Here is a 72089-nt window from a genome sequence, read left to right on the forward strand (position 1 = left end):
GTCAGTTTTCCCATTTGGCACTGCTATTACCCTAACAGGATTAAGTCTACTAACATCATTCTGTGTAGATTCTACAGCCTGTGGTGAAATGGTTTCAGCATAGTGTATGGTGCCGTACTTACCCGTAGATACGACCTCACCTGTCCCTCCGCTAGGGGCCTTTGTTACTAATCTTAAGGGTTGGGCCGTGCCTACTGTTGTTTCTGATATGGTGGCTGCTAGAGAGAGCGCTGATATTGTTGCCGATTCGTCCTCTTGATCACACTCCTGGGGAAAGTTCAAAACAGGGTACAACTTGCACGGGTTAGTACTTGCATTGGTTAACTTATTAACATTTACGCAGTTGCTAAGTGTTTGTTTGTTACACCCTAATGCGTCATTCTCCGCAACCAATTTCTCTCCCGATATGAATGGTGGCGGCGGGGCCGTGGCTATCAATTTCTTGACAGGATTAGATCCCGCCGCCAGAGCCAATCCTCTCTGTATTTCACCCTCCTGTTGCCATAACTGCAAATAATCATAATGTTGGATTCGTCTCTTTGTTGATTTAATGAGACATATCCTCCTCCTTAAATTTTGTAACACTTCTGGGCTAAAGCTACCTACTCTTGGGAATTTCTCCCCGTCATGCACAGTCATTCTCTCCCATTCATCACATAAAACCTCTGTGTGTGAACCATATTTTTCACACATTACGTACCTTGCCGACCCGACTGGTCGGTTTACTGAATCAACCCGAACCGAGGTTGATCGCCCCCTTCCTGAACAATTGGCCCCCATAACTTGCAGGCGTTGCTTTCACCACCTCTGACCTTCAATCAGGGTCTTCAGCGAACCCTTACAATAACCAAAATGTTCACGATAGGCTGACGGTGGCGGTTTACCGAGTACCCCACTCACTCGCCCACGCCGACCAATACGACCTACACACTGCCCTAGTGCTGGCGTACTCGACCCAGGGCCCCTATGAACCTTCGTTTACTGGAACATGTGAGTGTGTTCCGCAGAGCATTGACCCTTTCCAGTAACTGTTGGTTGTTGGACAATTCCCTTCAGAAAATAAAAAATTACACAAATCACGTCAGAATGTACAAATAGTTTTATAACCGGTTGCGTACACAAATGGTACTGGTCAGATTAACTAATGCACACAATTACGTGCGGTACAATCGTTCAGCACATAAGCAACTAATCTTATGTACTGAGCGACCAGTGGAATCGAAAATTTCGGCTGCGAATTCCTTCAGCCAGAGCTTTATTGGCCTATATGGGTTTTGCACCAACCCCCTGGGTTGTGCCCTTTTCTCTTATTTATAGCGGACTTCTTTGTCTGCTGTACCTGGACCTCCTGGTCTGTTCTGGACCTCCTGGTCTGTGCTACAGTATGACCTCCTGGTCTGCTATACTCTACTGCTCAAATTTTATATTTAACAAGGGATGCCTCCCTCACCACCATGTACGACACTTACATGCATGTACCTCTGCGAGAACTCGACTTCTTGTGGTTCAACCTTGAAAATTGTATAAACTTATATATACAAAAACACTCACTCACCACATGTTTCTATTTCTATTTCTGCACAGAAATTTTCTTTAAACCAGATGTGTTGTGAATTTGGAGAAGGATCTGTTAGTCTAAATTTCGGACACTAAAATAAACTTGCGCCATTTATCGCGTTCCCACCTTTTCGCCTGTTAAAATAACACTACCGTGTGATTTGAGTTACGTGAGCGTGCCCGGATGCTCCGTTTGCGTAATATACGCTGCGTGCGTCGGCCTTTGAGTTGCGTACGCGAGTCTCACCCTTTGTTAGAGACACGTGTACGCAAAGCAAATCTCCACCGTAACACAACTAACACGTTTATCAATGTAGATGATCCTCGATCGTCTACCGCGCACCACACCAATCTCTCCTTGTACCTTTAGGTAGAGTTGCGTGTGTGCTTTTACACTTTATCCCTTAATATACTACTTTTACACTTTAACTATGAAATAGCGACAAATCTCTCTTAGCACGTTTTATCAATTATAAAATGGCAAACAGGAGAGTGATATGAAAATACACGAATGAAAAAGAAATGCAGATATGTGCGTGCGTACGCAAGACAGAAATAAACAGTTTTAAAAGACACTAGCTTTTGTTCTTACCTCCGGTTCCGGATTCCTTCAGCACCCTTTACTAAGCGAAGCAGACGCTTAGCCAGACAGCACTACGGGGAATATGATCTCCCGCCCTTTGCTGATGGATAATGTCTGCTGAAATTACCTAGCAGAGATATGTGAAGGACGGACGAGCCGCCAATTGATAAAGCTAAATATTTATCTTATTTAAAACCCTTTAAGAGGTCTAAGAACACTGTACGCTATTGACGTATGGAGTACCGTAAGGGTACGCACGTTGCGTAACAATCGCTTAGCCGTAGTCGAGACGCTCAAGCGTCACGTTCGCTTACGGCCAAGAGATCACAGGCAGGCACGCTATTGGCTGCCGACTAACGTAATGATTCGCTATAGCGATGCGAACGCTCGGGACCACGAGGAGATCACCAGCGGCGCAAACGCTCACAATGTTAAACCCTTATAACTATACCATAAAACAGTGTATTATGCAGTAAACCTTGGTGTAGAGATAGAGTGTGGATGCAACACAGTGTAACCTTGTTAACTAAAAAGCGCTCTGAGAATACTTAACACTATAAGAAATACACAGATACCGTGCTTAGGGTCTAACGCCTTATATGAATGTTATACTTGAAAAAAGAATAATACAATACAAGTCATACACTACAATATAACATAGACTAACTAACCAGATAACTACACAGTAAAATACAATACAATACAATTACGTTTTAAGGGAAAATGAGAGAAAAAGGAGAAGAGAGAGAGAGAGAGATATGGCCCATAATAACGAGAAAGACAATATGATTGCGGAGAAAACTTACGCACAAAGGGAACGATCGCATGCGCCTCTGGACATCCAGCTCCCGATTATCAGCAATGAGAACCGTTGAAGAGTGAGAGCTGGATGTGGTCGGCTTGTCTATTTATGCCTCACACACAATACAATTCAATGGTCCCTACAATCTCATTGTTCATTGGACACAGGAATTCCTCTTCGCATTATAACAAAAGGTCATAGGTTGATTCATACAGGTGGGCTGTGACAATTTCCAACTGCTCAGGTGGGTGGGAAACTAGGTTTCCCGCCGCATGGATAAGTAAGTGCAAATAATAGTAAATGGACATAAACTTCTTATGTCCATAACTATTCGCACGAGCGATTAATCTGTTTCAAACCAACACCGGAATATTGCTAATTAAATACTCTTCCGATGGATACTAAACACCACTGTATTACTCCTGTCTGACCCTTCGTATCAAACAAAGAGGGATCTCTCTGTCCATGAACATGCTACATTAACCAAACTTTCAGATTCTATCAAAGGGACCATTATCTACAAAATACATTATATAGTTAAAATATGTTATGAACGAGTCGCCCGCTAGACGCACACGAACTCTACCGTAAATGCGCATACCGTGCGCCTGCGGGTGCCCGCAACAGCGAGTATGCGCACGCACGGGAGAGCGCACGCATGCGCAGCAGGGACACATATGAGGTGCAAATATGGCAGTGTGCATCGTGATATTTTTCTGACTTTGACAGTCCACCCTTTGGCAGTCAGCAATAACTGCCACTTCCTAAAACATTTCAAAAAGAGAAAAATATATGTCATGTGTAAATATTTCTATGGTTGGGTAGGGGAGGAGAGGAGGAGGTGAGAAAAGGGTATGACCTAGTGAGATAGCAGAAGCATGTGTGTATGAATCCGTGTTTTGGGGGGTCATGTATCATCGTGCCGTACGTGTTTTAAATCAAGCTACGAGGTATTGCGAAGTATACATTTGAATTCCTTCTTATCCCGTGGTACGGGTCTGTGGATGGGCTGTCAAACTTTACCGAGCTCTCTTCGGCTTTTGGTTGCAACAAAATGGGGAGCACATTTTAGTTGATGATACATGAATGGGGGGGATATGTGATTGCTGGTATCTGTGCCTGTATTCCCTATCGACTATGTGTGTCATTACCTGAAGGTTGTAGAGATGAAGATAAGACATAATTATGGTAAATGCAGTGGTATTCTATGTCAGGTTAATGAACATTTGTCGGTTGAAGTCTTGTTCGGTGTCTGTTGAATGCAGTCTTCTTTGTGCTTTTGCCAAAAGGCGTGGGCAAAAAGCTTTGTCAATGTCCATAGACTTACAAAAAGTGTTGGGCTAGCGTAATTTTAAAATTTCTAGGGAAACTGGGGGTCTATGGCATAGTTCATCAAATCTCTGTGTATAAGGTTGTCAAAACTTCTTCTTTAATCCACCAGTTGTCTGTATACAGGATCATCAAATTCCTCGTCAAACGTAGGTCTTTTTACCTTGGAGAAACCGGAAAAACAGGTGAAAGAAACGGACCGTATAATCGCATTTTCATCACATCATTGTTTCTACAGTTGGGTCATAAATCAAATCCATTGGAATTACAATTTCCTCACTCCTTAGACTCATTACCCTGGTACTACGTTTGCACTTCATTAAAGCCTGACCGCATCTAAATATCAAACCAATCGTTATGACAACACCTAAGATACATAGGAGAAACTTCCCTACATCCATTATGACTCCTTGAGCCCATTCTCCTAAACCAGAGAACCAATTTCGCGGGTTCAACCATGACACCCAACTAGTCAGCTCATTACTCACAGCAGCAAGGGTGAGATTGTGTCTCCTGCGGAATTCCCATTTTAATTGGAGAATGTTGTCCATCTTTTGGTCTATGACCTCGACCGGGTCCTCGGTACTATTTGTAATATATGTGCAACATTTCACGCCGTACTGCGTTGCCAGTGTGACACAATATCCACCTGTTACTGCTGTGAGATAATTGAGAACCATTCTATGCTGAACTAGTTCTGTTTTATAAGCTTGAAGTTCTCTTCCAGTATACCTAAACGTGTCATCATACATTTCTGTGATATTATCTAACAAATTTGCAAGCGCAGAGATGTATCTATAGTTCAGCACTCCTCTAGCGGTGCGAGTGATATCTAACGCGATTAGAAACTGAATCCCGGTGGATTCATGGATCATGTCAGAGGCCGGATGCTCTGTTCTTTCTATCAGGTGCCGTTTAACTACGTGCTCATAATGAGTATGAGTATAAGGAGTTTGGGCACCATGGTGAATATCTTTCATTTTGGCATGTGATACAGTCATTACTTCAGGCAGTACTTTTCCAATATAACACAATCCTTCAGAGTTTGGGGCAAGCCACTTATACGCCTTCCTCCCGCATATTAAATATGCATCATCGGGGAGAACATATGGGACGGAGTAGGACATAACCATATTACACATCTTCCATGTGAAATCTCCTAACCCTAATTCTCCCATCTGTCTAGTACACGTACCAGTTTGTACGATATGTGCACAGTATCCTGGTGATACCTCTCCAACTCTCGTAATCCTATTTCCTAGGGTATACCTATATCGGAAAGACTTTTCTCTACTGGCTATGTGGCGTATAAGCTCTGTATCTGTAGGCATTCTATCTGCCCTATATGAAAGGGTCATGGTTTGGTTACTCCATGACACTTCCCAATTTCCCGGCTTTCGGGGATTGGTAATGTTAAAACATATTAGGGATCTATCCACATGATATTGGTGGAGCTTCAAACTAGGAGGACTGGAGATATTAAACCTCCTGTCCACCGGTCTACCACCCTTTAGCTCAAGTACCTCCCCTACCGTTAAAGGAAATGGTACTAGTCCTGATTTGCTATGACCTTGAGGTACTTGAGAGCATACCCAACAATCTGTTTGATTTAACACACTACCCACTAAGGAGTGATAGTCACTCAAGGGATGCCGGTCCATGTGGATATTAAAACTGGATTGGCATTTCTTGATGCACCCATCCTCAACTACATTGTCACAGAGCCTACAGATACAGTTTTCTTCAGCTAACAATCCTTCACAATTCCTTCTATTGTCAATGCTATCGGATCGTTTTCTGATACTCGCCTTTACTTGTTGGTTAAGTTGTTCTTGGAAAACTACGCCTCCATCTCTGTCATCAGAACCCATTCCAGAACCTCTCTCGACCTCCATGGTACTCTCGCCGGAACAGACTGCTCTGGTCAACATCATGGTCAACAGGAAAATCCGGATCACAGTCTCTTGAGGCAAGTCCATCTTAGGAGGAAACGAAGAAGAATGAGAAGGGGGAAAAATAATTTGAGGGAGAGGGGATGGGAAGTGGAGAAAAACAATAAAAGGGAACAGGGAATCGACAACTGCTTTTGATCTTGTGATTCTCGATGCTCAGGTGCCGCCTCAGTCCTCCTGGAACAGACACTCCAGTGATACAACTTCCTCTACCGTCTGTTCCTTATCACGGGACCTCTCTGGATCAGCAACCTTCTTACAATGGGACAAATGAACCCAAGTCTCTCTCTCGGCAACTTTCAATGCTGTAGTGCTAGTCAATAAGACCTGGTATGGTCCTTCCCATCTGTCAATAAGGCAACCTGAGCGTAGAAAATTTCGTATCATTACATAATCCCCAGGTTCAATGTCATGACAATTACTATCTGGCAAATCAGGAATCACTAACTTCAAATTATCATTTTGATTCCTTAGCTGTTTACTCATGTTAACCAGGTACTTTACAGTCACTTCATTGTTACACTTCAAATCATCCTGAGGGTTAATCATAACATGCGGTTGTCGACCAAACAAGATTTCAAAGGGAAACAGATTAAGAGGGGACCTGGGAGTGGTTCTGATGCTGTACAGTACAATGGGTAAAGCTTCTGGCCATGTCAATCCTGTCTCTGCCTTAACTTTGCTCAGTTTATTTTTAATAGTGCTGTTCACTCTTTCCACCTTCGCACTCGCCTGTGGACGGTATGGAGTGTGCAGCTTGCTATCAATTCCCATCAACTTACACATTCCTTGAAAGACATCACCTGTAAAATGGGTACCCCTATCACTTTCGATTATTCTAGGGATACCATATCTACATACAAATTCCTGCACAATTTTCTTAGCAGTAAACATAGCGGTATTTGTGGCCGCAGGAAATGCTTCGACCCAATTTGAGAATACATCTATACAAACAAGTACATATTTCGAATTTCGACAAGGGGGTAATTGAATAAAGTCAATCTGTATTACCTGAAAAGGACCGCCTGTAGGTGGGATATGAGATGGTTCTGTTGGTATTGCCTTTCCAATATTCTTTCTCAGACAGGTAAGGCATGACATTGCTCTCTTACTTGCATGAGATGAAAATCCTGGGGCGCACCAATATGCTCTTACCAACTTGCACATTCCTTCCTTGCCCAGATGAGTCAGCCCGTGAGCTGCCTCAGCTAAACATGGAAGATATGCTCTGGGGGCCACCGGTTTACCTTGTCCATCTGTCCAGAGTCCTGAGGACTCCTGGCCATATCCCTTTGCCTTCCAGACTGCCTTTTTCTGTGTGGAACACAAATTTTGCATCTCACACAACTTCTGTGTGTTGATGGTATTAAATACCATCAGTTGTGTGGTGTCTGTCTGTCTGGGGGTACCAGCTGCTAATTTAGCAGCTTCGTCTGCTCGGCTGTTACCAAGTGATACTGGGTCTTGGCTATATGTGTGTGCTTTACACTTGATAACAGCCACTCTGTCGGGTTCCTGTATCGCTGTTAGAAGCCTTTTGATGTGCGCTGCATGCGCTACCGGTGTACCAGCTGCCGTCATGAAGTTTCTGAGGCGCCATAGGGCTCCGAAATCATGGACTACCCCGAATGCGTATCTAGAGTCGGTGTAGATATTGGCTGATTTGCCCTTAGCCAATTCACATGCTCTGGTTAGGGCGACCAGTTCAGCAACCTGGGCTGAGTGAGGTGGGCCTAGCGGTTCCGCTTCTATGGTGCCTTGGTCATCTACGACTGCGTATCCAGTACACAAGTCTCCCGAGTCTGACTGTCTGTGACAACTACCGTCCGTGTAGAAAGTTAGATCTACATCTTCCAGTGGGTTGTCACTGATGTCAGGCCTTGCGGTAAAATTTTGGGTCAAATATTCCATACAATCATGTGTGTCCTCCTTTGTATTAAATTCTCCTTCCCCACCACTCTCATCCTCCACCCTTTGTGACTGTCCAGGCACACCTGGGAGATATGTTGCAGGATTTAATGCACTGCATCTCCTTATGGTGATGTTTACGGGGGCCATTAGTGCCAATTCCCATCTTGTAAACCGCGCTGATGAGACGTGCCTGGTTTGGGCAGAATTTAGCAAGGCTGACACTGCATGTGGTGTATGAATTGTGAGGTTGTGACATAGCACTACATCTTCGCTTTTCGTTACTAGCAATGCTATCGCAGCAACGCTTCGCAAGCATGTGGGGAGGGATCGCGCTACCGTGTCTAGCTGAGCGCTGTAGTATGCTACTGGTCTGCTGGCATCACCGTGCTTTTGGGTTAGGACGCCTGCTGCGCAACCAGCGCTTTCTGTTCCGTACAGCTCAAAGGGTTTCCCATAGTCTGGCATACCTAATGCTGGTGCCTGCGTTAGGCACTGTTTAAGTCTCTCAAATGCCATCTCAGACTCGTCTGTATGCGAAATCCGATCAGGCTTGTTTGAGGAAACCATCTCCTGCACAGGTAATGCTAGAATGGAAAATCCTGGGATCCAGTTACGGCAATACCCACACATTCCTAAAAACGTTCTGATCTGTTGCTGGGTTTGTGGCAGAGTCATGTCTCTAATTGCTTGAATTCTATCAGCGGTCAGGTGTCTCAGTCCTTGTGTTAGACAGTGTCCCAAATACTTTACCTTAGTTTGGCATAATTGCAACTTGTCTTTGGAAACCTTGTGTCCAGTGTCTGAAAGATGAAACAGGAGCTGTTTCGTATCCTTCAGGGATGCTTCCAATGAATCAGAACACAGTAGTAGATCATCCACGTACTGTATTAATACTGATCCACTCTCTGGTTGGAAAGACTGTAAACAATCATGCAAAGCCTGGGAAAATATACTTGGACTGTCTATGAAACCTTGTGGTAATCGGGTCCATGTGTATTGGACTCCTCTGTATGTAAATGCAAACAAATACTGGCTGTCAGGGTGCAGAGGTACCGAAAAGAAAGCGGAGCAGAGGTCAATAACAATGAAAAATTTCGCAGTGGGAGGGATTTGCATAAGGATGACAGCTGGATTTGGCACTACGGGGAACTGACTCTCAACTATTTTGTTAATCCCCCTTAGATCCTGCACTAGCCTGTAACCCCTCCCCCCACTCTTTTTAACAGGGAAGATGGGACTGTTGGCAGTGCTGGACGTTCTTACCAGGATGCCCTGTTGTAGCAAGCGCTCTATTACTGGGTAAACTCCTAACTCCACCTCTGGCTTCAGAGGGTACTGTGGGATTTTTGGAGCTATCCTACCATCTTTTACTTGCACAACTACTGGAGCTACGTTTGCCATCAATCCAGTGTCTTGTCCGTCTTTAGTCCACAGTGACTCTGGTATCTGGGATGTCATTTCTTCTACTTGGGATGGAGTCCTATTTGTCATAATGGTATGTGACATTAATTTTGATGGGGAGTCTAACATGTCTCGCACTTCCTGAGCGTGATTCTCAGGTATGTCCAAGAATACACCTTCAGGAGTACAATAAATGACGCACCCCATTTTACACAATAAGTCTCTTCCCAGGAGATTAGTCGGTGCCGATGCAGCCAGCAAAAAGGAATGCTTGGTATGTAAAGGCCCTACTGTGATCTCGGCTGGTTTGCTAACAGGGTAGTGCTGGACTACTCCCGTTACTCCCATGGCTGGAATTGTCTTACCAGTGGTTCTCATGCCCACTGTCGAATTTATCACTGATTTGGCCGCCCCCGTATCTACAAGGAAGTTTAATGTTTTACCAGCTACATTAATTGCAATTTCGGGTTCACTCCCAAGACTTGCAATCAATTTTACTGGCTGCAGATTACAGGTATGGCCACACCCCTATTGGGTATGGTGACCTCCCTGAATCCCGCTGGCAGCAACTACTTGTGAAGGGGTTAAATGGGAACTACCAGAGGCTTGCCAGTCTCTGTTCGGGGGGTATCTTTTTGTTTCCCCTGCATGTGGCTCATAACTCCGTTTCTGCGGACCCTGCTCCCAATGTCGTGTGTCGTGTCGTTGTCTAGGGGGTTGATATGAGTTTTGTGAATGTTTCACTCTACAGCAGGCATTCCCAACCACGCTCCTCAAGGCACACCAACAGTGCAGGTTTTAGTGATATCCAGGCTGCAGCACAGATGGTTAAATCAAAATAACTGAGCTACTAATTAAGTCACCTGTGCTGAGGCCTGGATATCACTAAAACATGCACTGTTAGTGTGCCTTGAGGACCGTGGTTGGGAATGCCTGCTCTACAGTCTCGTGCCATGTGTCCCTGTCTATGACAAGAAAAACAAGTTACCACATTTGACTTACCCACAGGGTTTGGTGATTTATACAAAGGCTGCCTTGTGGTCAGGGCCTGTATACTTACGGCCATTAACTTATCACCTTGTGATTCCCTGTGTCTGGTGATATTCCGATCGTGATCCACAGCTGCCTCTCTCAAAGTAGCCACCGACAGACCTCGCCAACATGGTTGCGTGGTCTGTACCCTTGTCTTTAATGTCTCTTTTAAACCATCCATCAGTACAGATACTGCTACTTCTCGATGGTTTATGTTTGTTTTAATGTCCTCTATACCTGTGTATTTTGCCATATCTAGTAATGCCCTGTGAAAATATTCTGCAGCAGTTTCTGACTCTTTCTGTTTAATGGAGAAAATCTTGTTCCATTTAACTACTGCTGAAAAATACTCCTTTAATTGTAAATTTATTCTTTTTACATTATCTTTGTTGTACACATCTGTAAGAGGTACATCCTGATCCAATCCACAGTCAGCTAAAAATTGAGCTGCGTCGACATTGGAGGGTAAACATGCCCTCAGCAATATCTGCCAGTCTTTGTTATTGGGCTCTAAAGTGTTCCCTAGGTCTCTGATGTATTTCTGGCAGGCAACTAAATCTTTCCTAGGGTCAGGGAATTCGGACACTATGGTTCTTAATTCCATTCGGGAAAATGGGCTGTACATGGCAATGTTCCTAACAGGAGTGATTCCTGTTGTGTCAGTTTTCCCATTTGGCACTGCTATTACCCTAACAGGATTAAGTCTACTAACATCATTCTGTGTAGATTCTACAGCCTGTGGTGAAATGGTTTCAGCATAGTGTATGGTGCCGTACTTACCCGTAGATACGACCTCACCTGTCCCTCCGCTAGGGGCCTTTGTTACTAATCTTAAGGGTTGGGCCGTGCCTACTGTTGTTTCTGATATGGTGGCTGCTAGAGAGAGCGCTGATATTGTTGCCGATTCGTCCTCTTGATCACACTCCTGGGGAAAGTTCAAAACAGGGTACAACTTGCACGGGTTAGTACTTGCATTGGTTAACTTATTAACATTTACGCAGTTGCTAAGTGTTTGTTTGTTACACCCTAATGCGTCATTCTCCGCAACCAATTTCTCTCCCGATATGAATGGTGGCGGCGGGGCCGTGGCTATCAATTTCTTGACAGGATTAGATCCCGCCGCCAGAGCCAATCCTCTCTGTATTTCACCCTCCTGTTGCCATAACTGCAAATAATCATAATGTTGGATTCGTCTCTTTGTTGATTTAATGAGACATATCCTCCTCCTTAAATTTTGTAACACTTCTGGGCTAAAGCTACCTACTCTTGGGAATTTCTCCCCGTCATGCACAGTCATTCTCTCCCATTCATCACATAAAACCTCTGTGTGTGAACCATATTTTTCACACATTACGTACCTTGCCGACCCGACTGGTCGGTTTACTGAATCAACCCGAACCGAGGTTGATCGCCCCCTTCCTGAACAATTGGCCCCCATAACTTGCAGGCGTTGCTTTCACCACCTCTGACCTTCAATCAGGGTCTTCAGCGAACCCTTACAATAACCAAAATGTTCACGATAGGCTGACGGTGGCGGTTTACCGAGTACCCCACTCACTCGCCCACGCCGACCAATACGACCTACACACTGCCCTAGTGCTGGCGTACTCGACCCAGGGCCCCTATGAACCTTCGTTTACTGGAACATGTGAGTGTGTTCCGCAGAGCATTGACCCTTTCCAGTAACTGTTGGTTGTTGGACAATTCCTGAGTGACCAGCGAACTTCCCTTCAGAAAATAAAAAATTACACAAATCACGTCAGAATGTACAAATAGTTTTATAACCGGTTGCGTACACAAATGGTACTGGTCAGATTAACTAATGCACACAATTACGTGCGGTACAATCATTCAGCACATAAGCAACTAATCTTATGTACTGAGCGACCAGTGGAATCGAAAATTTCGGCTGCGAATTCCTTCAGCCAGAGCTTTATTGGCCTATATGGGTTTTGCACCAACCCCCTGGGTTGTGCCCTTTTCTCTTATTTATAGCGGACTTCTTTGTCTGCTGTACCTGGACCTCCTGGTCTGTTCTGGACCTCCTGGTCTGTGCTACAGTATGACCTCCTGGTCTGCTATACTCTACTGCTCAAATTTTATATTTAACAAGGGATGCCTCCCTCACCACCATGTACGACACTTACATGCATGTACCTCTGCGAGAACTCGACTTCTTGTGGTTCAACCTTGAAAATTGTATAAACTTATATATACAAAAACACTCACTCACCACATGTTTCTATTTCTATTTCTGCACAGAAATTTTCTTTAAACCAGATGTGTTGTGAATTTGGAGAAGGATCTGTTAGTCTAAATTTCGGACACTAAAATAAACTTGCGCCATTTATCGCGTTCCCACCTTTTCGCCTGTTAAAATAACACTACCGTGTGATTTGAGTTACGTGAGCGTGCCCGGATGCTCCGTTTGCGTAATATACGCTGCGTGCGTCGGCCTTTGAGTTGCGTACGCGAGTCTCACCCTTTGTTAGAGACACGTGTACGCAAAGCAAATCTCCACCGTAACACAACTAACACGTTTATCAATGTAGATGATCCTCGATCGTCTACCGCGCACCACACCAATCTCTCCTTGTACCTTTAGGTAGAGTTGCGTGTGTGCTTTTACACTTTATCCCTTAATATATTACTTTTACACTTTAACTATGAAATAGCGACAAATCTCTCTTAGCACGTTTTATCAATTATAAAATGGCAAACAGGAGAGTGATATGAAAATACACGAATGAAAAAGAAATGCAGATATGTGCGTGCGTACGCAAGACAGAAATAAACAGTTTTAAAAGACACTAGCTTTTGTTCTTACCTCCGGTTCCGGATTCCTTCAGCACCCTTTACTAAGCGAAGCAGACGCTTAGCCAGACAGCACTACGGGGAATATGATCTCCCGCCCTTTGCTGATGGATAATGTCTGCTGAAATTACCTAGCAGAGATATGTGAAGGACGGACGAGCCGCCAATTGATAAAGCTAAATATTTATCTTATTTAAAACCCTTTAAGAGGTCTAAGAACACTGTACGCTATTGACGTATGGAGTACCGTAAGGGTACGCACGTTGCGTAACAATCGCTTAGCCGTAGTCGAGACGCTCAAGCGTCACGTTCGCTTACGGCCAAGAGATCACAGGCAGGCACGCTATTGGCTGCCGACTAACGTAATGATTCGCTGTAGCGATGCGAACGCTCAGGACCACGAGGAGATCACCAGCGGCGCAAACGCTCACAATGTTAAACCCTTATAACTATACCATAAAACAGTGTATTATGCAGTAAACCTTGGTGTAGAGATAGAGTGTGGATGCAACACAGTGTAACCTTATTAACTAAAAAGCGCTCTGAGAATACTTAACACTATAAGAAATACACAGATACCGTGCTTAGGGTCTAACGCCTTATATGAATGTTATACTTGAAAAAAGAATAATACAATACAAGTCATACACTACAATATAACGTAGACTAACTAACCAGATAACTACACAGTAAAATACAATACAATACAATTACGTTTTAAGGGAAAATGAGAGAAAAAGGAGAAGAGAGAGAGAGAGATATGGCCCATAATAACGAGAAAGACAATATGATTGCGGAGAAAACTTACGCACAAAGGGAACGATCGCATGCGCCTCTGGACATCCAGCTCCCGATTATCAGCAATGAGAACCGTTGAAGAGTGAGAGCTGGATGTGGTCGGCTTGTCTATTTATGCCTCACACACAATACAATTCAATGGTCCCTACAATCTCATTGTTCATTGGACACAGGAATTCCTCTTCGCATTATAACAAAAGGTCATAGGTTGATTCATACAGGTGGGCTGTGACAATTTCCAACTGCTCAGGTGGGTGGGAAACTAGGTTTCCCGCCGCATGGATAAGTAAGTGCAAATAATAGTAAATGGACATAAACTTCTTATGTCCATAACTATTCGCACGAGCGATTAATCTGTTTCAAACCAACACCGGAATATTGCTAATTAAATACTCTTCCGATGGATACTAAACACCACTGTATTACTCCTGTCTGACCCTTCGTATCAAACAAAGAGGGATCTCTCTGTCCATGAACATGCTACATTAACCAAACTTTCAGATTCTATCAAAGGGACCATTATCTACAAAATACATTATATAGTTAAAATATGTTATGAACGAGTCGCCCGCTAGACGCACACGAACTCTACCGTAAATGCGCATACCGTGCGCCTGCGGGTGCCCGCAACAGCGAGTATGCGTACGCACGGGAGAGCGCACGCATGCGCAGCAGGGACACATATGAGGTGCAAATATGGCAGTGTGCATCGTGATATTTTTCTGACTTTGACAAACCCAATAAAGAGGCTTATGCCTCTGTGCTCGTCGGCGACGATATAACAACCACAACGCAATAATACGTTTGCGATCCATGTGATAATGCTGCTCAGTCACACACACACTGTGAAATGCTGCTGCTGCTGCTGCTGCACATGCCTACTTCATTCCAATTTAGAACCACAGCATTAAAACCGGCTAAAAGCTGTTGCTTGTGAAAGGCTCAGCCGGCCGGCAAAAAAACGGACAGCTTTTGTCCGGCTTATTGCCGTCCGGCCAAAACCGGGTAGTGTGTTACAGCCCTTAGGCAAGTAAAAGGGTGTGGGCCCTGCAGCTCTACCTGTAGTTCGCATTGTGCGTTGGAAGGCACAAAGTAAGCAGACGGGAGAAGTCAGGATAGTGCGCAAGGGCATAGAAGGGAGCGGCTCAAGAAAAGAGAAGTGGAAACAGACAGCAAACTAGGCTGGAGAGAGACCTGAGACAAAGAGATCTGAATTATACGAGAGCCGACCAGGGGAAACACAAATTATGCAGTCAAGTTTCCCACATTTGGGGAAATCGCAGGAGCAGCACACCCAGAGTGCAATGGGTGAGCCTTGCCCTGGGAGAAGCACCTTCATGATCATAGTATCTCACGTGGCAGGTAAGCAGGAGTTGGGCAAGAGCTGAGGAGGGTCGCTGCTCGGGCACCCCCCTGTCAAGTGAAGGAGATCCAACTGAGGCAGCACAAGAGAACTCTCGAAAGAAGAACAAAGCTAGAGGAAGATCTGAGACAAAGAAATCTGGCTTTTACCAGAGCTGACCAGAGGAAAGCACAAACACAGTCCCCCACTACCACAAATAATGCAGTCGAGTTTCCCACATTTGGGGAAATCACAGGGGTCAGCATACCCAGAATGCAATGTATGAACCTCACCCTGGGAGAACAATCTTCATGACCATGGTATCTCCTATGCAAAATAAGTATGATTTGGGATAGGGCTGGGGAGGGCCGCTGCTCAGGCACATCTCTGTCAAGTAAAGGAGATTCAACTGAGGCAGCACAAGGGAACTCTCATCTGGGGACAATAACTGCAGGGAGAACACATATTTTCAGATGAACATGGGAGGGCAGAAGGCTGCCTAATACTGAAGCACCCCCAAACAACAAACCAAATGCAACAACTAGTACAAGCATTCCTGGGGGAAGGCCTGCAGCAGATGGATTTGCATATGGTGATGTCATCCAAGCAGTGGGTCAAAGTTGGCTTCAACCCTCGTCTGCATCTGAAAAGAGAAAAGGGGTATGCAGGGCATGGCGGCCTTTTGCGGCTTGGATGACCCCTAGTTCGCATTAAACACCTCCACCCTCCTTCGGTGTGGGGCTCATGTTGGCAATGCCCCAGCCCTTGAAGCATTCAAGCTGATTTCTTGCAGCAGCTTGGCACTGTAACAGCTCCAGAGCTGCTCTGTAAGGCAAGTAAAAGGGTGTGGGCCCTGCAGCACTGCCTGTAGTTTGCATTGTGCATTGGAAGGCACAAAGTAAGCAGATAGGAGGAGAAGTCAGGATAGTGCACAAGGGTATAGAAGGGAGTGGCTCAAAAAAAAGAAGTGGAAACAGACAGCAAACTAGGCTGGAGAGAGACCTGAGACAAAGAGATCTGAATTATATGAAAGCCGACCAGTGGAAATACAAATTATGCAGTCAAGTTTCCCACATTTGGGGAAATCACAGGGGCAGCACACCCAGAGTGCAATGGGTGAGCCTTGCCCTGGGAGAAGCACCTTCATGATCATAGTATCTCACCTGGAAGGTAAGTAGGAGTTGGGCTAGAGCTGGGGAGGGTCGCTGCTCAAGCACTCCCCTGTCAAGTGAAGGAGATCCAACTGAGGCAGCACAAGGGAACTCTCGAAAGAAGAATAAGGCTAGAGGAAGAAATGAGACAAAGAAATCTGACTTTTATCAGAGCTGACCAGAGGAAAACACAAACACAGTCCCCCACTACCACAAATAATGCAGTCGAGTTTCCCACATTTGGGGAAATCACAGGGGTCAGCATACCCAGAATGCAATGAATGAACCTCACCCTGGGAGAACAATCTTCATGACCATGGTATCTCCTATGCAAAATAAGTATGATTTGGGATAGGGCTGGGGAGGGCCGCTGCTCAGGCACATCTCTGTCAAGTAAAGGAGATTCAACTGAGGCAGCACAAGGGAACTCTCATCTGGGGACAACAACTGCAGGGAGAACACATATTTTCAGATGAACATGGGAGGGCAGAAGGCTGCCTAATACTCAAGCACCCCCAAACAACAAACCAAAAGCAACAACTAGTGCAAGCATTCCTGGGGGAAGGCCTGCAGCAGATGGATTTGCATATGGTGATGTCATCCAAGCAGTGGGTAAAAGTTGGCTTCAACCCTCGTCTGCATATGAAAAGAGAAAAGGGGCGTGCAGGGCATGGCGGCCTTTTGCGGCGCTTGGATGACCCCTAGTTCGCATTAAACACCTCCACCCTCCTTCGGTGTGGGGCTCATGTTGGCTATGCCCCAGCCCCTTAAGCATTCAAGCTGATTTCTTGCAGCAACTGGGCACTGTAACAGCTCCAGAGCTGCTCTGTAAGGCAAGTAAAAGGGTGTGGGCCCTGCAGCACTACCTGTAGTTCGCATTGTGCGTTGGAAGGCACAAAGTAAGCAGACGGGAGAAGTCAGGATAGTGCGCAAGGGCATAGAAGGGAGCGGCTCAAGAAAAGAGAAGTGGAAACAGACAGCAATCTAGGCTGGAGAGAGACCTGAGACAAAGAGATCTGAATTATACGAGAGCCGACCAGGGGAAACACAAATTATGCAGTCAAGTTTCCCACATTTGGGGAAATCGCAGGAGCAACACACCCAGAGTGCAATGGGTGAGCCTTGCCCTGGGAGAAGCACCTTCATGATCATAGTATCTCACCTGGCAGGTAAGTAGGAGTTGGGCTAGAGCTGGGGAGGGTCGCTGCTCGGGCACCCCCCTGTCAAGTGAAGGAGATCCAACTGAGGCAGCACAAGGGAACTCTCGAAAGAAGAACAAGGCTAGAGGAAGATCTGAGACAAAGAAATCTGACTTTTACCAGAGCTGACCAGAGGAAAGCACAAACACAGTCCCCCACTACCACAAATAATGCAGTCGAGTTTCCCACATTTGGGGAAATCACAGGGGTCAGCATACCCAGAATGCAATGAATGAACCTCACCCTGGGAGAACAACCTTCATGACCATGGTATCTCCTATGCAAAATAAGTATGATTTGGGATAGGGCTGGGGAGGGCCGCTGCTCAGGCACATCTCTGTCAAGTAAAGGAGATTCAACTGAGGCAGCACAAGGGAACTCTCATCTGGGGACAACAACTGCAGGGAGAACACATATTTTCAGATGAACATGGGAGGGCAGAAGGCTGCCTAATACTGAAGCACCCCCAAACAACAAACCAAATGCAACAACTAGTGCAAGCATTCCTGGGGGAAGACCTGCAGCAGATGGATTTGCATATGGTGATGTCATCCAAGCAGTGGGTCAAAGTTGGCTTCAACCCTCGTCTGCATATGAAAAGAGAAAAGGGGCGTGCAGGGCATGGCGGCCTTTTGCGGCGCTTGGATGACCCCTAGTTCGCATTAAACACCTCCACCCTCCTTCGGTGTAGGGCTCATGTTGGCTATGCCCCAGCCCCTTAAGCATTCAAGCTTATTTCTTGCAGCAGCTGGGCACTGTAACAGCTCCAGAGCTGCTCTGTAAGTGCTAAAACACACGAGGCGGCTGTCGCCGCCCGGCAAACACACGGCCGGCTTTTAACTGCTGCCGTGATGTAAAGACACATGCAGCGCAATGTGTCCTTACACATGGCATGGTGCCGGCCCAGCTGCCAGGTAACAGCCGGGACTCACCACTGAATAGTCCGGCTGCCGGCCCGTGCTCCTGCCGTCTGTCTGATTCAGTGTATAAGCACTGTCAATGAGTGCTTACACACACAACAGCTATTCGCCGGGAACGATGTGTTTCCTCACCCATACATCACATGGTTTATTGATAAAAACACTACAACCCGCCCACATCAGTGCACTCACTGCAGGCGTAGTTTGGAGAAAATGGCAGAGCTAGATATTGACACTGAGAGACTGATTTCCTTGGTAGAAATCAGACCAGTTTTGTGGGATAAAACTCTTGAAGTTTATAAAGACAGAAATGCCACCAGAAAGGCTTGGCACGAGCTTTGCTGTGATTTGAAAGCTGATTTCAATGAGCTTGCTGAGAATGATAAAGAACTGTTTGGTTAGTATTTGATTTATTGTTTCGATTTATAATACAGTTGTGTCATTTATATATATATATGTCTATATATCTATGTATATGTGTGTGTTTGTGTTCTTTTCGGACTCAGTACATTTTTCTAATCAACTTTCTATTGGGCCAAACTGGGAATACTTTTTTGTTGTAGTTTTCTGTGTCAAGCAACTGTGCACCAGTGCCGTAACTAGACATTTTAGCGCTGTGTGCAAAAAACAGCAACAGCGGCCCCCACACTTATGTAATATAAGGGCAGTGTGCGCCGCAGCCGTTCCAAAAAATATAGGGTCATGGCTTCATGGGGAAGGTGTGTGGCCACAAAAGAATCCCAATTCATACTACGGTGCACAGTAGTCTCTATTATTTAAATTACACCGCACAGTAGCGCCACTACACCAGGTAGAGCCCCTTTTACACAGTACGGCTGATAGATTCCCCTTTTTACACATTACGGCAGACAGAGGGGGGTCATTCGGATTTGATCGCTCACTAGCAACTTTTGGGTGCGCTGCGATCATAGAGTCGCCGCCTATGGGGGAGTGTATTTTCACTTGGCAAGTGTGGGAACGCCTTTGCAGCTGAGTGGCCCCAAAACAGTTTTTGCAGTTTCTGAGTAGCTCTGGACTTACTCAGCCACTGCGATCACTTTAGTCTTTTTGGTCGTGGAATTGACGTCAGACACCCGCCTTGCAAACGCTTGGACACGCCTGCGTTTTTGCAAACACTCCCAGAAAACGGACAGTTGCCAACCATAAACACCCTCTTCCTGGCAATCACCTTGCGATCGACTGTGCGAATGGATTCTTCGTAAAATCTATCGGCCAGCACCGATCCTCTTTGTACCCGTAGGACGCGCCTGCGCATTGCAGTGCATATGCATGCACAGTTTGGCCAAGTTTTAACATGATCACAGCGCTGCAAAAATTTCCTAGCGATCGAACAACTTGTAATGACCCCTAGAGTCCCCCCTTTTACACATTACGGAAGACAATCCCTGTTTAAGCACATTACGGCAGCCAGTCCCCCTTTTCACACATTCTGGCACACAGGATTTCCCTTTTTCCACATTACGGCAGCCTGTCCACCTTTCATACATTAGGTAAACAGGAGAGAGAGATAGATAGATAGATAGATAGATAGATAGATAGATAGATAGATAGATAGATAGATAGATAGAAAGATAGATAGATAGATAGACAGACAAATAGCAGCGCTATGTAATTGGTGGCAGCGTCACATGCAGCTGTCCCTCTCCTTCCGCATTGGCTGGCCGCCGCCGCTGTGAATGCTGGGATGAGGGAGGCGCATCCCAGCATTCACAGCGGCGGCGTCCAGACAATGCAGAAGGAGAGGGACAACTGCAGCAGCGCCACCAACAATTACACTGCGCTGCTGCAGCTCCAGAGTCCCCCTACTCCTCCCCTGCCCCCCGCAGCTGCTCCTCTCCGGCGGCAGCACACGCACACAGGCGGCTTGTAGTGACTCATTACAATGCCGCTGATGACTTACCGACGCCGGAATCCCAACAACACAATGCCGACAGGGGTGGCGAGCGGAACGCAGCCCCTTGCGGGCTAGCTTCGCTCGCCACACTGCGGGCACGGTGCCTCGCTACGCTCGGCACACTATTATATTCTCCCTCTATGGGTGTCGTGGACACCCACGGAGGGAGAATATGTTGGGATTGTGGCAGTTGGGATTCCGTCGGCGGTATCTTGACCGCATCCCACATATATATATATATATATATATATAAACACCAAATATGAGGCGGCACTCAGCAGACTTGTGAAAAAATCAATCAAGTGTATTCAATACGGCCAACGTTTCGGGGACCACCTCCCCGTCTTCAGGACAAGTGTACAGTGACAATCAAACCATTTTATAACAAACAACTTACCCTCCCTGATCAGATTCCCCGCCAGCGTCTTCCACGGCCGCGTCTCCCGCGCTCCCAGCCCGGCGTCCACAGCGTACCACGTGATGCCCACCACGTGATGCCGAAGTGACGTCACGGCGCCCGGCTCGGTCGCGTTACCATGGGGACTCTGAAAACAAAACATACAACATGGACTGGATTAGCAGGCTAGATCATTTCGTGTTAGTTAGTGCAACGCTTTCATTAAGACAATAAGGGAAAAGAAAAATAGAAAAATATATATGATCATGAAGTGGAAACCATATATAAATAGTGCATAATGTAAATTCATAAGATCCCAATATGGGAATTACATACTTATATTAAAATACACGATCTAGCCCGCTGACCCCTGTCCATTAAAAACTAAACAATCCATATTAACACATGATACTCACGTGTTAAATCACAGTGCAACATATAATAAATACATATATGTGAATAAATTATTATTAAAAATAATACATATATAACCCAACATATATCAAATAATACATATATATATATAGATCCAAACATATAGTGTATTTAAAACATATAGTATATTTGATATCAACCTCTCGGGTGGTCCTCAACTCCACCTTAATTAGAAAAGACCTACTAACTAGATTTTAACATTGCTGAACAATGTGGTTTTTGCAACATGCTGTTTCTAATACGTATGCATAACACTTAACTCTCACTGATACTCTGTAGCTATAATCATATAAAATTGATCAGACCTAGGCTCTCATTTAAGCCCCCCGGCTTCAATGTGTTTAATCTGTGAATCCACATGGATTCCAACTGTAGGAGTTGTTTACCCCTGTTCCCACCTCGCTGTGATGGTGGTACGTGATCTATGATTCTGTGTTTAAAAGTGGCCATCCCATGTTTGAATTCCACAAAGTGGCGGGCCACTGGCTGTTCGCCACTTCCTGATGCCAAAGCATTCCTGATGGCTTGCCTATGTTGCGCCATCCTGACTTTGAACTGACATTCGGTCTTTCCTATGTAGTACCGCCCACACGGGCAAATTATGGCGTATACTACAAATCTCGAACTGCATGTTAGCGGCCATTTTATTGGAAATTTTTTGCCACTAAAGGGGTGGGAGATGTTATCCCCAGGGGACATGTGTGAACAGGTTGTGCACCCCGTGCATTTGTAGCAACCATTTTTTCGTGTCAGAAAATTAGTAGGGGTGGTCTTTAATTTGGACAAATCTGTCTTTACCACGATGTCCCTAATGCTTCTACCTCTTGTATAACTAGGCATTAACCTTTTGTCATGAAAAACTTTCAGTTCTGGGTCAGTAGACACCAAGGGCCACAGAGATTTTACTTTCTTACTGACCTGATCGCTTTTCACATTATATTCATTAACCCATGGGATAACTCCTGACTTTTCCTGTATTCCCTGAGTCTGCAAAAGTGTTACTCTATCCTTTTCCTGTGCTTTCCTTCTAGCCCCCTGTAATAGTTTTATGGGGTAACCTCTTTGTCGGAATCTTTGTTCCATCTCATCAAGCTGTTTTAGTTTTTCGGTTTCCTCATTATTAACTCTGCAAACTCGCAAAAATTGCGAGTATGGCAGACCGTTAATTGTGGCAGGGGGGTGAAAACTGTCGTATCTTAAGATAGTATTACGATCAGTGAGTTTTTTAAATAAACCTGTCATAATCTTACCCTCCTGAAGCCTAATCCTGATGTCCAAAAAACAAATTTCAGACTTATGACATGTCAGTGTCAATTTAATGGGACTATTCGTGGCGTTATGAGCAGACACCAGTTTGCTGAGTTCTTGGGCCTCTCCTCTCCAAAAGAAGAGTAGGTCATCTATATAACGAAAATAGATGAATAACCGCTCAGCTATTCCGGGATCAGTGAAAAATACTGACCTCTCCACATCCCACATATATGCATTAGCGAACGAGGGTGCCACAGGGGATCCCATGGCACACCCCGTCCGCTGTCTATAGAACCTTTCTTCAAAGATAAAAAAATTGTGGGTAAGTGTGAACTCAAGCAAACTCATAAAAAAATCAATGTCTGGTCCCAAATAACTCAAATTTCCTGTAACCAATTGCCTCACTGCCTGCAACCCCTGTGCATGGGGTATACAGGTGTACAGGCTTGTGACGTCAGCTGTTGCCATGGTCACATCTGGCGGTACATAATCAATGTCCAGGAACTTTCTTAATAACATGTTAGAGTCTTTCAAATGTGTAAATGTCCCCTGGATACAAGGCTGCAAGAAAGAATCCAAATAAATCGCCACTGGCTCACACAGAGACCCCCTGGCCGAAATAATCGGGCGTCCAGGAGGCCTCTGTGCGTCCTTGTGGATCTTAGGGATTATATAAAACAGTGGTGTGACTGGGAATTCTGGGCACAGTTTTCTAACCAGGTCAGCTGAAATCAAACCATCATCATATGCCTGAGCAAGGTACACCCAATTGGGGAGGCCAGGAGTGCCGGAGCATTGTGTATATATATATATATATATATATATACACACACCAGGGCCGTAACTACGTGTGTGCCAAGGGGGCTTGGCACACAGCGCAGTTGCCCTGAGGGCGCAACGGCCAGCGGCATGTAATGAGTCAAATTGACTCATTACATGCCGCCGAAGTCTGCGCCGTGCGCCCCGCTGTGTAGGGAGAAGAGGACCAGCGCCGGGCAGCGGAGAGAAGGAGGAGGAAGGAGGGGGAGCAGTGAGCCGCAGCAGCGCTATTTGATTGGTAGTAAGCGCCGCTGCAGCATCCCCCTCTCCTCCTGTATTGGCTGCCCGGCGCTGCTAAGGATGCTGGGATGCGGTTTCCCAGCATCCACAGCAGCGCCAGGCAACCAATACAGGAGGAGAGGGGGATGCTGCAGCGGCGCTTACTACCAATCAAATAGCGCTGCTGCGGCTCCCTGCTCCCCCTCTTTCCTCCTCCTTCTCATCTCACACAGCCTGCACCGAGAGGAAGCTGCACGAGGAGCCTGTCAGCGGGGAGAAAGTAAGTATATTCTCTCTCTCTCTCTCTCTCTCTTGGTCACCGTCTGCCGCAATGTGTAAAAAGGGGTCCCGTCTGCCGCAATGTGTAAAAATGGGGACTGGCTGCCGCAATGTGTAAAAAGGGGGCCTGGATGCCGCAATGTGTAAAAAGGGGGCCTGGCTGCCGCAATGTGTAAAAAGGGGGACTGGCTGCCGCAATGTGTAAAAAGGGGGACTGGCTGCTGTAATGTGTAAAAAGGGGGACGCTGTCTATTGTAATGTATAAAAGGGGCGCTACTGTGCAGCGAAATTTGAATAATGTAGACTACTGTGCACCGTAGTATGAATTGCTATTATTTTGTGGCCACGCACCCTTCCCCTTTAAGCCACGCCCCTATAAATTTTTTGCGCACCTTAGGCGTGCACTGCCCCTATCTTACATTGGGGGGGGCGCCACTATCGTTTCTTGCACACAGCGCTAAAATGCCTAGTTACGGCACTGACACACACATACACACACACACAATGTACATCCACCGTTACTCCCACTAAAGTCCGTACCGGCCAGGTGCTCACCCAGGTAAGATACCTCACAAATACACTACGAACTCGGGTGCCACTCAAGGGTCTCTGCAGTTAGTACAACAGACAGTGGATCTTGTAAATCAACGTTTTGATTTAATGACTAAATCGTCATCAGGATGTGAAACTGAGGCCGATTTAGACATGAAATGGAAACGTTGATCTACAAGATCTACTGTCTGTCGGACTAACTGTGCAGACCCTTTAGTGGCACCAGACTTCGTTGTGTGTGTGTGTATATATATATATATATATATATATACATACATACACACACTTACAGGTAGTTCGGTACTCAGATGCACGCAAGTTACCCTGATATCCTGGCCTGGTCCAGCATGTACTAGGCTTGAAAAGTGTTCAATTGTAGAAGTGATGGCACTCAGAGGCTTTTGGGAACACAAAGGAATTTATTCACAAAGTAACATGAGGCAGCACATCTACGTTTAGGTGCACAACGCAACATCTTCGTGATTTATTAAACAAAAGCACAACACAGATGAGCGACATTAGTATGGCAACTTAAACAATTTTAAGGTGCGCACAAATTGTGCATAAAAAAACGCACATGTAGAACAGTGACTTTGCGGGTATATAAGGTATATATGCAATACTCCGTTTGCACACATATCACTTGTTGCTGACATTGTGCATAACCAAAACCAAAACTGGGGAGCACCACGGGTCATTGATGTGACAGGTGAATGTCATCAAACAAGGTGCGGGAGGACTGTGCGAAACACGACTGGGGCCCAGCTGACCGTAAATCTCCTGTTGTGTTTACATTTTTAGCACAGTTTAATGAAAATGACTACAGTCAGATTTTTGACATTTGCCAGGACACAGCTCCAATGTCTGTTACAAAGTATTTGGCAAATATTTGTCTGACGTTGTTTGCGGTCATGCCTCCTCGTGCTGTGGGTTCACGTTGCCAATCTTCCAAGCCTGTTATTGATGTAGTGTCCTCAATCTGAAACCCATCTCTAGCCCTAACAAAATTATGGAGAATTATACAAGTCTTGACAATGTCAACGGCAAAATCGGGATTGACATTAATTGGTCTATGGAAAATTCTCCACTTATTAGTTAGAATGCCAAATGAGCATTCCACATATCTACGGGCTCGACTCAGGCGGTAGTTAAAAATTCTTTTGTCTTGCGTCAGGTTTGGCCCACCATAAGGTCGGAGTAGATGCTTATGAAGTGCAAATGCTTCGTCACCCACAAACACATATGGCACTTTAGGACTTTCTGTTCCTGGTAGACATTTCTCGTCTGGAAGTTGGTGTGTGTTTGTTATAATTGACCTCCACAGACTAGATCTTTTCCAGATAGCAGAGTCGCAGTCTTTACCAAAACTTCCTATATTCACGTAGACAAAGCGGTATTTGGAGTCTGCAATGGCCATTAACACTACAGAATAGTAATCTTTGTAATTGAAGTACATTGAGCCGCTGCTGGATGGACAAATTAGTCGGATATGTTTGCCATCTAATGCCCCTATGCAATGTGGGAAGTTTGCGTTTTTCTCAAAATCAGCTGCTATCGATTGCCAGTGTTCTTTTGTAGGTGTAGGTAGGCATTCTGATTGCATGACTGACCAAATGGCTCGGCAAACTTCTTTAATTATCTGATTTACAGTTGAAATTCCAATTCGATAACTATAGTGTAGATCAGTAAAAGTGCACCCACTTGCCAGATATCTGAAAAGAACAAATGCAAACTATGAGTAATTGGTCAGTAGGTCTTTGGTAAACATTACAAAATGTAAAACATTTATATTGTTATTGAATGATATTGTTCTAGGTAAAGAAGTCATGTGAAGATGGAGCAATATTCGAGACTACTTTGCAAAGTCTTTCAAAAAAATCGAAGAAAGCAAGAGATCTGGAGCTGGGGCAGTGAAGCATAGGAAATATGTGTTTCATGACCAGATGCAATTCTTAAAAAAATTGTATGTGTGTCGGGATACTGAAGAAAATTCACTCTGGAGGATGTCATACCAGATAACCCAGTTGAAGATGCTGTGAGGGAAAACTCAGTTCCTGAAAATGAGCCCAAAAATACAACAGAGACTCTACTAACACCAGCAGCCAGTGCCACACATGGTGGTTTTTCGACCACAAACACGCCGCCGTAAGCCAGATGAAGTAGAATTAAAACTGCTAAAGGCTCTGGAACCTGAAAAGCCAAATCGTCATATATCTTTCTTTCAGGGGATCATGCCTGCTTTAGAGAAATTAGACGAAGATGAAATATTACAGTTCCAAATGGGGGTTCTTCAACTGATTTCTAATATAAATCAGCAGAAGCGGAGATCCTTGCAGCCTTCGCCCCTGCCTTATCAGTCTATGCCAATGCACCAAACACTATTGCAAGCAATGCCTTTACAACAACCTTATGGCCAAAATCCTATGCAACAAGCCCAACCTCCGCTAACATCTCAATTGTACCCACATTTTGGAAACATGCCTCCAATAAATAGCCCTCAAAGTTGTCCCTCTCAAACTCCATCCCCTGCACCGTCTTCTGGTTCATACAGTTCCGTGGACTTTTCATCACTGCACCCATTATAAATACCAATCTAGCCCTGATTCAACCAAATTTGTTACAAATCACACACATGGTGCATAACACATGCAATTTAATTTCCACCGTTGGCTGTTTGTTACATTTGTTACCTAATGTTTTGGATATAAGTTAATTGCAAATATTGCTCATACTTTAAATATGTCCATTTTCAGTGTGAAATAAAAACATTGTACTTTCAAATGTCTTTGATTTACTTACCTCAGTGTAACTGCTAACATTTGAACAGGTGGAATACAATTTTGCATTGTAGTGTTCTCATGTTGAATATGGGCTCTCAGCCGCATATGTAATTCGTCAAAAGATGACAAGGACATGCGGAAATAATTGAAGAATTTATTCTCATCTGCTCTTAGGTCTTCAAATAGTGAGTTGAATGTATTCAGTTCATCTCTTCTTAAGTTTATTGGGTGAACCTGATAAAGCTAAATATTTATCTTATTTAAAACCCTTTAAGAGGTCTAAGAACACTGTACGCTATTGACGTATGGAGTACCGTAAGGGTACGCACGTTGCGTAACAATCGCTTAGCCGTAGTCGAGACGCTCAAGCGTCACGTTCGCTTACGGCCAAGAGATCACAGGCAGGCACGCTATTGGCTGCCGACTAACGTAATGATTCGCTATAGCGATGCGAACGCTCGGGACCACGAGGAGATCACCAGCGGCGCAAACGCTCACAATGTTAAACCCTTATAACTATACCATAAAACAGTGTATTATGCAGTAAACCTTGGTGTAGAGATAGAGTGTGGATGCAACACAGTGTAACCTTATTAACTAAAAAGCGCTCTGAGAATACTTAACACTATAAGAAATACACAGATACCGTGCTTAGGGTCTAACGCCTTATATGAATGTTATACTTGAAAAAAGAATAATACAATACAAGTCATACACTACAATATAACATAGACTAACTAACCAGATAACTACACAGTAAAATACAATACAATACAATTACGTTTTAAGGGAAAATGAGAGAAAAAGGAGAAGAGAGAGAGATATGGCCCATAATAACGAGAAAGACAATATGATTGCGGAGAAAACTTACGCACAAAGGGAACGATCGCATGCGCCTCTGGACATCCAGCTCCCGATTATCAGCAATGAGAACCGTTGAAGAGTGAGAGCTGGATGTGGTCGGCTTGTCTATTTATGCCTCACACACAATACAATTCAATGGTCCCTACAATCTCATTGTTCATTGGACACAGGAATTCCTCTTCGCATTATAACAAAAGGTCATAGGTTGATTCATACAGGTGGGCTGTGACAATTTCCAACTGCTCAGGTGGGTGGGAAACTAGGTTTCCCGCCGCATGGATAAGTAAGTGCAAATAATAGTAAATGGACATAAACTTCTTATGTCCATAACTATTCGCACGAGCGATTAATCTGTTTCAAACCAACACCGGAATATTGCTAATTAAATACTCTTCCGATGGATACTAAACACCACTGTATTACTCCTGTCTGACCCTTCGTATCAAACAAAGAGGGATCTCTCTGTCCATGAACATGCTACATTAACCAAACTTTCAGATTCTATCAAAGGGACCATTATCTACAAAATACATTATATAGTTAAAATATGTTATGAACGAGTCGCCCGCTAGACGCACACGAACTCTACCGTAAATGCGCATACCGTGCGCCTGCGGGTGCCTGCAACAGCGAGTATGCGCACGCACGGGAGAGCGCACGCATGCGCAGCAGGGACACATATGAGGTGCAAATATGGCAGTGTGCATCGTGATATTTTTCTGACTTTGACAGTCCACCCTTTAGCAGTCAGCAATAACTGCCACTTCCTAAAACATTTCAAAAAGAGAAAAATATATGTCATGTGTAAATATTTCTATGGTTGGGTAGGGGAGGAGAGGAGGAGGTGAGAAAAGGGTATGACCTAGTGAGATAGCAGAAGCATGTGTGTATGAATCCGTGTTTTGGGGGGTCATGTATCATCGTGCCGTACGTGTTTTAAATCAAGCTACGAGGTATTGCGAAGTATACATTTGAATTCCTTCTTATCCCGTGGTACGGGTCTGTGGATGGGCTGTCAAACTTTACCGAGCTCTCTTCGGCTTTTGGTTGCAACAAAATGGGGAGCACATTTTAGTTGATGATACATGAATGGGGGGGATATGTGATTGCTGGTATCTGTGCCTGTATTCCCTATCGACTATGTGTGTCATTACCTGAAGGTTGTAGAGATGAAGATAAGACATAATTATGGTAAATGCAGTGGTATTCTATGTCAGGTTAATGAACATTTGTCGGTTGAAGTCTTGTTCGGTGTCTGTTGAATGCAGTCTTCTTTGTGCTTTTGCCAAAAGGCGTGGGCAAAAAGCTTTGTCAATGTCCATAGACTTACAAAAAGTGTTGGGCTAGCGTAATTTTAAAATTTCTAGGGAAACTGGGGGTCTATGGCATAGTTCATCAAATCTCTGTGTATAAGGTTGTCAAAACTTCTTCTTTAATCCACCAGTTGTCTGTATACAGGATCATCAAATTCCTCGTCAAACGTAGGTCTTTTTACCTTGGAGAAACCGGAAAAACAGGTGAAAGAAACGGACCGTATAATCGCATTTTCATCACATCATTGTTTCTACAGTTGGGTCATAAATCAAATCCATTGGAATTACAATTTCCTCACTCCTTAGACTCATTACCCTGGTACTACGTTTGCACTTCATTAAAGCCTGACCGCATCTAAATATCAAACCAATCGTTATGACAACACCTAAGATACATAGGAGAAACTTCCCTACATCCATTATGACTCCTTGAGCCCATTCTCCTAAACCAGAGAACCAATTTCGCGGGTTCAACCATGACACCCAACTAGTCAGCTCATTACTCACAGCAGCAAGGGTGAGATTGTGTCTCCTGCGGAATTCCCATTTTAATTGGAGAATGTCGTCCATCTTTTGGTGTATGACCTCGACCGGGTCCTCGGTACTATTTGTAATATATGTGCAACATTTCACGCTGTACTGCGTTGCCAGTGTGACACAATATCCACCTGTTACTGCTGTGAGATAATTGAGAACCATTCTATGCTGAACTAGTTCTGTTTTATAAGCTTGAAGTTCTCTTCCAGTATACCTAAACGTGTCATCATACATTTCTGTGATATTATCTAACAAATTTGCAAGCGCAGAGATGTATCTATAGTTCAGCACTCCTCTAGCGGTGCGAGTGATATCTAACGCGATTAGAAACTGAATCCCGGTGGATTCATGGATCATGTCAGAGGCCGGATGCTCTGTTCTTTCTATCAGGTGCCGTTTAACTACGTGCTCATAATGAGTATGAGTATAAGGAGTTTGGGCACCACGGTGAATATCTTTCATTTTGGCATGTGATACAGTCATTACTTCAGGCAGTACTTTTCCAATATAACACAATCCTTCAGAGTTTGGGGCAAGCCACTTATACGCCTTCCTCCCGCATATGAAATATGCATCATCGGGGAGAACATATGGGACGGAGTAGGACATAACCATATTACACATCTTCCATGTGAAATCTCCTAACCCTAATTCTCCCATCTGTCTAGTACACGTACCAGTTTGTACGATATGTGCACAGTATCCTGGTGATACCTCTCCAACTCTCGTAATCCTATTTCCTAGGGTATACCTATATCGGAAAGACTTTTCTCTACTGGCTATGTGGCGTATAAGCTCTGTATCTGTAGGCATTCTATCTGCCCTATATGAAAGGGTCATGGTTTGGTTACTCCATGACACTTCCCAATTTCCCGGCTTTCGGGGATTGGTAATGTTAAAACATATTAGGGATCTATCCACATGATATTGGTGGAGCTTCAAACTAGGAGGACTGGAGATATTAAACCTCCTGTCCACCGGTCTCCCACCCTTTAGCTCAAGTACCTCCCCTACCGTTAAAGGAAATGGTACTAGTCCTGATTTGCTATGACCTTGAGGTACTTGAGAGCATACCCAACAATCTGTTTGATTTAACACACTACCCACTAAGGAGTGATAGTCACTCAAGGGATGCCGGTCCATGTGGATATTAAAACTGGATTGGCATTTCTTGATGCACCCATCCTCAACTACATTGTCACAGAGCCTACAGATACAGTTTTCTTCAGCTAACAATCCTTCACAATTCCTTCTATTGTCAATGCTATCGGATCGTTTTCTGATACTCGCCTTTACTTGTTGGTTAAGTTGTTCTTGGAAAACTACGCCTCCATCTCTGTCATCAGAACCCATTCCAGAACCTCTCTCGACCTCCATGGTACTCTCGCCGGAACAGACTGCTCTGGTCAACATCATGGTCAACAGGAAAATCCGGATCACAGTCTCTTGAGGCAAGTCCATCTTAGGAGGAAACGAAGAAGAATGAGAAGGGGGAAAAATAATTTGAGGGAGAGGGGATGGGAAGTGGAGAAAAACAATAAAAGGGAACAGGGAATCGACAACTGCTTTTGATCTTGTGATTCTCGATGCTCAGGTGCCGCCTCAGTCCTCCTGGAACAGACACTCCAGTGATACAACTTCCTCTACCGTCTGTTCCTTATCACGGGACCTCTCTGGATCAGCAACCTTCTTACAATGGGACAAATGAACCCAAGTCTCTCTCTCGGCAACTTTCAATGCTGTAGTGCTAGTCAATAAGACCTGGTATGGTCCTTCCCATCTGTCAATAAGGCAACCTGAGCGTAGAAAATTTCGTATCATTACATAATCCCCAGGTTCAATGTCATGACAATTACTATCTGGCAAATCAGGAATCACTAACTTCAAATTATCATTTTGATTCCTTAGCTGTTTACTCATGTTAACCAGGTACTTTACAGTCACTTCATTGTTACACTTCAAATCATCCTGAGGGTTAATCATAACATGCGGTTGTCGACCAAACAAGATTTCAAAGGGAGACAGATTAAGAGGGGACCTGGGAGTGGTTCTGATGCTGTACAGTACAATGGGTAAAGCTTCTGGCCATGTCAATCCTGTCTCTGCCATAACTTTGCTCAGTTTATTTTTAATAGTGCTGTTCACTCTTTCCACCTTCGCACTCGCCTGTGGACGGTATGGAGTGTGCAGCTTGCTATCAATTCCCATCAACTTACACATTCCTTGAAAGACATCACCTGTAAAATGGGTACCCCTATCACTTTCGATTATTCTAGGGATACCATATCTACATACAAATTCCTGCACAATTTTCTTAGCAGTAAACATAGCGGTATTTGTGGCCGCAGGAAATGCTTCGACCCAATTTGAGAATACATCTATACAAACAAGTACATATTTCGAATTTCGACAAGGGGGTAATTGAATAAAGTCAATCTGTATTACCTGAAAAGGACCGCCTGTAGGTGGGATATGAGATGGTTCTGTTGGTATTGCCTTTCCGATATTCTTTCTCAGACAGGTAAGGCATGACATTGCTCTCTTACTTGCATGAGATGAAAATCCTGGGGCGCACCAATATGCTCTTACCAACTTGCACATTCCTTCCTTGCCCAGATGAGTCAGCCCGTGAGCTGCCTCAGCTAAACATGGAAGATATGCTCTGGGGGCCACCGGTTTACCTTGTCCATCTGTCCAGAGTCCTGAGGACTCCTGGCCATATCCCTTTGCCTTCCAGACTGCCTTTTTCTGTGTGGAACACAAATTTTGCATCTCACACAACTTCTGTGTGTTGATGGTATTAAATACCATCAGTTGTGTGGTGTCTGTCTGTCTGGGGGTACCAGCTGCTAATTTAGCAGCTTCGTCTGCTCGGCTGTTACCAAGTGATACTGGGTCTTGGCTATATGTGTGTGCTTTACACTTGATAACAGCCACTCTGTCGGGTTCCTGTATCGCTGTTAGAAGCCTTTTGATGTGCGCTGCATGCGCTACCGGTGTACCAGCTGCCGTCATGAAGTTTCTGAGGCGCCATAGGGCTCCGAAATCATGGACTACCCCGAATGCGTATCTAGAGTCGGTGTAGATATTGGCTGATTTGCCCTTAGCCAATTCACATGCTCTGGTTAGGGCGACCAGTTCAGCAACCTGGGCTGAGTGAGGTGGGCCTAGCGGTTCCGCTTCTATGGTGCCTTGGTCATCTACGACTGCGTATCCAGTACACAAGTCTCCCGAGTCTGACTGTCTGTGACAACTACCGTCCGTGTAGAAAGTTAGATCTACATCTTCCAGTGGGTTGTCACTGATGTCAGGCCTTGCGGTAAAATTTTGGGTCAAATATTCCATACAATCATGTGTGTCCTCCTTTGTATTAAATTCTCCTTCCCCACCACTCTCATCCTCCACCCTTTGTGCCTGTCCAGGCACACCTGGGAGATATGTTGCAGGATTTAATGCACTGCATCTCCTTATGGTGATGTTTACGGGGGCCATTAGTGCCAATTCCCATCTTGTAAACCGCGCTGATGAGACGTGCCTGGTTTGGGCAGAATTTAGCAAGGCTGACACTGCATGTGGTGTATGAATTGTGAGGTTGTGACATAGCACTACATCTTCGCTTTTCGTTACTAGCAATGCTATCGCAGCAACGCTTCGCAAGCATGTGGGGAGGGATCGCGCTACCGTGTCTAGCTGAGCGCTGTAGTATGCTACTGGTCTGCTGGCATCACCGTGCTTTTGGGTTAGGACGCCTGCTGCGCAACCAGCGCTTTCTGTTCCGTACAGCTCAAAGGGTTTCCCATAGTCTGGCATACCTAATGCTGGTGCCTGCGTTAGGCACTGTTTAAGTCTCTCAAATGCCATCTCAGACTCGTCTGTATGCGAAATCCGATCAGGCTTGTTTGAGGAAACCATCTCCTGCAAAGGTAATGCTAGAATGGAAAATCCTGGGATCCAGTTACGGCAATACCCACACATTCCTAAAAACGTTCTGATCTGTTGCTGGGTTTGTGGCAGAGTCATGTCTCTAATTGCTTGAATTCTATCAGCGGTCAGGTGTCTCAGTCCTTGTGTTAGACAGTGTCCCAAATACTTTACCTTAGTTTGGCATAATTGCAACTTGTCTTTGGAAACCTTGTGTCCAGTGTCTGAAAGATGAAACAGGAGCTGTTTCGTATCCTTCAGGGATGCTTCCAATGAATCAGAACACAGTAGTAGATCATCCACGTACTGTATTAATACTGATCCACTCTCTGGTTGGAAAGACTGTAAACAATCATGCAAAGCCTGGGAAAATATACTTGGACTGTCTATGAAACCTTGTGGTAATCGGGTCCATGTGTATTGGACTCCTCTGTATGTAAATGCAAACAAATACTGGCTGTCAGGGTGCAGAGGTACCGAAAAGAAAGCGGAGCAGAGGTCAATAACAATGAAAAATTTCGCAGTGGGAGGGATTTGCATAAGGATGACAGCTGGATTTGGCACTACAGGGAACTGACTCTCAACTATTTTGTTAATCCCCCTTAGATCCTGCACTAGCCTGTAACCCCTCCCCCCACTCTTTTTAACAGGGAAGATGGGACTGTTGGCAGTGCTGGACGTTCTTACCAGGATGCCCTGTTGTAGCAAGCGCTCTATTACTGGGTAAACTCCTAACTCCACCTCTGGCTTCAGAGGGTACTGTGGGATTTTTGGAGCTATCCTACCATCTTTTACTTGCACAACTACTGGAGCTACGTTTGCCATCAATCCAGTGTCTTGTCCGTCTTTAGTCCACAGTGACTCTGGTATCTGGGATGTCATTTCTTCTACTTGGGATGGAGTCCTATTTGTCATAATGGTATGTGACATTAATTTTGATGGGGAGTCTAACATGTCTCGCACTTCCTGAGCGTGATTCTCAGGTATGTCCAAGAATACACCTTCAGGAGTACAATAAATGACGCACCCCATTTTACACAATAAGTCTCTTCCCAGGAGATTAGTCGGTGCCGATGCAGCCAGCAAAAAGGAATGCTTGGTATGTAAAGGCCCTACTGTGATCTCGGCTGGTTTGCTAACAGGGTAGTGCTGGACTACTCCCGTTACTCCCATGGCTGGAATTGTCTTACCAGTGGTTCTCATGCCCACTGTCGAATTTATCACTGATTTGGCCGCCCCCGTATCTACAAGGAAGTTTAATGTTTTACCAGCTACATTAATTGCAATTTCGGGTTCACTCCCAAGACTTGCAATCAATTTTACTGGCTGCAGATTACAGGTATGGCCACACCCCTATTGGGTATGGTGACCTCCCTGAATCCCGCTGGCAGCAACTACTTGTGAAGGGGTTAAATGGGAACTACCAGAGGCTTGCCAGTCTCTGTTCGGGGGGTATCTTTTTGTTTCCCCTGCATGTGGCTCATAACTCCGTTTCTGCGGACCCTGCTCCCAATGTCGTGTGTCGTGTCGTTGTCTAGGGGGTTGATATGAGTTTTGTGAATGTTTCACTCTACAGCAGGCATTCCCAACCACGCTCCTCAAGGCACACCAACAGTGCAGGTTTTAGTGATATCCAGGCTGCAGCACAGATGGTTAAATCAAAATAACTGAGCTACTAATTAAGTCACCTGTGCTGAGGCCTGGATATCACTAAAACATGCACTGTTAGTGTGCCTTGAGGACCGTGGTTGGGAATGCCTGCTCTACAGTCTCGTGCCATGTGTCCCTGTCTATGACAAGAAAAACAAGTTACCACATTTGACTTACCCACAGGGTTTGGTGATTTATACAAAGGCTGCCTTGTGGTCAGGGCCTGTATACTTACGGCCATTAACTTATCACCTTGTGATTCCCTGTGTCTGGTGATATTCCGATCGTGATCCACAGCTGCCTCTCTCAAAGTAGCCACCGACAGACCTCGCCAACATGGTTGCGTGGTCTGTACCCTTGTCTTTAATGTCTCTTTTAAACCATCCATCAGTACAGATACTGCTACTTCTCGATGGTTTATGTTTGTTTTAATGTCCTCTATACCTGTGTATTTTGCCATATCTAGTAATGCCCTGTGAAAATATTCTGCAGCAGTTTCTGACTCTTTCTGTTTAATGGAGAAAATCTTGTTCCATTTAACTACTGCTGAAAAATACTCCTTTAATTGTAAATTTATTCTTTTTACATTATCTTTGTTGTACACATCTGTAAGAGGTACATCCTGATCCAATCCACAGTCAGCTAAAAATTGAGCTGCGTCGACATTGGAGGGTAAACATGCCCTCAGCAATATCTGCCAGTCTTTGTTATTGGGCTCTAAAGTGTTCCCTAGGTCTCTGATGTATTTCTGGCAGGCAACTAAATCTTTCCTAGGGTCAGGGAATTCGGACACTATGGTTCTTAATTCCATTCGGGAAAATGGGCTGTACATGGCAATGTTCCTAACAGGAGTGATTCCTGTTGTGTCAGTTTTCCCATTTGGCACTGCTATTACCCTAACAGGATTAAGTCTACTAACATCATTCTGTGTAGATTCTACAGCCTGTGGTGAAATGGTTTCAGCATAGTGTATGGTGCCGTACTTACCCGTAGATACGACCTCACCTGTCCCTCCGCTAGGGGCCTTTGTTACTAATCTTAAGGGTTGGGCCGTGCCTACTGTTGTTTCTGATATGGTGGCTGCTAGAGAGAGCGCTGATATTGTTGCCGATTCGTCCTCTTGATCACACTCCTGGGGAAAGTTCAAAACAGGGTACAACTTGCACGGGTTAGTACTTGCATTGGTTAACTTATTAACATTTACGCAGTTGCTAAGTGTTTGTTTGTTACACCCTAATGCGTCATTCTCCGCAACCAATTTCTCTCCCGATATGTATGGTGGCGGCGGGGCCGTGGCTATCAATTTCTTGACAGGATTAGATCCCGCCGCCAGAGCCAATCCTCTCTGTATTTCACCCTCCTGTTGCCATAACTGCAAATAATCATAATGTTGGATTCGTCTCTTTGTTGATTTAATGAGACATATCCTCCTCCTTAAATTTTGTAACACTTCTGGGCTAAAGCTACCTACTCTTGGGAATTTCTCCCCGTCATGCACAGTCATTCTCTCCCATTCATCACATAAAACCTCTGTGTGTGAACCATATTTTTCACACATTACGTACCTTGCCGACCCGACTGGTCGGTTTACTGAATCAACCCGAACCGAGGTTGATCGCCCCCTTCCTGAACAATTGGCCCCCATAACTTGCAGGCGTTGCTTTCACCACCTCTGACCTTCAATCAGGGTCTTCAGCGAACCCTTACAATAACCAAAATGTTCACGATAGGCTGACGGTGGCGGTTTACCGAGTACCCCACTCACTCGCCCACGCCGACCAATACGACCTACACACTGCCCTAGTGCTGGCGTACTCGACCCAGGGCCCCTATGAACCTTTGTTTACTGGAACATGTGAGTGTGTTCCGCAGAGCATTGACCCTTTCCAGTAACTGTTGGTTGTTGGACAATTCCTGAGTGACCAGCGAACTTCCCTTCAGAAAATAAAAAATTACACAAATCACGTCAGAATGTACAAATAGTTTTATAACCGGTTGCGTACACAAATGGTACTGGTCAGATTAACTAATGCACACAATTACGTGCGGTACAATCGTTCAGCACATAAGCAACTAATCTTATGTACTGAGCGACCAGTGGAATCGAAAATTTCGGCTGCGAATTCCTTCAGCCAGAGCTTTATTGGCCTATATGGGTTTTGCACCAACCCCCTGGGTTGTGCCCTTTTCTCTTATTTATAGCGGACTTCTTTGTCTGCTGTACCTGGACCTCCTGGTCTGTTCTGGACCTCCTGGTCTGTGCTACAGTATGACCTCCTGGTCTGCTATACTCTACTGCTCAAATTTTATATTTAACAAGGGATGCCTCCCTCACCACCATGTACGACACTTACATGCATGTACCTCTGCGAGAACTCGACTTCTTGTGGTTCAACCTTGAAAATTGTATAAACTTATATATACAAAAACACTCACTCACCACATGTTTCTATTTCTATTTCTGCACAGAAATTTTCTTTAAACCAGATGTGTTGTGAATTTGGAGAAGGATCTGTTAGTCTAAATTTCGGACACTAAAATAAACTTGCGCCATTTATCGCGTTCCCACCTTTTCGCCTGTTAAAATAACACTACCGTGTGATTTGAGTTACGTGAGCGTGCCCGGATGCTCCGTTTGCGTAATATACGCTGCGTGCGTCGGCCTTTGAGTTGCGTACGCGAGTCTCACCCTTTGTTAGAGACACGTGTACGCAAAGCAAATCTCCACCGTAACACAACTAACACGTTTATCAATGTAGATGATCCTCGATCGTCTACCGCGCACCACACCAATCTCTCCTTGTACCTTTAGGTAGAGTTGCGTGTGTGCTTTTACACTTTATCCCTTAATATATTACTTTTACACTTTAACTATGAAATAGCGACAAATCTCTCTTAGCACGTTTTATCAATTATAAAATGGCAAACAGGAGAGTGATATGAAAATACACGAATGAAAAAGAAATGCAGATATGTGCGTGCGTACGCAAGACAGAAATAAACAGTTTTAAAAGACACTAGCTTTTGTTCTTACCTCCGGTTCCGGATTCCTTCAGCACCCTTTACTAAGCGAAGCAGACGCTTAGCCAGACAGCACTACGGGGAATATGATCTCCCGCCCTTTGCTGATGGATAATGTCTGCTGAAATTACCTAGCAGAGATATGTGAAGGACGGACGAGCCGCCAATTGATAAAGCTAAATATTTATCTTATTTAAAACCCTTTAAGAGGTCTAAGAACACTGTACGCTATTGACGTATGGAGTACCGTAAGGGTACGCACGTTGCGTAACAATCGCTTAGCCGTAGTCGAGACGCTCAAGCGTCACGTTCGCTTACGGCCAAGAGATCACAGGCAGGCACGCTATTGGCTGCCGACTAACGTAATGATTCGCTATAGCGATGCGAACGCTCAGGACCACGAGGAGATCACCAGCGGCGCAAACGCTCACAATGTTAAACCCTTATAACTATACCATAAAACAGTGTATTATGCAGTAAACCTTGGTGTAGAGATAGAGTGTGGATGCAACACAGTGTAACCTTATTAACTAAAAAGCGCTCTGAGAATACTTAACACTATAAGAAATACACAGATACCGTGCTTAGGGTCTAACGCCTTATATGAATGTTATACTTGAAAAAAGAATAATACAATACAAGTCATACACTACAATATAACATAGACTAACTAACCAGATAACTACACAGTAAAATACAATACAATACAATTACGTTTTAAGGGAAAATGAGAGAAAAAGGAGAAGAGAGAGAGAGAGAGAGATATGGCCCATAATAACGAGAAAGACAATATGATTGCGGAGAAAACTTACGCACAAAGGGAACGATCGCATGCGCCTCTGGACATCCAGCTCCCGATTATCAGCAATGAGAACCGTTGAAGAGTGAGAGCTGGATGTGGTCGGCTTGTCTATTTATGCCTCACACACAATACAATTCAATGGTCCCTACAATCTCATTGTTCATTGGACACAGGAATTCCTCTTCGCATTATAACAAAAGGTCATAGGTTGATTCATACAGGTGGGCTGTGACAATTTCCAACTGCTCAGGTGGGTGGGAAACTAGGTTTCCCGCCGCATGGATAAGTAAGTGCAAATAATAGTAAATGGACATAAACTTCTTATGTCCATAACTATTCGCACGAGCGATTAATCTGTTTCAAACCAACACCGGAATATTGCTAATTAAATACTCTTCCGATGGATACTAAACACCACTGTATTACTCCTGTCTGACCCTTCGTATCAAACAAAGAGGGATCTCTCTGTCCATGAACATGCTACATTAACCAAACTTTCAGATTCTATCAAAGGGACCATTATCTACAAAATACATTATATAGTTAAAATATGTTATGAACGAGTCGCCCGCTAGACGCACACGAACTCTACCGTAAATGCGCATACCGTGCGCCTGCGGGTGCCCGCAACAGCGAGTATGCGTACGCACGGGAGAGCGCACGCATGCGCAGCAGGGACACATATGAGGTGCAAATATGGCAGTGTGCATCGTGATATTTTTCTGACTTTGACAAACCCAATAAAGAGGCTTATGCCTCTGTGCTCGTCGGCGACGATATAACAACCACAACGCAATAATACGTTTGCGATCCATGTGATAATGCTGCTCAGTCACACACACACTGTGAAATGCTGCTGCTGCTGCTGCTGCACATGCCTACTTCATCCCAATTTAGAACCACAGCATTAAAACCGGCTAAAAGCTGTTGCATGTGAAAGGCTCAGCCGGCCGGCAAAAAATCGGACAGCTTTTGTCCGGCTTATTGCCGTCCGGCCAAAACCGGGTAGTGTGTTACAGCCCTTAGGCAAGTAAAAGGGTGTGGGCCCTGCAGCTCTACCTGTAGTTCGCATTGTGCGTTGGAAGGCACAAAGTAAGCAGACGGGAGAAGTCAGGATAGTGCGCAAGGGCATAGAAGGGAGCGGTTCAAGAAAAGAGAAGTGGAAACAGACAGCAAACTAGGCTGGAGAGAGACCTAGCTAAGCTGCCGCCTACTGGGAGTGAATCTTAGCATCTTAAAATTGCGAACGAAAGATTTGCAATATTGCGATAAGACATCTCTGTGCAGTTTCTGAGTAGCTCGAGACTTACTCTGCCAGTGCGATCAGTTCAGTGCTTGTCGTTCCTGGTTTGACGTCACAAACACACCCAGCGTTCGCCCAGACACTCCTCCGTTTCTCCAGCCACTCCCGCGTTTTTCCCAGAAACGGTAGCATTTTTTCCCACACGCCCCTAAAGCGGCCTGTTTCCGCCCAGAAACACCCACTTCCTGTCAATCACATTACGATCACCAGAAGGATGAAAAAACCGTGAGTAATATTCCTAACTGCATAGCAAATTTACTTGGCGCAGTCGCAGTGTGAACATTGCGCATGCGCATTAAGCGGAAAATCGCTGCGATGCGAAGAAAATTACCGAGCGAACAACTCGGAATGACCACCTATGTGCACTGCAGGGAAGGCAGATTTAACATGTGCAGAGAGAGTTAGATTTGGGTGTGGTGTGTTCAATCTGCAATCTAATTTGCAGTGTAAAAATAAAGCAGTCAGTATTTACCCTGCACAGAAACAAAATAACTCACCCAAATCTAACTCTTTCTGCACATGTTATATCTGCCTCCCCTGCAGTACACATGGTTTTGCCCAACTGCTAACAAAATTCCTGCTGCGATCATCTTGGAATTACCCCCATCGATTGATGTTTTCACACTGCTCGTGTATATAAGACATATAGGGCCTAATTCAGTTTGGATCGTAATACGCGTTCCAACCGCAAAAACTATGAAGAGGATGGGGGCATATACGCAGGGTCCATCCTGTGCGTGTGCCTACATTTTCTCCGGGTGCCCCGCAGAAAATGCGAATGCCTCTGCCTGTCAATCAGTAGAGGGCGTACCTTCGCAGGTATATCGCGATCATGAGCCATGTCTCCCATTTTTGTCATTATAGGTGCTCTGTGAGCTGCTGGCCATGCCCCAGCCCCTCTGTCTCCCGTGAATAGACATTGAGGCTTATTCAGACCAGATTGCTTCAATTTATTTTCACCCAGCGGGCAATCTGGTCTGCACTGCACATGCGTATGCGCCACAATGCGTTAGTGCGACGGTCCGGAGATCACAAGAAGATTGACAAGAAGAGGGTGTTTGTGTGGGTGGCAACTGAATGTTTCTAGGGAGTGTCCGGAAAAACACTGGAGGGACCCGGCGTTTTGTGGGAGGATTTGTGACGTCACCTCAATGGCTGAGTAAGTGCTGAGCTGTGCAGCTCTTGTGCACATGTGATCACACACCTGCACAGCAAATTTTCCCTTCCGCTGTAGGCGGCAACTACCTGATTACAGGGATGCAAAAAACACACCCTAGCGATCAGGTCTGAATTACCCACAATGTGCATATTTGCAGAGCAACAAGCTACAGGGAGCCTTCCACCCCCCCCCCCCTTCCCCATGGGAAGGGGGGGGGTTGTTTGGGTTAGCTGGACATTCCCCAAAAAAGTGACTGTCCTGCAAAAATTGGGATAGTTGGGAGGTATGTTCAAATACATTTATTGTTTTGCATGCAGGGTAAATACGGGCTTCTTTGACATTTAGCCACAAATGCTGCACAGCTGAATTACAGTATTACACTGCAATTAACAGTTATGCTAGGACATTCTCCCTCCTAAATCTACCTCTCTCTGCATGTTACATCTGTCCCACAGTGGCGTGCGGTGAGGTCAGTGGCTAGTGAGGCACTACAGCCATAATGTCCGCCGAATCCTGCCGATGACCCTTAGCCAATGCCCGCTACTGCCTCTGAGCCGATACCCGCTGCCACCGCCAATGGCTTACAAACTCGCCCACAATCAACTGACCCAGCCCTCCACCACTAATTTCTATCTCAGTCCGATGCCGCCAATGCCCGCTGCCTGCCTGCTCATTGTTCTCGTTATATATTATAAATTTTTAAAGAAAAAAAAAATGAGTGTTTGGGACTGGGAAGGGTGAGGGAGGAGGACATGAATGCAATTTTGTTGTCCAGGGCTTCCATTAACTTAAAGGAGAAGGGTCTGAATGGGTTAAAAAAAATGCGTGAGGTCCCCCCTCCTTAGTATAACCAGCCTCGGGCTCTTTGAGCCGGTCCTGGTTATTTAAATACTGGGGGAAAAATTGGACAGGGGTTCCCCGTATTTAGACAACTAGCACCGGGCTCTTAGACCGGTCCAGGTTCCAAAAATACGTGGGACAATAGATGTAGGGGTCCCCCATATTTTTAAAACCAGCACCGGGCTCCACTAGCCAGAGAGATAATGCCACAGCCGGGGGACACTTTTATGTAGGTCCCTGCGGCCCTGGCATTACCCCTCCAACTAGTCACCCCTGGCCGGGGTTCCCTGGAGGAGTGGGGACCCCTTAAATCAAGAGGTTCCTCCCCTCGAGGCACCCAACGGCCAGGGGTGAAGCCCGAGGCTGTCCCCAGCACCCCTGGGTGGTGGGTGCCGGGCTGATAGCCATGTGTGTAAAAAAAGAATATTGTTTTTTCGTTGTGGAACTACAAGGCCCAGCAAGCCTCCCCCGCTTGCTGGTACTTGGAGAACCTCAAGTACCAGTAGGCGGGGAAATAACGGGCTTGCTGGTACCTGTAGTTCTACAACAACAAAAAATACCCAAATAAAAACACAAACACACACAGCGTGACAGTAAAATTATTGAGACAGGCTGTAGCATGTGGGTGCATGTAACCCTATAAAAGTGATGGATTGGGTGACTATTACAATACCCACTGTTGCTGTCTGAAAAATGATGGATTTATAGATTGCTCTGCCGAGACATGTTTTTTTCTAAAATGCACCACAGGTATGGATGGATAGTATACTTGACGACACAGAGGTAGGTAGAGCAGTGGCCTACTGTACCGTAATGCTATATATTATATCATTTATTATTATTATTATTATCCTTTATTTATATGGCGCCACAAGGGTTCCGCAGTGCCCAATTACAGAGTACATAAACAAATAATCAAACAGGAAAACAGCAACTTACAGTTGACGACAATATAGGACAAGTACAGGGTAAATAAACATAGCTACATCAGCAGATGACACTGGAATAAGTATCAGGTGGCAGAAGACTGCTGGATTTGGTGCAGCTGAAGATTATTAAAGTAAGAAAAGAGTAAGCACATGAGGGAAGAGGGCCCTGCTCGTGAGAGCTTACATTCTAAAAGGGAGGGGTAGACAGACAGGGGTGAGACAGATGGGGTACATAGAGAGCATGGAACAGAGGTTTAGGATGAGATTTGGCTGGGTTTGGTGAAGAAGTGGGTCTTGAGAGCCCGTTTGAAGTTTTGTAGAGAGGTGGAGAGTCTGAGGGGGAGAGGTAGGGAATTCCAGAGAAGTGGTGCAGCACGTGAAAAATCTTGGAGGTAGGAGTGGGAGGAAGTAATCCGTAGGCAGGAGAGTCGGTGTGCATTAGCAGAGCGAAGAGGACGGGTGGGAGTGTAAAGCGAGATAAGATCAGAGATGTAGATGGGAGAGGAGTGGGTGAGGGCTTTGTAAGCAAGTGTGAGAAGCTTGAAATGGATTCTGAAAGGGAAGGGGAGCCAGTGAAGGACTAGTAAGAGAGGAGAGGTGGACGTAGTGCGTTTGGTGAGGAAAATGAGCCGGGCAGCAGCATTGAGGATAGATTGGAGTGGAGAGAGGTATTTGTCAGGAATGCCAGTCAGGAAGAGATTACAGCAGTCCAGTCTGGAGATGACCAGTGAGTGGATAAGAGTCTTAGTAGCATCCTGGGTCAGAAAAAGTCTGATCCTGGAAATATTTTTTAGATGAAAACGGCAGGTTTGTGAGAGGTGCTGAATGTGTGGTTTGAAGGAGAGGGAGGAGTCAAGGATTACTCCAAGACAGCGCGCTTGGGGGGTAGAGGAGATAGTAGTGCCATCAATAGATAATGAGATTGTAGGAGGTGAGATTATGCGGGAGGGAGGGAAGATGATCAGCTCGGTCTTAGACATGTTAAGTTTAAGAAAGCGCTGGGACATCCAGGAAGAGATAGCAGAGAGACAGTTGGAGATACGAGTGAGGAGAGTAGGGGAGAGGTCTGGAGAGGAAAGATAGATTTGAGTGTCATCAGCATAGAGATGATATTGGAAACCAAAAGAACTAATGAGCTTACCTAGTGAGGACGTATAGAGAGAGAAGAGAAGAGGACCAAGGACAGAACCTTGGGGTACCCCTACAGTTAGTGGAAGTGAGGGGGAGGTGGAGTCATGAGAGGAGACAGAGAATGAACGGTCAGAAAGGTAGGACGACAACCAAGAGAGGGCAGTGTTACGCAGACCAATGGAGTGAAGGATTTGCAGTAGGAGAGGATGGTCCACAGTGTCAAAAGCAGCAGAGAGATCAAGTAGAATAAGTAGAGAGTAGTGTCCCTTAGATTTAGCAGCATGGAGGTCATTGCATACTTTTGTAAGGGCAGTTTCAGTGGAGTGGAGAGGACGGAAGCCAGACTGGAATGGGTCAAGCAGTGAGTGTGAGGAAAGAAAGGAAGTAAGGCGGTTGTAGACAATACGCTCAAGGAGTTTGGAGGCAAAAGGGAGGAGAGAGATGGGTCGGTAGTTGGAGAGAGTGTTTGGATCAAGGGTAGGTTTTTTTAAGAATAGGAGAGATGAGAGCGTGCTTGAAGGCAGAGGGGACAGTGCCTGATGAGAGGGAGAGATTGAGAAGGTGGGAAAGATGGGAACAAGCAGAAGAAGAGAGGTGGCAAAGGAGGCGGGAGGGGATAGGGTCAAGTGGGGAGGTGGTGAGGGGACAGGAACGAATGAGGGCCATGACTTCCTCTCCAGATGCATGGGAGAAAGATGACAGAGTTGGTGCGAGGGATGGGGAGGGTTGGTAAGGGATGGGAGAAGGCTGGTTACTGATAGTCTGGTGTGATGTGATGTCCTGACGTATGGAGTCAATTTTGGATGTGAAGTAAGTGGCAAAGTCAAGAGCAGAGAGTGAGGAAGGGAGACGAGGTGGAGGTGGGCAGAGGAGTGAGTTGAGAGTGGCAAAGAGGCGCCGGGGGTTGGAAGACTGGGAGGAGATGAGGTTCTTGAAGTATGACTGTTTAGCAAGAGAAAGGGCAGCACTGAAGGATGAGAGCATAAGTTTGAAATGGAGGAAGTCTGCCCTAGAGCGTGATTTCCTCCAGTGTCGCTCAGCAGTACATGAGCATTTTTGCAGATATCTGGTGCATTTGGTGTGCCAGGGTTGAGGTGTTAATTTGCAAGGGTGAATAGTGGTTGGTGGAGCAACAGAGTCAAGAGCAGAAGTAAGGGAAGCATTGTATGTGGAAGTGGCTTGTTCAGGGCATGAGAGAGAGAGAATAGGAGAGAGAAGTGAGTCAAACAGGGAGGAAAGGAATGTGGTGTCAATAGCTTCAATGTTACGCTTAGTGATGGTAGCCTTAGGAGGTAGAGATGGGGAAGTCGAGAGAGATAGGTTGAAGGAGAGCAGGTGGTGGTCAGAGAGGGGAAATGGGGAGTTGGAAAAATCAGAAATATCACAGCGGTGAGTGAAGACCAGATCCAGTGAGCTCCCATTCACATGGGAGGGTGAGGAGGTCCACTGGGAGAGACCAAGTGAAGAGGTGAGGTTAAGGAGTTTAGAGGCAGGGGATTGTGTGGGGATGTCAATAGGGATGTTGAAATCGCCTAGGATAATGGTGGGAATGTCAGAAGAGAGGAAGTGAGGAAGCCAGGAAGCAAAGTTGTCGATGAATTTGGAAGCAGTGCCAGGGGGGCGGTAAATGACAGCTACTCTAAGATGGACTGGTTGGAAGAGGCATATGGCGTGGACCTCAAATGTAGAGAATATAAGGGATGGTTCTGGTGGTATGAGTTGGTAGGAGTAACTAGAAGGTAAAAGGACCCCAACACCACCCCCATGGCGACCCCCAGGTCGGGGTGTGTGTGTGTGAATGTAAGGCCCCCAGCAGAGAGAGCAGCAGCAGAAGTAGTGTCAGAGGGCGTAATCCAAGTTTCAGTAATGGCTAGTAGGTGTAGGGAGTTGGAAATGAAAAGGTCATGAGTGGGGACCAGTTTGTTACAAACAGATCTGGCATTCCAAAGGGCACAGGATAGGGGGTATGAGTTTGTGGGAGAGATGTGAATTAGATTTTCAGGGTTGCTGTAGCGATTAGGTGGGATTAACTTTGAGGGCAGGGATGATGAGAGAGTAGTGATGGTACGGGTGCCTGAGCTAGGAGGGGAAACTGCAGGAGGTGGGCAGGGAGGGAGGTCAGTGTGATGTGGATGGGGGTGTGGGGAGGTGACAGGGAAGGGAGAGAGGGAGCAGGGCTGAGTTGTGGGGTAGCAGGACCATGGGGCAGAGGTGAATGAAAGTGGGGTAACAGGAAAGGTGGGGGAAGGAAACAGAGGGATGGAGGGGAGACAGAGGAGGGGAGAGAGGAGGAGGTGGAGGAGACTAGTGGGGGAAGGATAAAGATACATTATTAGGTAGACACTGAGTGATGTGGGGAGTATAAGAAAACCTTGACATAGTGTTAAGTAGGTAAATAGGTTGAAGTAGTGGAAGTAGGAGAGGAGACTGTAAGGCAATCCGAGCAGAAGAATTGCAGAAATGCAGGTGAGAAAAGCAGTGTAGGCTCAAGGGGTGTAGATTTAGTATGAAATGAGTCAAAAGCGTAGATAAAGTGGGTGCAGAAATGTATTTGGAGTGTAAGAAATGAAAGGATTGTGAGAGGTTTAAGAAGCAATGGTAATTATGTTAGATGTTTTAAGTGTTTGCAGGTAAAATTGCATTGGTGCAGCTGTGCTTAAAAAACAAAATTACAATAATACAGATACAGGCATTTGTAGGTGAAATGGATGGTTTATGAAATGTCCAAGTAAGGTAGTTCTGTGCTATGTAATCAGATGCAACAATCAGGAGGTGAGTGATCTGAGGAATAAGTGACTCACATTTGTTATTAGTTCTTCAGTTTTCTTTGTTTTGTTAGATTGGTGTGCTTCTGTTTTCCTTCTTTTTCACTTCGATTGAACGCTGATTGAACACTGCTGTTATGTGTCAATTTTATCACGCTTTGATAAAAATGCACGCTTAGATCAATAAATGCACAGCCAAATGGCTTTGCACAGCCTACACCATTGGACTTAAGTAGAAGACTATTACAAGTGAAACCAATAATTGAAATCTGTAACCACACCCCACCCCCTCAAATGCCAGGCAATAAATTACCTTAAAAACAACAACCAGGCATTCCACAAAGATTAAACTGGGTCTATATCATTAAAAACTTTAAAAAAGTACTTAAAAATAAACATACTATGCAATAATGTTTCAATTTGCATTACCCAGCAGAATTAGCTTTGCATATATAGATATAGTGCAGCAGAATATATTGGTGGTTGTAGTCAATTGTAATTACCTGGAGGTGACAAGAAGAGAAGAAACGTCAATTCACAATCGATATCAGCTGAAGATAAATTAACGCTGATTGAACACTGCTGTTATGTGTCAATTTTATCACGCTTTGATAAAAATGCACGCTTGGATCAATAAATGCGCAGCCAAACGGCTTTGCACAGCCTACACCATTGGACTTAAGTAGAAGACTATTACAAGTAAAACCAATAATTGAAATCTGTAACCAAACCCCCCCCACCTCAAATGTCAGGCAATAAATTACCTTAAAAACAACAACCAGGCATTCCACAAAGATTAAACTGGGTCTATATCATTCAAAACTTTAAAAAAGTACTTAAAAATAAACATACTATGCAATAATGTTTCAATTTGCATTACCCAGCAGAATTAGCTTTGCATATATAGATATAGTGCAGCAGAATATATTGGTGGTTGTAGTCAATTGTAATTACTCAGCAGAATTTGCTTTGCATATATAGATATAGTGCAGCAGAATATATTGGTGGTTGTAGTCAATTGTAATTACCCAGCAGAATTAGCTTTGCAAATATAGATATAGTGCAGCAGATATATTGGTGGTTGTAGTCAATTGTAATTACCCAGCAGAATTAGCTTTGCATATATATAGTGCAGCAGACTATATTGGTGGTTGTAGTAAATTGTAATTACCCAGCAGCAGCTCTACTGCACTCAACATCACCAGTGCTCACAATATATATAATGCTATATACTATGCCATAGTGGTGCTTACTATATAACACCTCCTACTGCGTTCCCCCTGGCAATGAGCATGACACCCAGAGAGTGAAACCCCTGGCAATGAGCATGACACCCAGCACGTGAAACTCTTGGCGTTGAGCAGTTTTTGTAAAAGTAATTAGAAGCTTTACTGTAGGGCATAGTGTATCACAGATAATGTGGTGAGTGACATAATATGTTCCAAAGGGCATTAATGTGTGGGGCTTAACATGGTGGAAATTACTGTACTTTTTTCCCTGTGGTGGCCGAGGTCTGTTGGTGCAGGGTCAAGAACTAGGGTGTAAGGTAGTCTTTGCCTGCAAGGCTACGCTCATTTTATGGAGACCATACCCATACATTTAAGTGTGGCATATACCTGCGCTTGCTCGCGGGGTGAGAACATCTCCCTAATTGAATTCAGCGATATGAATAGAGGTTGTGCAGCAGCCACAGAAAGGGTTAATCTCTGCAGCTTGTCACTAAATTACATTGTTGCAATTTTAGCTGGGAGCTGCAATAATTACTCTAATACATAACACAGCCAACACTTCTATATTCACACAATATACTGCATGGTGAATATAGAAGTGGTGCTTGCTAAACAGCACCTCCTACTGCATTCCACATCACCGCTGGTCACACTCATATCAGGCCAATAATGCTGTATACTATGCCATAGTGGTGCTTACTATATAACACCAGGTGCTGTGCAGTGGTCAAAACACACTAACTGGTCCCATGCTGTTGTTGAACTAAAGGCCTATACACACGATGAGATTCGGTCTATGCTAATAGGTTTAAAAAGGTTACATAAAAGCTACTTTATGTATTTATTCATTAAAGTTTTTAAGTTGTATTTTACAACCATACAATGATATGATATATAATGTATCGTATAATCATTACATAATGTTGATGGCATTGAATTGTCTCTGCCTTGACTAGTGGCAGCAGCTTCAGCACTAGGTGGAAGTGGATCTTGATCTTTCCCTATTTTACCCTCCACCTTTTTGTTCTCCATTTTTTAATGTGTGGAATTATATGCCAGTAATATATCTGGAATTAGACGGTGGTAATGTCTGGAATTAGATACCACTAGATAGATACCAGATATCACTGTGACTGGAATGATGACATATGCACAGTGACAGGACACTACCACAGCACCCTACAGCAGCCATATGCGGCACAAGACACTGGAGTATTAGTAATGTACTGTAGTATACTGAGCACCACAAGACAATGAGCAGTGATACGGAGCACTGATGAGATTACTAGAACTGACGCTGAGCAGCCAGATGCAGCACTGGACTATTAGTAATGTTCTGTAGTATACTGAGCACCACAATGCAGCACAAGACAATGAGCAGTGATACTGAGCACTGATGAGGATACTAGAACTGACACTGAGCAGCAAGATGCAGCACTGGACTATTAGTAATGTACTCTAGTATACTGAGCACCACATTGCAGCACAAGACAATGAGCAGTGATACTGAGCACTGATGAGGATACTACTGAGAACTGACACTGAGCAGGAGAGACACACTACAATTTCATCTTGCGCCTCTTTTTTTATTTATCTTTGCATCATGTGCTGTTTGGGGCTATTTTTTTAAGTGCCATCCTGTCTGACACTGCAGTGCCACTCCTAGATGGGCCAGGTGTTTGTGCTGCCCACTTGGGTCGCTTAGCTTAGTCATCCAGGGACCTTGGTGCAAATTTTAGGACTAAAAATAATATTGGGAGGTGTGAGGTGTTCAGAATAGACTGGAAAGGAGTAGAAATTATGGTTATTGAGCTTAATACTATAGGATCAAAATTACCCCCAAATTCTATGATTTTAGCTGTTTGAGGTTTTAAAAAAAAATCACCCGAATACAAAACCCGAAAGGGTGGTTTTGCCAAAACGCGTCCGTATCCAAAACACAACTGCGGATCCGAAACCAAAACAAAAACATGAAACACGAAAAATGCCCGCTGCACATCTCTAGTTAGGGGAGAAGCATGTAGCCTTGTAGACTATGCACAGCTATATCTAGAAAAATATACGATCTAATCTTTAACCAACCAATGCAAGAAAGTATTTAATGTGAAAATACGAAACACTAGACTAATTGGAGGTGCGCCCTAAAGCAAATTACAATGTTAGGATTAGGGGGTTCGGAAAGACCTCTAGTGTAAACACTACTATATACATTTTAAGATAGGAAGGTACAAATTACATATTCACATTGCATCTATGGGCTGGATTCAAATGTCCCTTTCCTCCCTCAATCGTGCCCGTCAGCAGCTATTCTAATGTTGCTGCCAACGGGTGCGACATGTTTATTTCAGCTCGCTACCCCCAGGGGAAACAAGCTGAAATGTGTGCAAAGAGACCCATTTGGGCAACCAAACGGTGTCTTTTCATGATCGCGCCCATTACTTTATTCAGGTTTAGGTGCTTTGTGCACCTAAACCAGAGTGTAATGTGCGCAATAATTGAGGGCATTTGAATTTCCCTTATATGTGTGTGTGTGTGTGTGATATACACACAGACACACATACTGTATTTCTTTATATAATGGACACCTCAGTTTCTATTCATTCATGTCCTGCCCCCTACTCTGTCAGACCCCTTCCCCTCTACTTTTCTGACCCCAAACGCCACTCATTCTTGTTGAGTGCTGGTGGGCCCATTCAGAATTTTGCTATGGGGCCCACAAAGGTCTAGTTACGCCACTGGGCAGGGTTATAGAGGAGGCGGTGCAAGGCATCCTGGGAACAGTCAAAGCTTTAGCCTGTTGGTGCCTTGGATCAAGATCCAACTCTACACCCCGATGTTAGTGTAGTGCCTTTTGGGGTTAAGGTTTTACAGAAAGTTACAGGTTTTTTTAATTTAGTAAAATATGCCCCATTTTAAAGATAGGGCATTTACATTTGTTGCACCTGTGCAGTACATAGCAGCCTGCAGGGCATGTACAGTGGCTTCATTTGGGTGCACATACATTGCCGGCTCCTGGTCGCAAACTGAAATTATTGTGTGTAAGTGGAATTAGCGGTGTTTATGTCATACAGGGGGGTGGGGGAGGTTTGTGGTTGGTGGGGGGCACGCTGTGTGATTATTATCCTGCATCTATACATACATGCGCTAACACCTGGACATACACTGATGTACCCACACCTAATATCCATACATACACGCCCTGACACCTGGACATACACCAACATTCCCACACCTGCATCTATACATACACATGCTGACACCTGGACATACACCAACATACAAGCACCTGCATCTATATATACACGCGCTGACAAATGGACATACACCGACGTACCCACACTTGCATCTATACATACATGCACTGACATCTGGACATACAAGCACCTGCATCTATACATACACGCGCTGACACCTGAACCTACACTGACGTTCCCACACCTGCATCTATACATACACATTCTGACACCTGGACATACACAGACGTACCCACACCTGCATCTATACATACACGCGTTGACACCTGGACGTACACTGACGTACACACACCTACATCTATATATGCATGGATGCAAATGTGGGTACGTCTGTATACGTCCAGGTGTTAGCATGTGTATGTATAGATGTTAGGTGTGGGTACATCAGTGTATGTCCAGGTGTCAGCACATGTATGTATAGATTCACATGTGGGTAAGCCGGTGTACGTCCACGTGTCAGCATGTGTAGGTATAGATGCAGGTGTGGGTACGTTGGTGTACGTTTAGGGGTCAGCGTGTTAATGTATAGATGTTGGTGTGTGTATGTCAGTGTACGTACAGATATAGGTGTGTGTATGTATGTATGTATGTATGTATGTATATGTATAGAGGAAGGTGTGATACATACATATAACACATACATGATAGATACATACATATATCACACACACGATAGATAGATAGATAGATAGATAGATAGATAGATAGAACACATACATACAAGATAGATACATACATACATACATGATAGATACATATATATACACACACATACGATAGATAGATAGATAGATAGATAGATAGATAGATAGATAGATAGATAGATAGATAGATACATATATATATATATATATCACAAACATATATGATTCATACATATATCACACACACATACATGATACATACATGAGAAAGACCTGGGATGGTGATGAGGCCAGGGCCCCCTGCTGATGTTGCGTTGAGGAAGGCAGTGTTCCAGGGCGGATGCCAGTCGGGGAGAGCGCCGCGCAGCCCGGGAAAAATACTGCTGAGGAGCTACATCTGGAAGAGCCCCTGGGAAGGAGAGTGCCACATGCCCCATCCTGCGTGGCAGACTCTGCAGGCCTGCACATGGGAAGGGAGGTCTCTGGCCACACATACTCACCCTTCTGCTGAAGCCCCGCTGCTGTCCCCATCAGCGCTCTCCAGCCAGGATGAACCTCAACCTGTGAGAACTATCTTCATGATCAAGAGATCTCATATGCAAGATAAGTATGTGTTGGGATAGGGCTGGGGAGGGCGGCTGCTCGGGCACACCCCCGTCAAGTTAAGGAGATTTAACTGAGGAAGCACAAGGGAACTCTCGTCTGGGGACAACAACTGCAGGGAGACCACATCTTTTCAGATGAACATGGGAGGGCGGAAGGCTGCCTAATACTGAAGCACCCTCAGACATTAAACCATATGCAACAACTATTGCAAGCATTCCTGGGGGAAGGTCTGCAGCAGATGGATTTGCATACGGTGATGTCATCCAAGCAGTGGGCCAAAGTTGGCTGGAACCCTCATCTGTATATGAAAAGAGAAAAGGGGCATGCAGGGCATGGCGGCCTTTTGCGGCGCTTGTATAACCCCAAGTTTGCATTAAACACCCCCACCCTCCTTCGGTGTGGGGCTCATGTTGGCCATGCCCAAGCCCCTGAAGCATTCAAGCTGATTTCTTGCAGCAGCTGGGCACTGTAACAGCTTCAGAGCTGCTCTACAAGACAAGTAAAAGGGTGTGGGCCCTGCAGCACCACCTGTAGTTTGCATACACACATATATAGGACAGCATCTCTTATATGCCCCAGGGTCAATAAAATAGTATCCTTGTCTAGGCTATCCATCCCCTCAGATAAGGTATTTGTCCATGCCGCTACAGCACTACACACCCAGGCCGACGCAATTGCCGGTCTGAGTAAGGTACCTGAATGTGTATAAATGGACTTCAGGGTAATCTCCTGTTTGCGGTCAGCACACTCTTTGAGGGTAGCCGTATCCTGGGACGGGAGGGCTACCTTCTTGGATAAGCGTGTTAATGCTTTGTCCACCCTAGGGGAGGATTCCCATCGTAACCTATCCGTTGATGGGAAAGGATACGCCATAAGAATCCTTTTGGAAATCTGCAGTCTTTTATCTGGAGATTCCCAAGCTTTTTCACATAACTCGTTCAGCTCGTGTGAGGGGGGAAAGGTTACCTCAGGCTTCTTTCCCTTGTACATATGTACCCTCTTGTCAGCGACAGGGGGTTCCTCTGTGATGTGCAAAACATCTTTTATTGCCATAATCATAAATCGAATGGATTTTGCCAATTTTGGCTGTAACTTTGCATCATCGTAATCGACACTGGAGTCAGAATCCGTGTCGGTATCTGTGTCAACAATCTGGGATAGTGGGCGCTTATGAGACCCTGACAGTCCCTGCAACATAGGATCAGGCATGGGTTGAAACCCTGACTGTCCCAAAGCTTCTGCCTTGTCTAATCTTTTGTGCAATGAGTTTACACTAGCATTTAAAACATTCCACATATCCATCCAATCAGCTGTCGGCGGAGACACCACATTCATTTGCTCCCGCTCCTCTCTAATATAGCCTTCTTCCTCAGACATGTCGACACACGTGTACCGACACACTACACACACAGGGAATGCTTTTTCTGAAGACAGTTTCCCCACAAGGCCCTTTGGAGAGACAGAGAGAGAGTATGCCAGCACCCCCCCCAGCGCTATATAACCCAGGAATAAAACAGTAACTTAATGTTTGCCCAGTAGTGCTGCTGTATGTAATTTGCGAATTATGTGCCCCCCCCACCCCTCTTTTCAACCCTCTTGTCTAACGTGGTATAAGCAGGGTAGAGTCCGGGGAGCTTCCTCTCAGCGGTGCTGTGGAGAAAAAATGGCGCTGGTGAGTGCTGAGGGAGAAGCCCCGCCCCCTCGGAGGCGGGCGTCTGTCCCGCTTAAACTGTAAAATTGGTGGGGGCTTATACATATATAAAGTGCCCAGCTGTATATATGTTATATTTTTGCGAAAGAGGTTTATATTGCTGCCCAGGGCGCCCCCCTGCGCCCTGCACCCTTACAGTGACCGGAGTATGTGAGGTGTATGGGAGCAAAGGCGCACAGCTGCAGTGCTGTGCGTTACCTCAGTGAAGATCATGAAGTCTTCTGCCGCCTCTGAAGTCTTCTTTTCTTCTCATACTCACCCTGCTTCTATCTTCCGGCTCTGCGAGGGGGACGGCGGCGCGGCTCTGGGACGGACGGCGAGGGTGAGATCCTGCGTACCAATCCCACTGGAGCTAATGGTGTCCAGTAGCCTAAGAAGCAGGACCTTGCAACTCAGAGAGTAGGGCTGCTTCTCTCCCCTCAGTCCCTCGATGAGGGAGTCTGTTGCCAGCAGTGCTCCCTGAAAATTAAAAACCTAACAAAATACTTTCTGTCAGAAAGCTCAGGAGAGCTCCTGAAAAGCACCCAGTCTCCACTGGGTACAGTATCAAACTGAGTTCTGGAGGAGGGGCATAGAGGGAGGAGCCAGTGCACACCCAGAACTAAAGTCTTTCTTAAAGTGCCCATGTCTCCTGCGGAGCCCGTCTATCCCCATGGTCCTTACGGAGTCCACAGCATCCTCTAGGACGTTAGAGAAAATAGGATTTTAATACCTACCGGTAAATCCTTTTCTCTTAGTCCGTAGAGGATGCTGGGCACCCGTCCCAGTGCGTACTGTGTCTGCAGTTATTAAATGGCCCTTAACTCCAGAACATTTATGTGGAGATGAAAACATCCAAGGAAGACTTGACCATCTTCCTTGGATGTTTTCCCCCTGTGTGACTGCTCTCCAGCCTCGGAGGGTTGCATCCGTGGTCCCTAGGATCCCGTCCTGGATCCCGAACCATCGCCCCTCTAGGTGGTGAGAACTGTGCAGCCACCAATGGAGTGAGATTCTGGTCTTGGAAGACAGGATTATCCTCCGGTGCATGTGTAGGTGGGATCCGGACCACTTGTCCAACAGGTCCCACTGGAACACTCTGGCATGGAACCTGCCAAACTGAATGGCCTCGTAGGCCGCAACCATCTTCCCCAGCAACTGAATGCATTGATGGATTAACACTCTTGCTGGTTTCAGAATTTGTTTGACCAGACTCTGGATCTCCAGAGCCTTTCCACTAGAAGAAAACCTCTTCTGTGTCCAGTATCACTCCCAAAAACAACAACCGCGTCATTGGGACCAACTGCGATTTTGGCAAGTTTAGGAGCCAACCATGTTGTTGAAGAACTGTCAGGGAGAGTAGATGTTTTGCACCAACTGGTCCCTGGATCTCGCCTTTATCAGGAGATCATCCAAGTACGGGATAATTGTGACTCCTTGCTTGCGAAGGAGAACCATCATTTCCGCCATCACCCTGGTGAAAATCCTCGGAGCCGTGGACAGACCAAACGGCAACGTCTGAAATTGGTAATGACAATCCTGAATTGCAAACCTCAGGTAGCTTGATGCAGTGGCTAAATGGGAACATATAAGTAGGCATCCTTTATGTCTACCAAAACCATGAAATCTCCTTTATCCCCCGGACTGGAGATCACTACCCTGAGAGATTCCATCTTGAAATTGAATTTCTTTAGGTAGAAATTAAGGGATTTCAGATTTAAGATTGGTCTGACTGAGCCGTCCGGCTTCGGGACCACGAAGAGGCTTGAATAAAAACCTTCTCCCTGCTGACTAAGGCTGATTTGAACAATCGGTGAGGGGGAACGTCTTGAAACCCCAGTTTGTACCCTTGGGACACTATTTGTAAAACCCACGAGTCCAGGTCCGAATGAATTCAGAACTGACTGAAGAGTTTTAGACGTGCCCCCCACTGGTGCGGGCTCCTGCAAGAGAGCCCCAGCGTCATGCAGTGGATTTGGCAGAAGCAGAGGACGATCTCTGCTCCTGCGATCTTGAAGAGGCTACAGACCTCTTCCCTCTTTTCCTTCCTCTACCTGCAAAGAAAGGGGAATCTTAACTTCTTGCATATCTATTGGGCCGAAATGACTGCGTCAGATAATGATGCGTCTTCATCCGTTGAGAGGGAACATAGGGCAAGAAGGATGACTTACCTGCGGGAGCTGCCGAGATCAAATTAACTAGGCCGTCGCCAAACAAGGCTTCACCTTCATAGGGAAGAGACTCCCTTTCTTCTTGGAGTCAGCATCAGCATTCCCTTGGTGAATCCACAATGCCCTCCTATCCGAGACTGCCATGAAATTGGCCCGTGAGCACTTGTGCCCGGTGTAGGATTTTTAAATATGTGTAGTTTACTGTATGCAAGGGTTTAAAACCTTTTAGGAACTGAGCTCTAAGGTGTATTACATGTAGTTTAAAAAAAACAAAAAAGGTTTATTTTATGGCAGTAGTTTCCAAACTGGGGTTCTTGCACTGGTAGCATAGTTTGGTGGTCCAGGACCAATTAAAATTATTTATACTTTATTAAATTGGCAAAACCATTCCCTCACAACATAACTGAACCTGAGGATGACATGCTATAAACACAATTTACTTAATTTTATATTTTTTTCTGAATTTCTCAATAAAAAAAACTTTGGCCTAGGGGTGCCGTGAAACAAATTTTGATACTCTAGGGCAGGGGTGTCAAACCCATGGGCCGCATGCCGCCCCCAATGCATCCTTTTGTGGCCCACAGGCCGGGGTCCGACAGGGGTCCTTTTGTGGCCCGATCACCTTGCTTAGAGCGAGGGCAGGAGAGTGCAGCAAGAGTCTTTGCTTTCTATGTGCGGCACCATCTTCCCGAAGAGATCACCAGGAAGATAGTGCCCCTTCCACTGGCTACAGCACAGGTATACTGAGGTGGGGTTGCAAACTGGGGGCCCCAATGGGCCCCTCCAGCAGTCCCTCTACCAAAACACGTCTTTTGGTGGTTTTGCGGTGTTGTTATAACTACATGGTGACGATACTGTAGCACAGAGATTTTCAACCATTTACAACTCACGTCACACAGAACAAGATTTAAATATTGACAAGGCACACTGAAATATAATGGTGATGCATGGTGCAGTATCGTGTCCTAGGATGTCATGTCGCAGCTTCTCCATAGATAACGCCTGAACAGGCCCGGTGACAGGGGGGACAAAGGGGACACTTGTTCAGGGCTCCAAGTATTAAGAACAGAAATAATGGGGCCACAGTGCCAATATTGCTTTTTAAAGTGTATCCACCAACTGCTCAATTTAAGCAGGAAAACAATTAACAGGCCAACTAAACCCTCCCCCCTCCTTTTACCCCATCACTTTGTCCAGTCCCTGTGGTCCATACTGTATTGCCATTATTATGCATGTTGCTGTGCTGGCCCTTTTCTGAATGTCCCTGCCACTGCCACCGAAGAGCTGGATAGCCCAGTATGAAAACCACCTGCCGGCCTCACTGACGGTCCGAGTCAAAGGCTCCATTTTTTTTAAAGATCCCTCTGCCAAGTTAAGGGGGGGTTGAGGGGGCCCCAGAGATATCAGTGTACTGGGCCCCGAGATTTCTGTTTCTGGCCCGGATCCTCAGGGGCGTATCTACCCCTTGGCCAGGATGGCACTTGCCAGGGGCACCATCCAGCTGTGCCAACCGTGGCTAAGGGATAGAGTTCTGCAGTCTCGAAAGGGCGCTATGGCAATCAGCGTGGGACTGACCAATTAGACGGTGAGGGAAGGATACTGAAATTGTCCCAACCCTGTTACAGTTTGAAACGCCCCTCAACTGCTGTCCACTGCTTCACTCCTAGCTCTGCCCCTTTGAAATTATTAATCCCTACCCCCCGGTAGGCGGAGTTCTCCAGGCCCATACTCAGGAGTCACCACTGCTGTACATTATGTGCCGGTTGTAGAGGCAGAGCGGGGAACATCAGAGAACGCCACAAATTACACAGTGGGCAAGGAGATGGCTGGAGACAGCTGCACAGCCATGCCTTGCAAGTTCGAGAGAGCTGTTGAATTTCAGCACTTCAAGTCAGAGCCTGCCCCCTGCTGCCCAAGCAGTCCGTGACAGTTAGTGTCGAGGAGGGGGGGATTTGTGCATGTGTGCTATCAGTGTGTGTGTGGGGGGTGGGGGTGGGGGGGTGGAGGATGTGTGTGACTGTGAGGGAGCTGTCAGTGTCAGTGGGGAGAGGAGCAGGAGGGAGTTGTCAGTGTGTGGAAGTGATGAGAGTTGTCAGTACTGGGGAAATGTGTGTGTGTGTGTGTGTGTGTGTGTGTGTGTGTGTGTGTGTGTGTGTGTGTGTGTGTGTGTACTAGATTTAGGAGTGTGTGTTTGTGAGAGGTTTCAGTTGGGGAATTAGAGTTCATACAGTAATTAAATGTTTTCATATTGAGAACTACATCTCCCAGCATATACAGTGTGCTGGGGATGCTAACAAGCTTTATTTAAAAGTTTAAAAAACATTGCTTTTATGACTGCAATGGTTAAAAAGGGAGAGCTATAAATCAATTTATCAGTGAATGATCGCAGTTTGAGCTGTTACATTTTACTGAACCACCTATCCCTCCACACTCACTACCTGTCCTCAGGATACATTTACCATCCCGGCAGACGGTATACCGGCGGTCATTTGACCGATGTTGGAATCCTGACACCACTTGGGAGACTGGTGCCGGCACACAGACAGCCAACATCCCGAAGGCGAGTATTGGAGCGAGGGTTAGGACCGGGGGAGGGGGTGTTAGGGAAGGCACTAGGAGGGGGGGGGGGGGTTAGTCCTAGCTGCCACCCCCTGAGGGTTAGCCCTATCCGCCACCCCCCCAGAGGGTTAGGATTAGGATTAGGTATCATGTGACTGCTGGAATCCCGAGCACCGGATGCCATACCCAACCCCCTTTACTTTTTCAGGCATTTCTATCTCTCCTCTCTCTATGGTGTTCCGATTGCCCACTTTCCCTTGTGCTTTTCTCTCTCTCTCCTTTGTTTAGAGCATCAGTTTCTGTAGTCCACTTTATCCTTATTTTTTCCAGTGTTTCACTATCTCTCTGATGTAATGAGGATGTATGGTCTAGAGGGATCAGTAATGCATTGTACTGTATAGAGGCGTCAGGGATGTAGCGTAGGGTATAGAGGCGTCAGGGATGTAGCGTAGGTTATAGAGGGATCAGGAATGTAGCGTAGGGAATAGAGGCATCAGGGATGTAGCGTAGGGTATAGAGGCGTCAGGGATGTAGCATAGGGAATAGAGGCGTCAGGGATGTAGCGTAGGGAATAGAGGCGTCAGGGATTTAGCTTAGGGAATATAGGCATCAGGGATGTACTAGCAGGTATATAGAGGTCAGTGTACTGTATAGAGGGGTCAGTAATGCAGTGATGGTTATAGAAAGGTCAGTGATGTAGTGTAGGGTATAGAGGGGTCAGTTATGTAGTGTGGGGTAAAGAGGGGTCAGTAAAGATACTAAGCTGAAGTACTTAGAACACTTCTTGAATTAAGACACAACCTGCAAGAAAAAGTATGCAATATGGGTGAAAAGGCAAATGTCAGAGGTCTGATACAAGTGACCAGCTCCACACCTTGCACCACATAGCGTTATGTTAAACTGGGATATGTTCTTTTTTGGTGTGTGTGTGTGTGTATGTGTGTGTGTGTGTGTGTGTTTGTGTGTGTGTGCGTGTATATGTGTGTGTGGGGGGGGGGGGGGTGCCAAAGGAAATTTTTGCCATTGGCTCCTTTGGTCTAGAACCAGCCCTGATCACAAAATATTTTTGTCTGAGCAGACTGGACACTGATCAGCGTTGGCTCATTCTCAGCCCCCCGCCCAGCCTCTGCTGCCAACAGACTGCTATTAGCTAGTTAACCTTCTGCCTTCCCTATCTATGACACAGACTGCTGCTAATGCTACCAGAATGTTCCCAGTGGCTTCACACCAACAGTGAATCCCAGCCGATGATGTAGGGCAGCGTGTGGGGGAGGGGGTCAGTTGCTGTGGCTCCAACATGGTAACCGCCAATGGACTGCAATGCTTTATCGAAAGGGGGGGCGCCAGTCCCTTACTTTGCCAGGGGCGCTTGGACCCCTAGCTACACCTCTGTTGACCCTAACCGATACCCCTAAACTAACCATAATTCCTGCAGTAAAAATCCATGTTTCTATGTATATAGGGGGTCATTCCGAGTTGATCGCTTGCTGCCGTTGTTCGCTGCGTAGCAATCAGTTGAAAAAAAATGGCTAATCTGTGCATGCGCATGCTCCGTAATGTGCATGCGCATCGTACGGGTACAAAGTCCATTGTGGTTTTGCACTAGTTCTAGCGATTATTCCAATCACAGAACAGGCCACAAGGAGATTGACAGAAAGAGGGCGTTTCTGGGTGTCAACTGACCGTTTTCAGGGAGTGCTTGGAAAAATGCAGGCGTGGCAGAAGAAATGCAGACGTGGCTGGGCATTCGCTGGATGGGTGTGTGACATCAAAAGCCGTCCCTCGGTTGTTAGAATCAACGCACACGAAGTGTAACTACAGTGCTGGTCTTATTTTGAAACGATTTTGCAGGCGCTCGGCTGCTCAAGTGTTCGCACTTCTCCAAAGTGAATATACACTCTCCAGTGGGCAGCGACAATGCGTTTGCATGGCTGCTAAAAACTGCTAGCGAGCAATCAACTCAGAATGACCCCCATAGTGTATTGCAAGAAAATATCTGTAAATCCAATGGTACCGTAAGTGCGGTATATACTCGCACTTCTTTGCGGGGTGAGAACATCTCCCCTAAGTGAAGTCAGCCCTATGAATAGAGTTTGTGTGATCCCTGTGCAGCAGTCACAGAAAGGGTTCATCTCTGCAGTTTGTCACTCAAATTACATTGCTGCATTTTTTCTAGAAGTGGATCTGAGAGCTGTTACCCGCAGACCAGCTACAATAATTATCCTGGGTACTCACTAGACCAGTGGTTCTCAAACTGCACCCTGGGGTGCCTCAGGACACTTGCAGGGGTGCCTTGGATTGGTGGTCCAGGACCAATTCAAAATATTTATAGTTAGTGTTATAGGCAAAACCAGTGCTGTTGGCTGGCAATCATAACATATGTGCACAAGCAGAAGCAAATCCTGTCCCCTACCAAAGGGCCAGTGCTAGGGTGTTTGGCGCCTCCCTGCAAACTATTAATTTGGGCCCTCTCTCCAATACTTAATAAAGGGACAGTGCGCTCCTTAAAAAAAGAAGGTGTGGTATTACAAGGAAGGGGCATGGCCACACAATAGCACCCCAAATCAAAATACGCCACACAGTAGCACTATCTTATTGTCATTACACCGCATGTAATAATAATAATAATAATAATAATAATAATAATAATACCCACAGTCGCAGTGCCCTTTATACACATAACCACCATATCAGTGCAGCTTACACACATAATGCCAACAGTAGCAGTGCCCCTTCTACACATGCCCACGGTGGCAAATATCAACCTGGTTTTGCCATGTAAAGGATTGCCACTTTAAAAAACAAACAATAAAAAAAAAAAAAAACAACAGGAAAAAACACAAAATCTCTCACTTTCTGATTCTCACACCCTATTACATTCCTCCCTATATATTTAAATGTTTCTATTACTGTATGTTCCCTCTTCCCTTCTCCAAACTATACACATCAACATTTTTTAGTATTTCCAGGTAAGTTTTGTGATGTAGGCCATGCACAATTTTAGTTGCCCTAATGTATTTACAGCCTTCTGGAGATATGGCTTCTGGAACTGAACACAGGATTCTAAATGTGGCTGTACCAAGGACCTATACAGTGGCATTACAGGTTGAGTATCCCTTATCCAAAATGCTTGGGACCAGAGGAATTTTGGATATCGGATTTTTCTGTATTTTGGAATAATTGCATACCATAACGAGATATTATGGTGATGGGACCTAAATCTAAGCACAGAATGCATTTATGTTTCATATACACCTTATACACACAGCCTGAAGGTCATTTTAGCCAATATTTTTTATAACTTTGTGCATTAAACAAAGTGTGTGTACATTCACAGAATTCATTCATGTGTCATATACACCTTATACACACAGTCTGAAGTTCATTTAATACAATATTTTTAATAACTTTGAGTATTAAACAAAGTTTGTGTACACTGAGCCATCAAAAAACAAAGGTTTCACTATCTCAGTCTCACTCAAAAAAGTCCGTATTTCGGAATATTCCGTATTTCGGAATATTTGCATATGGGATACTCAACCTGTATTACTTTTTTCTGCTACTGGTTCTTTAACCTATGCAAACAAGCATCTGACTTGCCTTTCCTATTGCTTTGTTACATTGCTAACCTGAAATAGTAATACAGGTTGAGTATCCCATATCCAAATATTCCGAAATACGGAATATTCCGAAATACGGACTTTTTTGAGTGAAAGTGAGATAGTGAAACCTTTGTTTTTTGATGGCTCAATGTACACAAACTTTGTTTAATACACAAAGTTATTAAAAATATTGTATTAAATGACCTTCAGGCTGCGTGTATAAGGTGTATATAAAACATAAATGAATTGTGTGAATGTAGACACACTTTGTTTAATGCACAAATTTATAAAAAAATATTGGCTAAAATTACCTTCAGGCTGTGTGTATAAGGTGTATATGAAACATAAATGCATTCTGTGCTTAGATTTAGGTCCCATCACCATGATATCTCATTATGGTATGCAATTATTCCAAAATACGGAAAAATCCCATATCCAAAATACCTCTGGTCCCGAGCATTTTGGATAAGGGAGACTCAACCTGTACTTAGATAGCTTTCCTCTTGCCATTATAATGCCCTTAATATTATAGTTAGCCTTTGCATTTTTGAGACGTGTATGATTTTGCATTTTTTGGCATTAAATGTTGCCATGTTCTTGACCATTCCTCTAGTCCAGGGGCAGAACTGCCAGAGACAACGGAGTCAGTTGCCGCCGGGCTCCAGCCCTGAAGGGGCTCCAGCCCTAAAGGGGCTTCCTCCATTGCCCCCCGGCTGTTACGTGCCCTTCCTACTAAATAGACAAAGGCGCTACCAGCAGGGTCTCGCAGTTTGTACATTCCATGCCGTAAAACCCTTCTTTCAACCTTTTTCAAGACCCAGCCCAGCAGCCTCGCCGCTGCCACCACCGCTAGCTGCAGCACTGCCAGCGGTGGGGTGCCCCTGCTTCTTCTCACACCACAGATAGCTGAGCAGCACTGCAACTGCCTGCCTGATTGCTCCGCCCCCTTCCGGCTCCCAAGCACCTCTGCTGCCCAGTGATCCAGGAGCCTGCTGCTAGGAAGAAGTGGCCGAGCTTCAGCAAGCGAGTCTGGACACTGGCGGAGGAAGCCATGATAACCAGATAATGGGGAGTGGAGAGCCAGTTCCAAGGTAATACTTTATACAGCTGGTTGAGATCCTGGTCGGTGGATATGGATTCCAAGAAAACCCTGGAGGTGCTTCCTTTCAAGGGAGACACTCTCTTTGGAGAAGACCTCAATAAGATTGTAGCTGATCTGGCTACTGCTAAAACAGCTTGCCTACCTCGTATGACTCCTACCACGCAGAAGGCTAAAAGTACTTTCCCTTGGCCCTTTCATCCCTCAGGTAAAGCGTACCCAAGGTCAGGCATACCCAAAGCAAGCTCATGCTTCCAGACCTGCCAAGCCCAGACTGAAGCAAGCCTGGGCTGCCCATCAGCCTGCTTCCAAAACGGACAAGCCTGCCGCATGACGGTGCAGGCCTCCCTCTGGGGGATCCCAGGGTGGGGGGCCCGACTTCTAGGTTTGGCATAGAAAGGTATAATTCTAAGCTAGAGAATTCTGTTTGGAGCTCACCTTGTACTTTGTGAAGAAATAATCAGCATTGTGGCTGAGCAGATACATGTAGTGTGTGGCTGCAAACTGCATGGATCTGCTGCGTTGTAATGCTGATACTTTTTTTTTGCAAAGTACCAATAGCTTCATATAATGTTCACAATTTTTATGCAGGATCAAATAGCTCAATAGGTAGGGTGTTTGATTAGAATTCAACAGGTTATAGGTTTGAATTGAATCCTCGGTATGGTAGTTTGAGATGTGTTATTTAATAAAGTATGTTGTTCTGACTGCTGGGATATCATACTAAATAAATGGAGTTGATCAATTTTTTTTTTATTTTTTTTTTAAACTAGGGACAATTTCCAGATACTTTTCTTTATAACTGAGATTGCCCCCTGGAACTTCACATCAGTTGACAACTATGCATGAGTGGGCAGTGCTTGCTCTGGATCTGCCCACCCATTTATGTGCCGTCATAAAAGAAAGCACAACTGACAGTTATCCTGGGCGTACACTACACAATTATCTGTCAGGCTATATATCCAGTCTGGATGGGTGGAATGAAAATCTGGTAATGTATAGTAGCAAATGTCAATTAACCATTTGCTCCCAAACACTAGAAAAGTGGTCAAAAATGGTCATTACACAAATTGGTTAAACCCAAAATTTAACCAATTTGTTTAGGGGACCATGTTTGTCCATTTTCTAGTGTTTGAGAGTAAATCGTTGATGGTCATTTGCTCACATAGATAACCGGATTTCTATTCCAACCAGCCAGTGTTGGAGATATGGTCTGCCAGATTACATAATGAATACCAGAGCCATAACTAGACTTTTTGGTGCCCTGTGACAGAGAATTATATGCCCCCCCCCCTCCCCTCCCCATTTTTGCAATATGGACAAAAGGCGCATGCCTTGTGGGGAAGGGGCATAACAAGATTGGTCTCAGAGAAAGCACATGAGATATGAAGATATATCTAGTATACTTGACACTCAATGGTTTGTGGTATTGCCGGGGTGCCCTCCTTAACTGCATATACAGTCACACATGGGGTGTTTGTGCAAATGGCATATCAGCAGTCAGCACTAACTGGTGACATGCCATTTGTAAAAGTAAGCCATGTGTGACTAATATATAAACATACTTTATTAAATAACACCTCAAACTATCATACCCAGGATTCAAATCTATAACCTGTTGAATTCTAATCAAACACCCTACCCATTGAGCTACTTGATCCTGCATCTATTCTAACCTCCAAAAACAGATTCAGTTGCATTTTCCAGCGTGTTTTGTTTGCGCCTTTGCAAATGTCTTACATCGACAAACTTATTTAGTACTATTTTGCAAATAGGGTTACATTGTCGCAACATTGTGTTCCCTAATTGCTTGATTTTTTAAATGCAACAATTGATAAAGACACCTGATAATTGCTCTGTGGAGTGTTATTTTGTGTCTACTTCTTATCTACATTTAATTCCCTACCTCTAATCAAGGCATTTTTAAATGCTGGGGGCTGCCAGGACGTGAGGCCTACCTAGACTTTAGATCGGAATTTGAATGTACTTGTGAACTAACTTAATTTCCTACTTCTAAATTCATTCCTAAATTCACTACTTACATTAATCCTGTAGTTGGGCATTTTGAGCCTTCAATTGTGGGTATTGTTTTGTGTCCAGACCAGCAGCTGGTGGTGTGCATTTGCTGGAAAGGCATCGAAGACCTCCGATATGCTGCATCTCCTGATGTGTGTCTCCCTCAAGTGGCTGTCAGCAAATGCATGCTAGACACACCATTCCAAGCTGATTGTGACATCACGGAACATGCATCATAGAACAGGCATGCTAGAATATGGGTCTTCAACCTGCGACCCTCCAGCTGCTGTGGAACTACATATACCAGCATGCCCTGCCTCAGTTTTAGCATACCTTAATAGCAAAACTGTGGCAGGGCATGCTGGGATGTGTAGTTTCACAGCAGCTGGAGGGCCACAGGATGAAGACCCATGTGCTAGAGCCAAGCCGCAGGTACATTGAATGCTAGCAAGCTGAATGTTTAAATCCTTTTTGTTCCGCAGCATTCCAATGTGGAAGATTCCATGGAACCAGAGATTATTCCATTGAGAAGGACATGCTGCCTGGATGACTGCACTGTGCAAATTAAATCACGGAGCCAGTTGGCTTGTGGGTGGCTCTGGTGACTGGGTGGTTGGGTGGGCGGTGTGTCAGAGGTGGAGCACATGCAAATGAATGTGTATCATCCTGCTAGTGAGAGTGAAAACTCATGCAGGAGTGTGCCTGCTTGTCAGTGGGTTATGCACCTTGCCAGGCGTCAAATCTACATGGAGCAGCTGGAGGGGACAAGAGCAGGTTTGCAAAATATAGATAGAAGAGCATATATGCTGGCGCATTCTCCATGATTGTGTCAGCTTATGTTTTGGTGCACTGCACTTTCCTCCACTAAGTTTTAGCCATTTTGGTTAAACGCAAGTGTAGTTGCTTCTCGCCCTTTTGGCTGTGATCTTGTATCGTGGTTGAAGAGTCTGCTGGAGGGATTGTTTTCTTCATTGACAAGAGACTGAAGATATTACAGGATGGACGGCTTGGGAACACTATCTGTTTTTCAGTTGTGGAAGAGTTGAAAGACAGCTTTTCCTTGCCAATATCTCTCTTTTGCAAAGAGCTACGCATTGGAAAATTCAGGGCTATACCGTGTAGATGAAGCACTAACAGGAGGCTTTAAAATTTTCATTCTAGTTTCCTTCGTTTGGGAGAAAAATGCAAAGGTACAAGACAGCTTTTCCTTGCCAATATCTCTCTTTTGCAAAGAGCTGCACATTGGAAAATTCAGGGCTATGCCGTGTAGATGATGGCCTAACAGGAGGCTTTAAAATTTTCTTTCTAGTGTCCTTCGTTTGGGAGAAAAATGCAAAGGTACAAGACAGCTTTTCCTTGCCAATATCTCTCTTTTGCAAAGAGCTACGCATTGGAAAATTCAGGGCTATGCCGTGTAGATGATGGCCTAACAGGAGGCTTTAAAATTTTCTTTCTAGTGTCCTTCGTTTGGGAGAAAAATGCAAAGGTACAAGACAGCTTTTCCTTGCCAATATCTCTCTTTTGCAAAGAGCTACGCATTGGAAAATTCAGGGCTATACCGTGTAGATGAAGCACTAACAGGAGGCTTTAAAATTTTCATTCTAGTGTCCTTCGTTTGGGAGAAAAATGCAAAGGTAGCTTGTGCCATCGCCACTCTGCTCCTTGTGCCGCCTTGGCGGTTTACATGAGCCACTGCGGTGACGTTGTCTGACTGGATCAGAACCGGTTGGTCGCAAAGTAAGGTCTCCGCTTGACGTAGGGCATTGTATATGGCCCCTAGTTTCAGGATGTTGATGTGAAGACAAGTCTCTTGACTTGACCAAAGACCTTGGAAATTTCTTCCCTGTGTGACTGCTCCCCAACCATGGAGGCTTGCATCTGTGGTCACCAGGATCCAGTCCTGAATGCCGAATCTGCGTCACTCGAGAAGGTGAGCACTCTGCAGCCACCACAGGAGTGATACCCTGACCCTGGGGGACAGGGTGATCAACCAATGCATCTGTAAATGTGACCCAGACCACTTGTCCAGTAGGTCCCATTGGAAAGTCCTCGCATGGAACCTGCCGAATGGAATGGCTTTGTATGATGCCACCATCTTTCCCAGGACTCGAGTGCAGTGATGCACTGACACAAGTTTTGGTTTCAATAGGTTCCTGACAAGAGTCATGAGTTCCTGGGCCTTTTCTATCGGGAGATAAACCCTCTTCTGGTCTGTGTCCAGAATCGTGCCCAAGAAAGACAGACGAGTCGTAGGAACCAACTGCGACTTTGGGATATTGAAAATCCAGCCGTGTTGCTGTAACACTTTCAGTGAAAGTGATACGCTGTTCAGCAACTGCTCTCTTGATCTCGCTTTTATGAGATCGCTCAAGTACGGGATAATTGTGACACATTGCTTGCGCAGGAGAACCATCATTTCCACCATTACCTTGGTGAAAATTCTCTGGGCCGTGGAGAGACCAAACAGCAACGTCTGAAATTGGCAATGACAGTCCTGTACCGCAAATCTGAGGTACGACTGATGAGATGGATAAATTTGGACATGAAGGTATGCATCCTGTACACAAATGCGGACAACAGGTGTCAAGCCGTGTGTTGCCTTTGTCAAGCTGTAATAAGTAGGGGTAAGGACGTTAACCACCTCAGAACATCCTCCCTTATACGTCACCTGCAGCACATTAATCATAAGTCAGTGACAAGTTCAAAAACTTTGGATGACAGCGGAAGCAGTCCACTGACCACTAAATCCCTTCCTCTTGTAACCAAGCTCCTGCAAACCACACCACCAACTCCCTCTAAATTGGGATGAAGTAGGCATGTGCAGCAGCAGCAGCAGCAGCATTTCACAGTGTGTGTGTGACTGAGCAGCATTATCACATGGATCGCAAACGTATTATTGCGTTGTGGTTGTTATATCGTCGCCGACGAGCACAGAGGCATAAGCCTCTTTATTGGGTTTGTCAAAGTCAGAAAAATATCACGATGCACACTGCCATATTTGCACCTCATATGTGTCCCTGCTGCGCATGCGTGCGCTCTCCCGTGCGTACGCATACTCGCTGTTGCGGGCACCCGCAGGCGCACGGTATGCGCATTTACGGTAGAGTTCGTGTGCGTCTAGCGGGCGACTCGTTCATAACATATTTTAACTATATAATGTATTTTGTAGATAATGGTCCCTTTGATAGAATCTGAAAGTTTGGTTAATGTAGCATGTTCATGGACAGAGAGATCCCTCTTTGTTTGATACGAAGGGTCAGACAGGAGTAATACAGTGGTGTTTAGTATCCATCGGAAGAGTATTTAATTAGCAATATTCCGGTGTTGGTTTGAAACAGATTAATCGCTCGTGCGAATAGTTATGGACATAAGAAGTTTATGTCCATTTACTATTATTTGCACTTACTTATCCATGCGGCGGGAAACCTAGTTTCCCACCCACCTGAGCAGTTGGAAATTGTCACAGCCCACCTGTATGAATCAACCTATGACCTTTTGTTATAATGCGAAGAGGAATTCCTGTGTCCAATGAACAATGAGATTGTAGGGACCATTGAATTGTATTGTGTGTGAGGCATAAATAGACAAGCCGACCACATCCAGCTCTCACTCTTCAACGGTTCTCATTGCTGATAATCGGGAGCTGGATGTCCAGAGGCGCATGCGATCGTTCCCTTTGTGCGTAAGTTTTCTCCGCAATCATATTGTCTTTCTCGTTATTATGGGCCATATCTCTCTCTCTCTCTTCTCCTTTTTCTCTCATTTTCCCTTAAAACGTAATTGTATTGTATTGTATTTTACTGTGTAGTTATCTGGTTAGTTAGTCTATGTTATATTGTAGTGTATGACTTGTATTGTATTATTCTTTTTTCAAGTATAACATTCATATAAGGCGTTAGACCCTAAGCACGGTATCTGTGTATTTCTTATAGTGTTAAGTATTCTCAGAGCGCTTTTTAGTTAATAAGGTTACACTGTGTTGCATCCACACTCTATCTCTACACCAAGGTTTACTGCATAATACACTGTTTTATGGTATAGTTATAAGGGTTTAACATTGTGAGCGTTTGCGCCGCTGGTGATCTCCTCGTGGTCCTGAGCGTTCGCATCGCTATAGCGAATCATTACGTTAGTCGGCAGCCAATAGCGTGCCTGCCTGTGATCTCTTGGCCGTAAGCGAACGTGACGCTTGAGCGTCTCGACTACGGCTAAGCGATTGTTACGCAACGTGCGTACCCTTACGGTACTCCATACGTCAATAGCGTACAGTGTTCTTAGACCTCTTAAAGGGTTTTAAATAAGATAAATATTTAGCTTTATCAATTGGCGGCTCGTCCGTCCTTCACATATCTCTGCTAGGTAATTTCAGCAGACATTATCCATCAGCAAAGGGCGGGAGATCATATTCCCCGTAGTGCTGTCTGGCTAAGCGTCTGCTTCGCTTAGTAAAGGGTGCTGAAGGAATCCGGAACCGGAGGTAAGAACAAAAGCTAGTGTCTTTTAAAACTGTTTATTTCTGTCTTGCGTACGCACGCACATATCTGCATTTCTTTTTCATTCGTGTATTTTCATATCACTCTCCTGTTTGCCATTTTATAATTGATAAAACGTGCTAAGAGAGATTTGTCGCTATTTCATAGTTAAAGTGTAAAAGTAATATATTAAGGGATAAAGTGTAAAAGCACACACGCAACTCTACCTAAAGGTACAAGGAGAGATTGGTGTGGTGCGCGGTAGACGATCGAGGATCATCTACATTGATAAACGTGTTAGTTGTGTTACGGTGGAGATTTGCTTTGCGTACACGTGTCTCTAACAAAGGGTGAGACTCGCGTACGCAACTCAAAGGCCGACGCACGCAGCGTATATTACGCAAACGGAGCATCCGGGCACGCTCACGTAACTCAAATCACACGGTAGTGTTATTTTAACAGGCGAAAAGGTGGGAACGCGATAAATGGCGCAAGTTTATTTTAGTGTCCGAAATTTAGACTAACAGATCCTTCTCCAAATTCACAACACATCTGGTTTAAAGAAAATTTCTGCGCAGAAATAGAAATAGAAACAAAAGTATATATGTGGTGAGTGAGTGTTTTTGTATATATAAGTTTATACAATTTTCAAGGTTGAACCACAAGAAGTCGAGTTCTCGCAGAGGTACATGCATGTAAGTGTCGTACATGGTGGTGAGGGAGGCATCCCTTGTTAAATATAAAATTTGAGCAGTAGAGTATAGCAGACCAGGAGGTCATACTGTAGCACAGACCAGGAGGTCCAGAACAGACCAGGAGGTCCAGGTACAGCAGACAAAGAAGTCCGCTATAAATAAGAGAAAAGGGCACAACCCAGGGGGTTGGTGCAAAACCCATATAGGCCAATAAAGCTCTGGCTGAAGGAATTCGCAGCCGAAATTTTCGATTCCACTGGTCGCTCAGTACATAAGATTAGTTGCTTATGTGCTGAACGATTGTACCGCACGTAATTGTGTGCATTAGTTAATCTGACCAGTACCATTTGTGTACGCAACCGGTTATAAAACTATTTGT

General features: G+C 45.1%; 6 non-coding genes across 6 annotated transcripts; all 6 read right to left on the reverse strand.

Annotated features, from left to right (window-relative positions):
* Positions 1-15386: 15386 nt before the first annotated feature.
* Positions 15387-15549, reverse strand: LOC135002781 (U1 spliceosomal RNA). The gene has a single exon (XR_010203956.1). It is a non-coding gene; the product is annotated as a U1 spliceosomal RNA (small nuclear RNA).
* A 152-nt stretch (positions 15550-15701) lies between these two features.
* Positions 15702-15865, reverse strand: LOC135002660 (U1 spliceosomal RNA). The gene has a single exon (XR_010203847.1). It is a non-coding gene; the product is annotated as a U1 spliceosomal RNA (small nuclear RNA).
* Positions 15866-16536: 671 nt separating this feature from the next.
* On the reverse strand, positions 16537-16699 carry LOC135002770 (U1 spliceosomal RNA). The gene has a single exon (XR_010203945.1). It is a non-coding gene; the product is annotated as a U1 spliceosomal RNA (small nuclear RNA).
* A 152-nt stretch (positions 16700-16851) lies between these two features.
* On the reverse strand, positions 16852-17015 carry LOC135002765 (U1 spliceosomal RNA). The gene has a single exon (XR_010203941.1). It is a non-coding gene; the product is annotated as a U1 spliceosomal RNA (small nuclear RNA).
* A 671-nt stretch (positions 17016-17686) lies between these two features.
* On the reverse strand, positions 17687-17849 carry LOC135002666 (U1 spliceosomal RNA). The gene has a single exon (XR_010203852.1). It is a non-coding gene; the product is annotated as a U1 spliceosomal RNA (small nuclear RNA).
* A 152-nt stretch (positions 17850-18001) lies between these two features.
* LOC135002510 (U1 spliceosomal RNA) lies at positions 18002-18165 on the reverse strand. The gene has a single exon (XR_010203702.1). It is a non-coding gene; the product is annotated as a U1 spliceosomal RNA (small nuclear RNA).
* Between the last annotated feature and the right edge of the window lie 53924 nt (positions 18166-72089).

Source organism: Pseudophryne corroboree, unplaced genomic scaffold, assembly GCF_028390025.1.
Source record: "Pseudophryne corroboree isolate aPseCor3 unplaced genomic scaffold, aPseCor3.hap2 scaffold_179, whole genome shotgun sequence".
NCBI lineage: Eukaryota > Metazoa > Chordata > Amphibia > Anura > Myobatrachidae > Pseudophryne > Pseudophryne corroboree.